At 39.6% G+C, this 57,452-nt stretch overlaps 3 protein-coding genes across 3 annotated transcripts; 2 read left to right on the top strand and 1 right to left on the bottom strand.

The window, feature by feature from the left end:
- Window positions 1-13,563: 13,563 nt before the first annotated feature.
- On the top strand, window positions 13,564-17,131 carry LOC130714481 (nudix hydrolase 8-like). Its single transcript, XM_057564375.1, has 9 exons — window positions 13,564-14,077; window positions 14,419-14,693; window positions 15,156-15,221; window positions 15,387-15,524; window positions 15,696-15,773; window positions 15,891-15,941; window positions 16,068-16,102; window positions 16,379-16,487; window positions 16,725-17,131. Exons 1-9 carry the CDS (start codon window positions 13,948-13,950, stop codon window positions 16,929-16,931), a joined length of 1,089 nt encoding a protein of 362 aa, XP_057420358.1. The 5' UTR covers window positions 13,564-13,947; the 3' UTR covers window positions 16,932-17,131.
- Window positions 17,132-22,326: 5,195 nt separating this feature from the next.
- On the bottom strand, window positions 22,327-23,411 carry LOC130712822 (uncharacterized). The gene is made up of 4 exons (XM_057562638.1): window positions 23,346-23,411; window positions 22,915-23,268; window positions 22,750-22,803; window positions 22,327-22,377 (listed from the first exon to the last, which is right to left on the bottom strand). Exons 1-4 carry the CDS (start codon window positions 23,409-23,411, stop codon window positions 22,327-22,329), a joined length of 525 nt encoding a protein of 174 aa, XP_057418621.1.
- Window positions 23,412-43,073: 19,662 nt separating this feature from the next.
- LOC130712821 (aspartic proteinase CDR1-like) lies at window positions 43,074-44,387 on the top strand. The gene is made up of 2 exons (XM_057562637.1): window positions 43,074-43,528; window positions 43,595-44,387. The coding sequence occupies exons 1-2, from the start codon at window positions 43,074-43,076 to the stop codon at window positions 44,385-44,387; spliced, it is 1,248 nt and encodes a 415-aa protein (XP_057418620.1).
- Window positions 44,388-57,452: the final 13,065 nt, after the last annotated feature.

Below are 57,452 nucleotides of genomic sequence, written 5' to 3'. Positions count from 1 at the left end.
ATTTCTCTGATTTCTCGCTTGGGTTATGTTCCTTATGTTCCCCTGAGTCTAAAACCTCTGTCAGTAAACTCTGATTGCGATTCAGTTGTCCAGGATCTGAAAAATTGACTCAAAACTCTTTTTGTCTCACATTTCGAAACTTTATTGTCGAAAAGACTTAATATGACTTCGTGCCTTTAGGATTTGTTGTCACGGATATCATGAGGATCGTTGCTGTCAAATTTGTTTTCAGAACTGATAACTTTGAAGTTTTGAGCCTTTATTTTGGACCAAAATGCCCCTGCGTAGTCGTATTTCGGCCCGATTGTCCGAAAATTGTTCTGACAGTTTCTTTGCCTTAGTTTTACCCTAAAACTACCTTGTAAACTGATTTGATCGAAGAAAAAGAGCCGAAGCCCTTTTCTCCTTTTGGCCGTGGGTTTTTCCTAAGAGGAGGGGAGTTTTTCGTTTTCGAAAACTTGTCCTTTCGTACCTGTTTGTCGTATTCTGAAGCTTTGATGCTTTGTCTATCGTTTATGTATTGTATTGCGATCGAACTAATCGATTTTGTGTGGATTCTGCTTTGTTTTTCCTCCGAGGTTCAGTTGAAGGAACTTTGGAAGTTTCAAGGCATTCCTGTGAAGGAGATTTGATTTGCGAAGCTGGATCAGCTCGAGGTTAGGGCAACTTACTATATATTAGCTATGACTGCATGATAGGCGTCGATAAATTCGACTTATGTTTTATCTGATGTTGTTTTTGATGATGAGTTGATGTTATGATGCTTTTCCATACTTGTGATGTTGTGCTTTTGTTGGATTGAGCGTTTTGACGCAATTTCGGAGTGGAGATTCATTGATCTGGTGATCTTTGATATTTCGGGTTGGATGAACAACCCTAGGCAAGTCCAAATGTGGGGTTTGAGACTTAGCCATATGTTGGAATTCTTAGACTTTCCCCGGGAAATGTATTTTGGGTGGTTGATCTTTGAAAACTTAGAATGATAGAGCTTTGAAAAACTAAAGACTTGGGAAACTTAGACTTTGAGAAATAAACTCATAACTTGACTAATTCGAATTGAAACAATTTTTATTAACGTTTAAGCATAGGAGAACTGAAGGGGAAAATATTTACGAAAGACGGGGAAAAGTCGACTTTGTTGTGGGTTTGGAGAGTTATCGGAATTGGGGGAAGCCACTAAGGTGAGCTATGGTGATGATTGAAAGTCACCGAGTACTCTAGTACTCTTGGGGATTGTTGTGGAGCCGTGTTGTATTGACCGACACCTAGTGCTCTTGTTGTTTGGGCTGTGTTGTATTGACCGACACTAGACCCTTGTGTATTCTGTGGATGGAGTTGTGTTGTATTGACCGACACTTACTCCGAGTTGTGTTGTATTGACCGACACTAACTCATGGGTTTGTTGAGATTGGGTTGTGAGCTAAACACTTTCGTGGTAAGGACGATTCGTTGTTTGGCTAACCACGTTGCATTCAATCGGGTGAATAACGGGAATGGTTCACCTGTGCATATCATGGTGAATAACGGGAATGGTTCACCTTGCATTAATGATGAATAACGGGAATGGTTCATCATTCGGTGAATAACGGGAATGGTTCACCAAGGATGAATAACGGGAATGGTTCATCCAGGATGGATTTCATCCAGGATGGATAACGGGAATGGTCCATCCATAGTGAAAATGCTTCACTTGTGGCGAACGGGAACGCGTCACAAATCCGGATACATATTGTGCATTTCACGCATACATTCATGCTGACTGAGATTGTGTGCTGTTTGTTTATTGAAGCAATGTTAGAGCCATAACATGCTAGGATTGTTTATATGTATATATATCAACATATATCTATACCCCATATCACATGTTGAGTGTATATCTACTTATTGCTGTGAGTTGACCCTAGCGCCTTGGCTTTGTTTGTATGTTTGTGTTTGGGCGGTCGGCCTGCTGCCAGATGTCGATGGCCGACTGGTGTTCGATGGTCTCTCCCTCGGGGGGGATCAGATATGAGCTTGTGGATCGGGATGCCCCCACCGCTTGGGTGATCGATGTTGTGGGTCATCGAGCGACGTACCGGGGAAGGGTCATGGAGGACCGGACTGACGAGTGTGAACATCTGACGAAAGAAGTTCTACGACGCATGGAGCTGAGCTTCAACTTGCCGTCTTCAGTTCGCCGAGGACTCGGATGTGTGAGCAGTTATGGGTTGGTAGAGTTAGGCAGGCGTCATATTTGTGTAGAGCTCTGATTCGTTTTGCTTTTGGGACGGGGTAGGTTCCCGACGCATGGCTTTTGTGTGGTTCTCTTATTGAGGGATCACAGTGAGTCAGTCGGACTATAAGAGTCTTTGCTTAGGCCATTTTGAGGCCGACTTTCTCCCAGTGGATTGTAATTATAACCTTTTCACTCACACTTCTGGATCTGTAACTATTTGCCTACGGGCACACTACTTTGGAGTCACTGCGAGTGCGCGTGACATGGGAGTGCAGCTGAGGCTGTACATGTGTATATATTTGTGTGTTGGTTGGGTTTTGTCTTTATTTTCTATTGCTTGATTTAAAAGGTATCAAACGAAAAAAATTACCTGTTTTCAGCGTAAAGTCTATTTTTGGTTACTAAAGTGACACCTGGAAATCGGGGTGTTACATATACCTTTCATCAATGTTCATTGCAAGAACATTTGGCGCCGTCTGTGGGGAATGTAAACTTTCTACTCCCATTCACGTGGATTGATGGTGCAGGAAGTTATCTCTGTTTGTGATTAGGCAATTCTCTGGACTTTTGATTTTGATTCTGTAACCGGTGTTCGTTTTCCGATCGAGTTTGCATCTTTCTTGGTTTGGATGGAGACTCGACGCAGGAGGCAGCATCATTCACCGGTGCGACAGCGAATTTCGCCGCCTCGGCGGCCTCATCGTGTGATCCTGGATTCTCCGGTACGAACGGCGGGAGTACAGCCGCCTTCTCCTCCTCCATCACCACCACCTCCTCCATCGCCTTCACAGGTTGGATATCTGGAGCGCTCACCAGAGAATTCACCTGCTCCGGAGCAACAGCCGGCGGTGACACAGGAGCAATGGCGCCATCTGATGCGCAGCATTGACAACATCCAGCAGAGGAATGAGCATCTACAGGCTCAGTTGGATTTCTACCGTCGCGAGCAGCGGGACGATGGAAGCAGAGAAGCAGATTCCGTGGCTGAGTTCCGTCCGTTCTCGGAGGATGTCGAGAGTGTGGCGATTCCGGATAATATGAAAACGTTAGTTCTGGATTCTTACAGCGGAGATTCCGATCCGAAGGATCATCTTCTGTATTTCAATACGAAGATGGTGATAATTGCGGCGTCAGATGCGGTTAAGTGCAGGATGTTTCCATCGACGTTCAAATCGACGGCGATGGCGTGGTTCACAACTTTGCCGCGCGGATCGATTTCGAATTTCAGAGACTTCTCATCAAAGTTTCTAGTGCAATTTTCGGCGAATAAGAATCAGCCGGTGACGATCAATGACCTATATAATATTCGCCAGCAAGAAGGAGAGTCACTGAAAGAGTACATGGCAAGGTACAGCGCAGCGTCGGTCAAAGGTTGAGGACGAGGAGCCTCGAGCTTGTGCTCTAGCATTTAAAAACGGTTTGCTACCGGGAGGATTGAACAGCAAATTGACACGTAAGCCGGCGCGTTCGATGGAGGAGATGCGTGCTCGCGCCAGCACTTATATTCTTGATGAGGAGGACGACGCTTTCAAAAGAAAGCGCGCGAAGCTGGAAAAGGGCGACACGTCGCCCAAGCGCGCGAAAAAAGATAAGAATGGCGAAGATAAGGGGGATGGCAAGCAGCAGAGGCAAGATAAAGGGAAGCCGGCATTGAGGCCGACCAAGGAGCAGTTGTATCCACGGCGTGATGACTATGAACAGCGCCGGCCATGGCAATCCAAGTCCCATCGCCAGCGGGAGGAAGCTGACATGGTAATGAATACTGAATTAACGGATATGCTCCGTGAGGCGAGGGGCGCAAATCTAGTGGATGAGCCAGAGGCCCCTAAGTATCAATCACGGGACGCCAATCCCAAGAAGTGGTGTGAATTCCATCGGTCCGCCGGGCACAGCACAGACGACTGCTGGACTTTGCAGCGGGAAATTGATAAGTTGATTCGGGCGGGATATCAAGGAAATCGCCAAGGCCAGTGGCGCAACAACGGCGATCACAACAAAACGCATAAGCGAGAGGAGGAGCGAGTGGACACTAAGGGCAAGAAAAAGCAAGAATCAACGGCTATCACCACAAGAGGAGCTGATGACACGTTCGCTCAACACTCAGGACCTCCCGTCGGGACCATAAACACCATCGCTGGAGGGTTTGGCGGCGGTGGCGACACCCATGCGGCGCGGAAACGCCATGTTCGTGCGGTTAATTCCGTTCATGAGGTCGCTTTTGGATTCGTACACCCTGATATAACAATCTCGATGGCAGACTTTGAGGGGATAAAGCCTCATAAGGATGACCCGATCGTAGTGCAGTTAAGGATGAACAGTTTCAACGTTAGAAGGGTACTCCTGGATCAGGGTAGTTCGGCTGATATTATCTATGGCGATGCATTCGACAAGTTGGGACTAACTGACAGTGATCTGACTCCATATGCGGGAACCTTGGTAGGTTTCGCGGGGGAGCAAGTGATGGTGCGAGGATACATTGATCTAGACACAATATTCGGGGAAGATGAGTGTGCCAGGGTTTTGAAGGTAAGGTATCTGGTTCTCCAGGTGGTGGCGTCTTACAACGTCATCATTGGGCGAAATACATTGAATCGCCTTTGTGCTGTAATTTCAACAGCCCACTTGGCGGTCAAGTATCCGCTAAGCAGTGGAAATGTTGGAAAGTTGAAGGTGGACCAGAAGATGGCGAGGGAGTGTTACAATAATTGCCTTAACTTGTATGGCAAGAAGAGTGCGTTGCTCGGTCATAGATGTTATGAAATTGAAGCTTTGGATGAAAATCTTGACCCACGTGGCAAGGGGCGGGTAAACAGGCCCACGCCAATTGAAGAAACGAAGGCGCTAAAGTTTGGCGATCGCACTTTGAAGATTGGGACTAGACTGACAGAAGAGCAGGAGACGCGCCTGACAAAGCTGCTTGGGGAGAACTTAGATTTGTTTGCTTGGAGCTGCAAAGACATGCCTGGAATTGATCCAAACTTCATCTGCCATCGACTAGCATTGAATCCAAGTGTCAAGCCTGTTTCACAACTTAGGCGGCGCTTGGGATGAGACAAGGGAAAGGCGGTTCAACAGGAAGTTGACAAGTTGCTGGCGGCAGAGTTCATCAGGGAAGTGAAGTATCCGACGTGGTTGGCGAACGTTGTAATGGTGAAGAAAGCGAACGGGAAGTGGCGAATGTGTGTAGATTACACAGACTTAAACAAAGCATGTCCAAAAGATTCGTATCCCCTTCCCAGCATTGATAGCCTCGTTGATGGTGCCTCGGGCAACGAACTGCTTAGCTTGATGGACGCTTATTCTGGCTATCATCAGATCCGCATGCACCCGGCAGACGAGGACAAAACGGCTTTCATGACCGCCAGAGTCAATTATTTCTATCGCACCATGCCGTTTGGACTAAAGAACGCTGGGGCGACCTACCAAAGGTTGATGGATAGGGTTTTTGCTGGGCAGGTGGGAAGAAACATGGAGGTTTACGTTGATGATATGATTGTTAAATCGGTACGTGGTTTGGACCATCATCAAGATCTGGGGGAAGCATTTGGCGAGATAAGGAAGCACAATATGCGCCTCAACCCGGAGAAATGCTCTTTTGGTGTTCAGGGTGGCAAGTTTTTGGGATTCATGATCACATCCAGAGGAATAGAGATAAACCCAGATAAATGCAAGGCGATTCAGCAGATGAAAAGCCCTTCTAATGTGAAGGAGGTCCAACGTTTAACAATGCGAATAGCAGCGTTATCTCGGTTTCTTCCTAAATCTGGTGACAGATCTTTCCCTTTTTTCAAGTGTTTTCGCAAGAATGTCGCATTTGAGTGGACGGCGGAGTGTGAGGAAGCTTTTGTTCGCCTCAAGGAACTCCTATCGTCGCCACCAATCTTGTCGAAGCCAATACAGGGACACCCGCTGCATTTGTATTTTGCTGTGAGCGATAGTGCTCTGAGTTATGTGATATTGCAGGAGGTAGATGGCGAACATTGAATTGTTTATTTTGTTAGTCACACACTCCAGGGCGCAGAGGTCAGATACCAGAAAATCGAGAAGGCAGCATTAGCGGTCCTCGTCACCGCCCGGCGGTTAAGACCTTACTTTCAGAGTTTTCCAGTAAGGGTGCGGACGGATTTACCCCTGAGACAAGTGTTACAAAAACCGGATTTGTCAGGCAGATTGGTCGCCTGGTCGGTTGAATTGTCCGAATATGGGTTGCAATATGATAAACGAGGCAAGGTTGGCGCACAGTCGCTGGCTGATTTTGTGGTGGAATTAACCCCAGATCGGTTTGAAAGAGTAGACACACAGTGGACTCTCTTTGTAGATGGATCCTCCAATAGCAGCGGCAGTGGTGCGGGAGTAACGTTGGAAGGACCAGGAGATCTAGTACTGGAACAATCGCTGAAATTTGAGTTCAAAGCCACAAACAACCAGGCAGAGTATGAAGCTCTCATCGCCGGGTTGAAGTTGGCGCGGGAAGTAAAGATCGGGAGCTTGTTGATAAGAACGGACTCGCAGTTGGTGGAGAATCAAATGAAGGGCACTTTCCAGGTCAAAGATCCTAATCTGATCAAGTACCTGGAGCGAGTGCGATATTTGATGACGCTTTTTCAAGACGTTGTGGTGGAATATGTTCCTCGGACTGAAAACCAGCGGGCGGACGCGTTAGCCAAATTGGAGAGCACGCGGAAGCCCGGCAACAATAGAAGTGTGATTCAGGAAACGCTGGCGTTCCCCAGCATTGAAGGCGAGCTTATGGCATGTGTGGACAGAGGGGCGACATGGATGGGGCCTATATTGTCTATCTTGGCAGGGGACCCGGCGGAAGTAGAGCAATGCACAAAGGAGCAGCGGCGAGAGGCGAGCCACTACACTCTCATCGACGGACACTTGTATCGCCGTGGTTTTTCGGCGCCATTGTTAAAATGCGTGCCGCCAGAAAAATACGAGGCGATCATGTCTGAGGTGCACGAGGGAGTGTGCACAAGCCACATTGGGGGGAGATCTTTGGCTTGCAAGGTGTTGAGGGCGGGATTCTACTGCCCACCCTCAGGAAAGATTGCATGGACTTTGTGAAAAAATGCAAAAAATGTCAAGTGTTTGCTGATTTATCTAAGGCACCGGCAAAGGAGCTGGTAACGATGAGCGCCCCGTGGCCTTTCGCCATGTGGGGCGTGGACTTGGTCGGACCTTTTCCGATCGCCAAGTCGCAAATGAAGTTTATATTGGTGGAGGTGGATTATTTCACTAAGTGGATTGAGGCCGAGCCCTTGGCCAAAATAACCTCTGCAAAAATAGTCAACTTCTACTGGAGGCGAATTGTTTGCAGGTTCGGGATCCCAAGGGCGATCGTATCCGACAACGGGACCCAGTTTTCAAGCAATCAAACTAGAGAATTTTGCAAGGAAATGGGCATACAGATGAGGTTTGCCTCTGTGGAGCATCCGCAAGAAAACGGGCAAGTGGAATCTGCAAACAGGGTAATCCTGCGTGGATTAAGGCGACGGCTCAAGGAGGCTAAGGGAGCATGGCTGGAGGAGCTCCCGGTGGTGCTATGGTCATACAACACCACTGTGCAATCCACTACAAGGGAAACCCCCTTTAGAATGACCTATGGGGTTGATGCTATGTTGCCAGTGGAGATTGACAACTTCACATGGCGAACCCAGCCAGATTTTGAAGGGGAGAATCAGGCCAATATGGCGGCGGAGTTGGACCTTTTGTCGGAAACGCATGACGAGGCGCACATTCGGGAAACAACGATGAAGCAGCGCGTGGCGGCAAAGTTCAACAGCAGGGTTCGCGTCCGAGATATGCAGGTCGGCGACCTAGTCCTCAAGTGGCGATCGGGAGCCCCGGGAAACAAGCTTACTCCTAACTGGGAGGGGCCCTACCGCATTATTAAAGTTCTTGGTAATGGGGCCTATCATTTAGAAGAGCTTGATGGAAGGCGGCTACCTCGGTCGTTCAATGGTTTGAGCTTGCGCTACTATTATAGTTGATCGCAGGCGAGAAAGCGAGCAAGGCGGAGTCGCCGGAGCCAGATATCTTTAAAATTTTCTGAAAAGTGTTTCCAAATTCTCCAATGTATTGCAATAACAAAGCGTGCTCTTTTTCTCTGAAAGGAGTTTTTTAATGAGGCGCTCCATCAATAAAATAAAACGAAAATTCACGAAATTCGTCTCCAAAAATTCCAGGGATTCCCTGACGATCGGAATTGCCGATCGACTTAAAGAATTACGGCGATTACTAAGTGGGGCAAGCTTGATCCCCAAAGGGGCCTGCTAGAACCCTGATGGTGGCGGCGATTCCACAAATGGCCTTTGATGCCTGGGAATCGCCCCCCGGAAAGTCTAATGTGATCGCCGGTCCCGTAAACGATGTGCTGGGTAAGTCTCGCCAGAATACGACGAGCACCGTTAACTAGGCAAAAGTCTTGGGACCCCCAAATGGCCATTGGGACCCAAGCATTGTAAGCCCCGAGCGGGCAAAGCCCCGGGCGAAGCCATCGAGAATGGAGGCCATTTATCCCTTTGTGGAAAATGTTAAAGTCTTGGTGGGGAAATACCAAGCAACAAGTCCTAGTTAAAATTAACGCACAGAATCGTTAGGCGTAATTCAATCATATGACGCGTGAAAAAGTGGCGCAAGATATAAGGTCGGCGGATGAATATTTGGCGAAAGCATTCCAACATGATTTACAAAATATCTAACGGTGATATAAAAGCTATGGAGAAAAGTTGCTTATATATATGAATGGCGGAAAAGTGCATGACAAGAAGGCAGTAAAAGCTAAGTGATGTTAAAATTACATTATTCATTGTTTTCTTTCTCTTTCTCTTGTTCTTCTTCTTCCTCTTCTTCTTCAGTCGCTGTCCAGAGGTGTTGGTCGATCAGGGGAGGATCGTCGGGACCAACCAGTCCTTCAGCGGTTATCTCTTTCATTACTCCCATGGCGCTAAAGTCAAAGTTCGGGTACAAATGTTGGGCCTGATCTTTGGCGAGGTAGAAACCGCGCTCGCGGTTGTCAAGGGCGATGTCAGCGGCTTGTTCCCTCGCCTCAGTGGCTTTGGCTTTCTCCGTCGCCAGCTCGTCCTCGAGCACTTTGATTCTGGCCAGTTGGGAAGCAATCTCGGCATCTTTCGTGGCGAGGGCCTCACCGTGAGCGCCGGTCGTTTTCTTGATTTCCTCAGATGTGGCTTGCATCACCGCCTCCATGTCAGACCTCGCCAGGGCCAGGGACTCGGCAGACTTTTTCTCTTGCTCCGTCAGCGCCTTCTTCGCTAACTCCAGCTCAGCGCGCAATGTTGCGAGCTCCGACTCCTTAGCAACCAGCATCTCACCTCTGGCGATCAGGTCCTTCTCAGCTTGCTCTTTTTCCTTCTTGCAAGCTTGAAGACTTGCGTCAAGATCATCCGCTTCTTCCTTCATCAGCGCCAGCTGATCCTCCAGTTCGCCGATTTTAATCCCCGCCGTGCCAATCATCTTGTCGGCATAGACTTTGTCTTTTCCTGCCTGTGTCGCCAGTTTGTCGAAACGCTTTTTCCAAGCAGCGGCGGCTTCTTGATGCTTAGCACTTTCGGCCTTCAACCGCTCAGCTTCAACGGTGGCGGCGTTGAACTTCTCAAACTCGTGGGCAAAGATGCACCAAGCACGTAAAAGACTGGCAAGGGTATCCTCCTTAGTCTCGTTGATGCCTCGGCTCAGCACTTCTTTTTCTATGGCGTCGCGGTTGAGGCTAGTGAGCAGGAATTCTGAGGGTTCGATGGCGTTGGGGAGCATATGGTAATAGCTTGAAGAGCCGCCCTCGGGAGCAGGAGCTTGCTCAATCCGGGCTGCTTCAGAGGTAATGGTGGCGCCAGGGCAGGATCTTTCCTCTTGATGAGGCGGGGAGGGCATGGAGCCCCCATCATTTGTTGGGGGTGGGCTAGGAGGTGCGTCCTGGCGGGTGGGAGATTTCGGGGTTTCATCTTCTTTTTCTTTCTCCCCAGCAGGAGTATCGGAAGACGCAGCAGCATTGGTGGCAGCGGGTTTCTCAACAGCCGGAGATTGGGAAATGTTGGTGTTTGTGTCAGCGGAGGTGGCTATGGCACCGGAGGAGGCGATTGTGGCGCCAGCAGTGGACTCGGCGCCAGCAGTGGACTCGGCGGCGGCAGTGGCAGAAGTAGGAGCCGGGACGGTGGTTGTCTCGGTGACCGCGGCGACGGAGGCTTCAGCGACATTTTTGCCTTTAGGCGCAGCAGCAGTGGAGGTCTGAGCGCCAGGGTTGGAGGTGCCGGCGCCGGAGGAGGCTTTGACCAATTTTCTCCTCTTGGGAGCTTTGGCGCCCTCAGCTTGGTTCTCGGCACCGCCCCGCTTTTTCACGTCGCCCTCAGTGTTGAACTTTGGGGAAAAGCGAGCCATTCTCCTCTCGCGGGCCTTCAGGAGCTCGGCGTTCGTGAAATTCATATCTTCTGCAACAATAAAAAACATCAGTGACAACTCAGAAGATGAGAAAAGAAGGTGTCGATAAGAAAACCAAGCTATGGACAACCTAGGTATTTGGGAGTCCTTGAGTGGTCAGCGCCCTCAAGGACTGTTGAGCAGTCAAGGATGGGGAGCGGGGCAAGGAGATTCAGAAAAGCTTTGTCGTTGGGGGACAAGGATTCCTCTGAAGGATCAGTAATCCCATTAGGCTTCTCCGTCCAGTAAAGAGGGGAAAGGGCGGTCCCATCCCTAAGGGTAAAGGCCTCTGGATAGGCAGGGTGAACCGCCACGCGAAAGTACTTCCGCGCGAAGGAGGACTTCGTGTTACTTTTGTGGGGATTCAAGCACTTCCGGCCGGCTCGGGCCTTTAAGGAAATCCATCCTCTGTTTTTGATGGACTTGGGGTCAACATCGTAGAGGTAGAAGAAACTGGTGGGAGAGGGGGCGATGCCAACCGCGGCGCATAAGATTTCAAAGCACCGAATGAAGGCCCAGGCATTGGGGTGGAGTTGGCAGGGAGCCGCGTTGATGTCGCGGAGGACGGTTTGGACGAAGGGCGAGAAAGGAAGCCTGATTCCAAGCTCGCTAAACATGTATTCATACGCAAAGAAAAAGTGGGATCTCTTTACGTCGCCGTTTGGCTTATGAAGCCAGGGGCGATCCCCGGGACTGCAAATCCAGATCCTGAGTTTGGCGTTAAACTCATCGTCATTGGACAAGCCACCCAGGGAGTTCACGAATTGCACAATGAGATCGCTATCTTGGAAGATGGAAGGTTGGTCTATAGCCTCGTGTTTGGGGGCTACTTGGACTGGAAGGGGCAGAGTGGCGTAGGTTTTTAGTCGGTAAGCAGGGATCTCCGGAACCTCTAAACGGAGGCCGCCGGCGGCGGTGGAATCAGGGTCGCTTTCGGAGGAGGAAGAGGAGTGATTAGGGGAGGTAGGGTTTGAAGCCATTTTTAGAAGGCAGCGAAGTGAAAGAAAGGAAAAGATGAGTATGTGTATGATGCAGAGATAAGGACAGTGGGACTCACCGGAGTAAGATGTGAAGAGTGGGTAGCGGAAGGGGTGATAAGCGATGGCTCCGGAACGGAAGTTGGCAGAAGGAGTCTGGTAAGCGATTAGGGAGGTGAAGAGGGGTTTCGGAAAGGGATGATTGTAGGGAAGAAGGGTTTTTATAGGGAAAGGAGGGAGTCTGGAAGGGTGACGCGTGTTGGACGCGTGTGGAAGGTTGGAAGTCATGATGGTTTTGGGAAGGTGGGTCGCGTGTAATGGGGAGTTACTGCGCACGATGGGACGGTTATGAAAAGTGAAGTGACGGTTCCGGAGAAAGAGGGAAATTGATGTAACTGACACATCACGTGGGGCAGTTAGGGATTTGAAAGAGTTTTGAAATAAGGGAAAGCGCGAAAGGCCTCGCCACTGAAGAAACCAAACGCCATCGCCTGACAGGTGATACCAGCAACAAAGTTTAGTCGCTCCAGAATGATGCCCGCCGGCGAACGATCATGTACCTGCTCCAGCTAATCGCCAGCACGGAGCAATCGCTCTCGCCGCTTGTGGACTTGTGGACTTGCCGGCTCGGGTTGCTCGCCAAGTCAGTGGACTGGGTGGCTAAAGATGTTAGTTTCCTTTTGCTCACGCCATGTTGGCGATATAGTTTACCACACTTTTCTCAAGTCATGTTGACAACTTAGATCCCAGTGTACAATAGGACACATGTAAAGGCATTTAAAAGACACACTTAGCTCTCATACTTCGAGCTCGGTGTCTTGTGGACTAGTGGACTGGGCGAGCCCCTAGAGGGGCAACGCCCAGCATGTAGCCCGCCCTGTGGCGGGGCCCTGGCCTTAAAATTGGGCCTTGATCTCGGAGGCCCAATTGGCCCAATAGGTAGTACTCAAGCTCTATAAATAGGAGGTAGTTACCAATTGTAAGGGACTTTGGCTCACTTGATGAAATCATACATGAAATTCAGCATTCTCTCTCTAGCGCAATTCTCCACTCTCTAGGTACTATACCTTTCATCAATGTTCATTGCAAGAACAGGAGGATTTGATTTGCAACAACTAAATTTTTTTGGGACCAAAAAAATATTGAGGACTAAAATAATGTATAGTCAAAATTATGAGGTCTAAAAGTGAAATTAAGCATATTTTCTTAATTACTGTTCAAATTAAACTATAATATATATTTAAAAGTGGTATGGCTCGTGAATTATTATGTGGAAGCTCTGGTTTTGAGACAAATCGTGGAGACGTTATCGCGTGATTGGCGAGTGACTGTGAGCTGAATTCCACAGGAAGGGAATTGTGTTGTTTACTGGTTAGCTCGGAAGGGAGGCCATAGCACAATCCCGGACATTCGTATTGAGGATTGGATCGAGGGGGAGCTTGGGACTTTGCTGCTCAACGATTCGCTAATGGTGTCGTAATCTTGTAGTCGTAGCTAGTTTTCCGATGGATAAAAAAAAGTAATAACAAAATTAGTTGCATAGTTTTCTCATGGTGATGTGTTATTGGTAAGATAATACATAAATTATTTAACAAAAGAATTATGCCCCGTGCATAGAACAAGTGAAAAATCTTGTAGCTTTTGTCCTTAATAATAATTTGCCACGAGGTAGAGTCTAAAATATCACAACTTTTGATGAGGTATTGTTCCTCTTTGTTGACTTGTTGTGAAAATGTTCATCGATTAGAACGTTTGAAAAAAATTTCCTGTCTTGTGTAAGTATTTATTTAATAGCAGTATTAAATAACCATAGAACCTTAATAGCTAGTAGAATCCTCCGCTATTATTAACAAAAATAAATAAATAAATAACTCCCGTTGTTTTCTGTATTTATTATCATATATTACAAGTTATGAAAATGAAAGAAACCGAAAGTTTTGATTTTGTTCTATTTCCAGTTGATATTTTTGTCATGATCACACATCGTTCATTATACACCACTAGTTTACGGGTCACTCATTGGATTGTTAAGCTTCTTAGCATAGCATGATGAATCATCGCTTTAACATGACCAAGACCTGGACCATGATGATGTTTCTAAGTTTCTTTCTTTACTCATAGTTCGATACCTGCTAAGAAAGCCTTGATTTCAGTGAAGATTCGATTCTCTGGTGTATATGTAATAATATATTCAGTCCTCAACGTGATTTCATTGGACTGTGGAGTTGTGGCTAACCGTGCAAGTGTTAGTAGTACGAGGAAAGATAAGATTCGAGAACCAATTCTGCAGACATTGATCCAAACAGACGACACTCTTAGATGGAGTTGAAAACCTTCTCATCCATTTCAGTGTCTACATTTGAAGTTGGAAGATCTTCCTCCACTTCTCTGTCCAGTTTCAGGCTCAAATTTGGAGTTCAATTTTCTCCCCACTTTAAGTGCCACAGAGGTAACAACCCAAATTCATTCTCTTGACACTTTTTATGTTTTTTTCTCCTTTTGTTTGGTTTTCCTTTCTGCTGTATACATGCATGAAACTCAGAGTCTAAAGAATCTTTATAGAATTGATTCTGGCAAAATCAACTCCGGGGGGAGTTCTATGAGTAGCTTTTGAGAGTCGGAATTGATTCTAATGAAAAAGAAACTGATCTTCTTTTAGGTTGAGCTGGTTTTGTCAGTAAAACTGAGTACCTGAATTAGTTTTAGCTGATGAATTAGCATTCATGGTTGAGATTTCTAAAATTGACAATAATGTGGGGAGAGTAAGCATCTCTTGTATATTAATTTCAGGGTTGTTTCTCAGGACTTGTTGTGCCTCGGATGAGACTTATTATTTGGCAGATAGAGCTGCTGCCATTAGTTCAGCTTCTGCAGAAGCAAGTTCTCACTATGTTAATGGAGTAAATGGCTCAAGTTCTTCAAGTTTCTATTACAGAAATCTTAGAGAGCTTCATGCCTTTGATGATGAGTATGGGGGAGTTATCATTGACCCACATAGGTTACCATCTGACCCCTATTCCTTTGCACAAGTGCTAGGTTTATCTCTTTATCAGTGGAAAAAGATGGTAAGCCCTCTGTTGATGTTCTGGTCCCCTTAAAATGTTTGGAATTCCTTCTACAATTGATTCTAAAGCCAGAATCAATTTTATGGGGTAGTTTCTGTGAGTAGCTTCTGAGTATCAGAATTGATTCTGAAAATAGAGAAGTTGATCCAATTGTGATTCTGAAGTTTTTTCCTTTGAAAGTAATTTATATATAACTTCTTCTGTTTGGCAAACATATCTATTATCTTTGAGAGTGGAACCTCTCATGTGAGATTTTCACAAGACAATTGTTGTGTGAAAACTTTGTTTCTTTCACTCTTGATTTATATATCCATTCCCTCTATGATATATCTAGTTTGAGGGGTGGGGGGAAGAGTATTTTCCTTTTCCATTTGATTTTTATTCGTGACTGCATCTGGTGCCTAGCGAAGGAATCATCTTGGACATGGAAACCTAACTAAAGAGTTATGGGATAATTTTCAGGGAAAGAAGGGAATTTGGCTTAAGCTGCCATTAGAAAAATCTGACCTGGTTCCAATTGCTGTGAAGGTAATTTAACTTCACTTCTCTAAAATGTCATGTTTACTATGCATTAGTTCACAAAATTAACTCAAGAACATGCAAAAAAGGACCAGTAAATTGATCCTCTCATTTGTCTTTATTCAGTTCATTCAAGAGTTTTTGGATTTATGAAGTAACTCATTGTGGTATCAGGAAGGTTTTCAATATCACCATGCTGAGCCAGGATATGTGATGTTAACTTATTGGATTCCAGAAGGACCTTGCATGCTTCCATCGAATGCGTCACATCTAGTAGGAGTTGGAGGATTTGTCATCAATGACAACAATGAAGTATGGTTTCTTCTATAACAAAAAAAAATGATATTCTGCACTTTGCTAAAGCTTTGTTTAAGCCACTAAACGTTCTGTGTTTATTTTATATGACCTCAAAACAGTTCTTATCTAATTTGATTCATGTAAGAACTGAAGTTTCTATAATTTCCTTCTTGTGATCTTTTAAAGGTGCTTGTAGTGCAAGAGAAACACTGTTCTCCATCAAATCTTGGCCTTTGGAAGATGCCAACTGGATTCATTCATGAGGTATTGTCCATTTGATTTTCTTAAATGCTCGAGGAACGAAAAAGAAAAACAAATTAGAGAAGGTGTTAAATTTAAATTTCATTTATGTAATTTTGTTGCAACTTGATTCACTCTCAGGCAGAGGAGATATATGCAGGAGTTGTAAGAGAAGTGAAGGAAGAAACAGGGGTATGTTTGATGGGCTTTGAGATACTCCTCTTGTGTTACTTTACATTGAATTTATTCATGAGATTTTATCACAAGCTTCAATTGCATAAGGTCTTTCTTTTGATGCTTGTTGTTTTAATGTTTCAGATTGAAACTGAATTTATTGAAGTCATAGCATTCAGGTAACAGCATCATCTATACTCCCAATAATGTTATCAAGAAAGTTAAAATAAATTTCAATATTTGTCACCATCTAATTGGGATTTGATCTAAGGATAATGGAAATGATCAAGTTTTTGGAAGTGTTGCTCTTGTAATCAACTTAGTTACAGAGTCTAGTGTATTCATAGAAGAATGCTACATAATTTAGTTGTTCACTCAATTACTACAGGTCTACAGCAATTTTCTTTTGCTTTTCTTAACCATCAAGATCTGATGAATTTCATGGTCAATTCTAGGCACGCGCATAACGTGGCTTTTGAGAAATCAGATTTGTTCTTCATCTGCATGCTTAGACCCCTGTCATCTAAAATCATTATTGATGATCATGAAATTGAAGCTGCAAAGGTTAGATATTCTTGCTCAACATTGGAAACTTTTCTCTATATGAGCAGTGTTGTTTTAGTGCATGTTTGAATAAACAGTAGACTTTCACGGTAAAAGCAGAATTGATTTTGTGGGAGGAGAATTGATTCTCGAAGACTTGAACGTGAATCAAAACACTCCATTTTCTGAACCGGGCAGTGTTTTGTTTCTGAAAATTGATTTCTGGGTTTCCAGTAACTCTTGTGTGATGTGATGCAGTGGATGCCCCTGGTTGAGTTTGTAAAGCAACCACTCATCCAAGAAGATTCCATGTTCAAGAAGATCGTAGACATCTTCGTTGCACGTCTCGGGATGCGTTATTGCGGCCTATCAACTCATCAGACATTGTCCAAGTTTGATGGAACAACATCTTCCTTGTACTACAATGTCATGGATAATGAAAATATCAACTGTGTTGGAAATTGAAGTGAAACCTCAAACAAGCACAGCACTTCGAAACAGATATATCCCCCATATAAAATGTAACATATAGTTGCAATTTAATTTCCAGATGTATATAAATATTTTCAATAACAACGTTCCTAAGGAACATGTGTAGTGTGTTGACTGTGTTCCCTTACTTTTATAGCTGAAATAAAAAGTTAGCATGTATATTTCAAGGTTAACATGTTAGAGACGATGGACAAAGGTTCTATTCTGCACACCATGAAAAATTGCTTAGACTCTATACATATTTACTCTCACAAACTAAGACTCCAATACATTTTGATGTTTGATTCCACTTTCAGTGTTGAATACTGATGACAAAATGCACACCTTGAAACTCTGATTGTTCACTTATAAGATGCATTTGGAGGCTAAAATATAGTTTAAATGTGTTTTGATTGTGAACAATAACTTCAATGTTACCAAGGTAAATGAACAAGCATTACTTCCTAACTGTTAGAATTGTCATAGTTAAAAGATAAAATATAACTTTTGATTAAAATTAGACTTTGGAATCTCTGTTTAAGAATTCATTTTCACATATAGTTCAGAGGAACAAAGATCAGCTGGATTTAAGACGCTGAAATCCAAAACTGTAGATGCCCTCCCCTCTCAATCTATTGGTGCAACAAGGTAGTAAGGTACTTTTAAAGAGATGGGAGAAAGAATGCCGTGGGCACTATCTTTTTTTTTTGGGTTGTGTAGAGAATGGAAAAAGAGAAAATTACTTTTACAGCTGGAATGAGAATTTTACTCTAAATATATAAATATTTATAAATAAGTATGATAATAATAAATGTATAAAATGAGAAAGAGTGTAGAAGTTTACTATCTCTTATCCATTTCGCTTCAAATTATGATTTAGAAGAGACCACATGCAACCCATACTTTTTCTTCTTTGTCACCTCCTCATGACCCAACCAAAAGGAGGTCGTTAGCTATTTCTCTTATCTCTTTAATTGGTGCAAACCAAACAAGGCAGCTTACTAGTCCCCCTCTCCCCAATCTCTCTCCCCACCCTTTTTCTTTCTTCTCTTTTCATCCTCTAACAAAGAAACGAGCGTAATGTTTTGATTGATTTGGAGAGAAAGAGAGATATGATTAGAGGTCGATAAAGAAGTAAGAAATAGAGTAGATTTGATAGATTGTTTTGATATAATAGAAAGAAAAGAAATAAGCGAAAGAAAGATATAAATAAATCTATAATATTATATAATATAATATAATGTGAAAAAATAAGAAATGAATTTTCTTTTAAAAGACCTTTTAAGCCAAATGTTCCGACGGTTTGTACCCTTGAGATCAGGATAAAAAAGTTGAACAAACACACTATATCCTTGCAATTTGAAGAGAGGGAAAAAATGTAGTCTGGCGTGGGTCAGATCTCTTTTCTCAGCAAGACATTTGTCAAATGAGGTTGATTAATTTCCCTCTGTCCCCTATTATAAGTCACATTTTTTGAGTTTTTCTTATCTCATAATATAAGTCACTTTACATTATCCATGAAGCATTAAATATATTTTTCCATGTTTGTCCTCGTATTTAATACTCCATATTTAAAGAATTTTCATGTGTTCCCAAAATTTTGCTTGATTTTCAAGACCCCTTATAGTTTAAAGGTAGCTAGTGGAATGTCAATATGGAGAGAGAATTAATATGAGGGTGATTTTGAAAAGTTTTTTTAAAAAACTACAAATTTGTTATTCTTAAATAATTTTCTTAATCTTAGATAATTGATTATCCTCTACCGAACTAACTGTAAAGGGAACATATTGTCCAATTTTAGGGCTTCCCATGCTTTGAAGCTAAGTTAGAATAAATTATTGGAGTGGTTTCACTTTCAATTTAGTGAAATTCAATACACATCAAATTGTGCATCTATTTGATGTATTCAATATATTTTAAGTTTTTCAATTTCTCTCTTTTCTTTAGCAATTTTGAATGGGTGATCATCAAAATTTGATTTTTGCGTTTTTTCCATTTTTATTTGTGTTTGTTGTGAATCTGTGGTAGGTTTAGTTTTGAAATTAGACGCATTTTGGCTTGAGATGTTAGGTTTTTTTCTTAAAAATTTGAAACCCTGAAACAGTTTGTTCTGTTTAAGGTTTGTGTTTGATGTGATTTTAATTGCTGATGTTCAATTGGGTGTCTTGGATTATGTGTGGCATTAGAAATTGTCAATTTCAAAATGGGTCTCATAATATTGTGCTGTACATGTGTAGAATGCAGGTCTTGGCTCTCACTACTAAGGTTTTGGGTTCTTTAACATGTCTTGCATGTTGTGTGTTTGTTTTCAAGGGAAACTCACATTCCCTTTCAAAGCTGAGTCTAGTTATGTGTCTTTTCTGGGAATGTTGTTTTAGTCTGCATGCTAGTGAAATTGGTTTTGTTGATTGCTTGGTGCCTTGCACTTGACTTCAGGGTTTGTTTAGACCACACTTAGAGGGGTGGGTTTGGCATTTCAGCCTTCGTATTCTTCCTTTGCTCCCTTTTCCATGTTATCTCTTTCATCAATGTACAAGAAGGCATATACAAAACCTGGTTTATATTATTAGAAAAGAATTCATATTACAAAGGTAATGTTTGAGAAGGGTATAATTTTTAATCAAGTACTATATATTTACTTAATTGTCAATTTCTCCATGTTTTTTCAGTTCCTATGAGAACCAGTTCAATGATCCATGCCTGCAAAGTTCAGCTTTTGACCTGGTCAAGTTAATAAACTTTCTTTATGTACTTTTTTCTTTGTGTAGTTTCTTAGGCTTATTTGTTTGTTCCTCATTAGCACTGGAAAACGTGGCTGCGTCTTTGAAGCTTCCCGCCTGTAAATATCAAGGGTTTGGGTGCATTGGTGTATATCCATATTACAGCAAGCTAAAGCATGAATCTCAATGCACATACAGACCTAATAACTGTCCATATGCTGGTTCTTCAGAGTGCTCTGTTATGGGTGATATACCCTACCTGGTGACTCATCACAAGGTGGACAGGCACAATGGCAGTACTTTTAAGTTTTAACCATCGTTACGTCAAATCAAATCCGCAAGAAGTTGAAAATGCCCATTTGGATGTTAACGGTATTTTTCTTGCTGAACTTGTCCCTGTCTTCTCTTGAAGAAAATTTTCAGTACTACTCCCTTGTACAAAATTAGTATTAAAGTGATAGTTTTTATGATTTTAAATTAAAAAAATATATTAAACAGCAGGATAACTAACCATACACGAGTAGCTGTCACAATTTAAATGGAAGGAGGACTAAGCAAATTTCCTTTTGATGTGGCTAATTTTGTGGGCTGTTGAGGCATGTTTGGATGCACAACATGTCTCTGTCTTAATCACTTAACGGGTCACAAAGAATTTAAGGAATCTGATTAACCTTTAATCTGCTGAGTGTCATGACTCGGATCACGCACTCCTTGATTGCAGGACCCCATAATTTTCTCACTTTTGAAATTCTCACCCGTTGCCTTCGTGGTGCACAACTGCATTGATTGCCCATCAACACTATTAAATATTAATGATTGGGCCGTTATTCCTAGCAGCAGGGAGAGAAACGGCTGCATGCCTGCATGCATGAGGAATATTCTGATTACTAGGTTGTTTATTTCCAAAATTAATTGCCTGAGGATCATGTTCCTTTGACCCCATTATTACTACGTCACTAGAAATTAAACCCGTGTTTTGCACGGGATTTTGTAAGTTATATGTTAAATCTATTTTCGTATAAATAATATATGTAATAATATAAAAAAGATATTGTGTAGTAGATAATTAAAAATAAGATAAATATATGAAATGTAATTAGTTGATAAAGTTCAATAAAATATTTACTATAAACTAATTTTTCAGTATATCAAACCAAATATTTTATGTTGCTCAATAAAACTAATTTTCAATTTATTTGGTGATTATATGTTTTAATAATAGTGCACTCTCTATAATATGTAACATGAGGGAAATATATAATTAGAGTTAAGTAACTTAGTCTGTGTTTTATGTAAAATTTTCCATAAAATAAAAAGACTTTTATAAAATGGTGTTTATCTCTTACTTTCATGTGTTTTGGCCTTGGAAGCAATGTTTGTCGTTGAAACTTTATGGGAACTATGATATAGAAAGTTTAATTCTCAAAAATATTCTTAGTGCTGCATTAAAAAACTATATTACTTATTGTATAATGAGCATTTAATTAGTTAATATATAGTTTGTAAGAAAATATATTATTGAATTTAATTAATTGATAAATGAATTAAGATAATAATTTACTTTATTCAATATAAACTTTGATAGTTCTGTAGATAATAACAAATTGTAAAAATTTCATAAGCACTATTTACAAACACAAATCGTTCTACTTGATGTATGTCTATCATGCATAGTGGTTAAATTTAACTCTTTTAACCCCTAAGGTTCAATCGTTAAGAACGACACTCTATGAAAGGCATTTGACTTTCATCGCACTCGAGTAGAACATGGTTTCTTCAGGAGATGATACATGTGGTTAAAAAAACTAACATAAATTTTAAAGACTTAGTTAAAAAACTTCCACTACAGCATTTTTCACATACAACAACGCCTGAAAAGTGTAGCCTAAACCAAAAAAACCGTTGCTGAAGGTTCTAAGAACGGTTTTCCGTATGTCGCATAAAAAGTCGTTGCCTATACCTTCCAGCAACGGTTTTTCATCTTACGGCAACAGTCCACCTAAACCGTAGCCTTTGGTACAGACTCCAACAACGGTTTTGCTTCTCCTTAACGGCAACGGTTTTTACTTGCAGCTACGCATTAAACATGTTGTCTAAATATTAGGCAACGCTTCTTGTGCTCCATTACAGCAACGGATTCTTCTTTCAGCTACGCATTAAACATGTAGTCGATATATATTAGGCAACGGTTTTAAATTCAAACAACGCAAAGTTTTCAGTTTTGGCAACGGTTTTGTAGTTATAGGGGACTTTTTCTAACGGCTGGTATTTATTTTTGCAACTGGTTTTTTGTTTTTTGTTTTGAAAAGATTTTTGCAACTGGTTGATAAAGCAGAATTGATGTTATACATTACCAATATTTTTTAAACCATTTAGGTCATGCACATCTACTATGTTATTCTAGAAAACAATAAATTATTTAGACATAATGATATATGATGATTATATAAATATTTCTATTAATAAGATAAACTTATTTGTAATCATTATCATCAAAATTAAACAATTGTACGATAAAAGTCTCAACTAATAATATAAAATTGCATGAATTTGTTCAAAGTATGTCAATTAAAAAATAGTACCAACACCATATTAATCCCTAAATAAAAAATTGCAAAAGTTTGCATATGCTATTTCAAAATAATGCATCCACGTGCGCGTAAACAACATCATTCTTCTCCAATATCTTGCGGTTCATCTTCTTCATCAACCAAATTTTGCTGCACACATGAAAAATGTGTATTAGAATATTTTTTTATTTTTTTAAAGCAAAAGAAACATATAAGATATAACACACCCTCACAAGTGTGGATAGCTGAATTTAAAACATCAACATCATATAATATAATTTTTTTTTGAAAAATAAGACACTAACCTTATGATTTACACTAGTAACGTACCAAAATATTTTACAGCCAGAAAACTAAACCAATAAGAAGTTAACAACCGAACAATATTGGAGTGACTAGAATACCAAAGTGCGCCTTGAAATGAACAAACTTTCAAGCTCAAGAGTGCAAGTGAAAGATTAACATATTCCAAAGCCAAAACAGTGATCAGCACTTTAAACTCTCCACATAATGCAGATAAACCAACTTTTGCAGCTTGGTGATTTCATAGGATGTTAAACAAGCATTAAGACCAGTCTAATTTCATAATGAAAACACTTAATTTCATAATGAAAGAATTAAATCAATATTCAAGACATCAGGAAATCAAAGACAAACTAAAAGGCAGATTAACAATAGGAATTATACCTTTTCGTAATTAGGATTATGGGTTGATGTAGATGAACGAGGCGCTGCACTACTTTCATTGCTTAAAGCATTTTCCATTATATTATTCAAAGCTTCATCATCCAAATTTGGATTGACTTGCTTCATCAAGCATCTTACAAGCCCTTCAAGCCCTTGCATCTTCTTGGTCATTTGGTTCATCTCATGAGAATGTTGTTTATTTATAGCAGCAATTTCTTCATTTCTCTTTAACATAGTTGGTGTGACTGTTCTTCCTAAGCAGCGAACTCTACCTGGTTTTTCTTCACCAAAGAGTGATTGGAAAGTTTTCCCAGCAGATTCACTTGAATCTTGAACTGATTCCTGAAGTTTAGTCTAATAAAAAGAGCATCAACTTCAAAGTTAATATCAAAACTAGTTTATATATATATATATCATATAACTAGACTTACTAGAGCAACTTGTGTATCTTGATCCACTTTCTTTCCTTTTCGACTTTGGCGAGTTTCGATAAACATTTCAGCTTGAGAGATATCCTCTCCATTCTCCTTCTTTGCACGCTACATCAATTATAGTTTGAGAAATAAGAAACAAATATTGAAAGTGAGAATTACTTGTTTTAGTTAAACAAACATAGATACATTACCAATTTGGCACGGATTCTGGCAAAATTTGTGGGTCCCATGCGGTGCCTATATTTCTGTTTAGCCCTATTCAAAGCATTTTTTTTGCTGATATTCTGCATTACGAAAGAAATCATGTAAGTCTAATAACAAAACGCAAGTTTAAAAACAGTTTCAGGTATGGACTCGTCATACTTGGACAACATCACTTCTCCAATAACTCATCAACTTTCTAAAATGAGTTTCAGGAATAGACTTGGGACGATTTTTAAGCCTTTCCGCCAAATTTGAGTACTTCAAGTAATGATTCCTCTTGATAAAGTTCTTATAGCGTCTCCAAGCATCATTTATTCGAGCCAGTACTGCTTTCCTTCCAGCATCAGGAATAATAAATTTTTCCTGTGAAAAAGAAATAACATCATCAATTTTTTTATAAACAATTCAGTATTCAATAAAATCTAAAATTGGTTTACACATACATTAACAAACTTCCATATCCGCTCCCTTTCATCTATAGTCAAGGCTTTGAAGCTTGTGTAAATTAGAGGGCAAAAGTTTCCATTCCTTGCCAAAGTGCCTAAAAAATAACTCAGATCAGATACGACTTGATCAGTAGGCCCAATCGGTTCTCCATTTTCATCTAATGTGACTTCTTGACGCTCTTCAACTGGTCTTGCATGTATTTGTAAGCATCGTGTTGGACCTCGTGTTCTTTTCTTAGATGTACCTATTTTGTTGAAGTAGTAAGAGTTCAAGATAATTAAAGAAAAACAAGTAACACATGATAAAATACCAAATATGGTGAACATATAAAAGAAGGACAAGGTAAAAAGAACAAATAACCAGATTACGCTTTATCTTACCAGCACCTTCCTTCTCCAGTACATTTTCTCCTTCTTCTTCTCCTGCTACTTCCTCTTCATCATCCATTTCATTTTCTTCCTCCTCTCCTTCACTTCCCACTCCATTTTCTTCAAGGAATTCATCAATTAACATGGCTGGACACATTGGTATTCTTTTTATCTTCTTTCTTGGGCTGCGCTGCTTTTCATGTGAGTCATTATGTTCAATCATTCCCTTTTTCAAGGGCTGCCTAGAGCTTTGATAATTTTCCATTAACTCATTAGCTTCAGCAACAATCCTCTTTGTCGGATTCCTCTTGGGTTCTTGGATTTGTAAACATCCTTTGCTTTGTGTCTTACCTTCCTCCATTCTCATTTGATTTCCATCCATGCATTGGCTATTTGATTCTAGAACTTGTCTAGATCCTTTGCTTTGATTTGGGGGAATCAGCCTATTTGAAGGTTGTTGGTTGCTTCCCTTAATTTGTCTTTCATACCCTTTTGTTTTGGATGTAGCTGGGGTGGGATGAATTTGTATTTTTGAGGGTTGTTGGCTACTTCCTTCAATTTTTTTGTCAAACCCTCTAGGTTTGGAGGTAGCTGTTGTGGAGGGAAGAATCTGCCTAGTTGAAGGTTGCTGGTTGGTTACTTTAGTTGCCTTCTCAAACCCTCTAGCCATGGCTTCCTTGGTTCCACCCACATTTCTCATCATTACTTTCTCCTGCTTAATTTGAAACTTCCTAACTAACTCAGCACTTGATCTTACCTGTCCTCCAATATTGAAACTCCTTGCTTGAGCATTCTCATGATCAATATTCATTTTCTGTTTGGAGCTTGCTTGCTTCATATTTTGTTTGGAGCTTGCTTGCTTCATTTTCTATCTGGATATGAAAACAAAAAGGATTACAGATTGCCTTCCCTCTTATGAAAAAAAAAACTAAAAGAAATAGATCATCCTTGCAAAACAAGTATATATATATATGATACAAGAACATATAATTAAAATAATAACTTTAAACAAGATTACACAACTGAAATAGTACTATATGTCTTAACTTTCGACACTACCACATTAGCTTGCAAATAACAAGAAAAATGACTTATTCTCATTTGTTTAAGTCAATCTAACATAAAATTTTGTAGCCAATAGAAATTACAAAGGAAATCAGCATAGTTCATTTATATAAATAGTAAAAAGACAAATGAAAGTAACATGACTCATTTAACACATTAGTCCATGTAGTCCAATAACGTGTCATCAAAATCTGAATCTTCTTCTATTTCTTGCACCGGAGGTGGTGTAGGCATCTCAGTTATTGTTGCCGGTATATCTTCCCTGACTAAGTTGAGTTCATCATCAGTATTTGGCTCATCTACACTTGTACCATCAAACGGTTCACTCTGATAAGCATCTTGAGCATGCAACTCTGATTGATCAGCCATGTTGAATAATTCTTGTGGAACTGTTTTCATAACATAATACCTATTTTCTTTCAAAGGATCTTCAACATAAAAACACTGGTGGACTTGAGTAGGTAGCACAAAAGGATCATTTTGATAACATTTTTTGTTGAAGTGTACACAAGTAAGTCCATATTTGTCTTCTTCAGCTTCAAACCAATCACACTGAAATAAGACAAATTTGAAGTGCCCATAATAGTCTAACTCTATTATATCATTAATGGCTCCATAATAAGTTACAGGTTCAGTCTTGGGATTTTCATCCTTAGAGCTAGCAAAACTTGAAGTCAACGAAACCAAAGTAACACCAGAATTCTGAGTTTTGCGTTTCGCATCTCGTTGTGCAGTATGGAATCTATATCCATTAATGAGGTAGCCTGAGTACCTCTTTGCCACAGTATTTGGTCCTCTAGAAAATTCTTGAAGTTGGAATGGTACATCATCTTCTGCGGCTCGAGTTTTAAACCACTCACTAAAATCTTGACTTTGAGCCTTGGCTTTAGCCCACTTTCGTTTTTTAGTGCGACTGTTAACAATATGATCATGTTCACTACAAAGACACAAATGCTACTAGTTAGTCTAAATTTAAAATAAGTTTTTGGAGAAGAGTAGGGAGACAAGGATATGATTGCAAACCTGATGTAAACTTGAACACTATCACAATTGAATAAGAGATATCGATGCGCTTGGGCCATAGACTCTATATCCAAGGCAAACGGTTTCCCATTTTTCCCCCCTAATGGACGACCAATAATTGAAAAGTAATCAGCTTCATCTACTTCACATGAACCATGGTTATCGTCGTTTCGACTCTTTCTATTCAACCTTGTCTGTACACTTTTATGCAAGTATCTTGAGCAAAGAGTCAATGCTTCTTCAGCCAAATACCCCTCAGCAATTGAACCTTCTGGATAATTTCTATTACGAACATAACCCTTAAGCTTACATAGATATCTTTCAATGGGATACATCCATCTGAACTGAACCGGACCACCCAATCTAACCTCATTTGAGAGATGGATAGGCAAGTGAACCATTATGTCAAAGAAACTAGGAGGAAAAATCATCTCCAATTGACAAAGTATTTCCACAATCTCTGCTTGTAAGTAATTCAGATCTTGCACTTGGATAACTTTTTGGCACAGAGAACGGAAAAAAGAACCAAGACGAATGAGAGGTGACTGCACTCCATTAGGCATTGTGCTTCTTATTGCTATCTGTAATAAGTAATGCAACATGAAATGTGCATCGTGACTCTTATAACCAGATATTTTCTTCTCAACGACATTCACACATCTTGAAATATTGGATGCAGTGCCATCTGGTAATTTGGCAGCCTTCAAAACACCACAAAAAGTAGACTTCTCTTCTGAAGTCATTGAAAAACATGCTTTTACAAACTCTGCACGACCTCCACCAACATCCCTAGGATGAAGATTTTTTCTAATGCCCATGTCTTGCAAATCATAACGAGCATTAATATGGTCTTTTGTCTTCCCTGGGATATCTAACAAAGTCCCAATAATGTTATCACAAATGTTCTTTTCGATGTGCATTACATCAAGGTTATGACGTAATGTATTATGGGCCCAATAAGGCAATTCAAAAAAAATTGACCTCTTCCTCCATGGACCATCAAATTTTTGCTTTTTTGTCTTTCCAAATACATTGTTGAAATTCTTTAAGATTTCTAGTATCTCTGTCCCTTTCAACAAAGGAGATGCTGTTCTGAATTCCATCTTGCCATTAAATAAATTTTCAGTAGTTCTCCAAGTATGGTCTGCTGGCAAAAAAACACGATGATCCATGTAACACATCTTATGACTATGTTTCAAATAGGTTGAAGAAGTGTTATAGTTGCAACAAGCACACGCCAACTTTCCTTTCGTGCTCCAACCTGACAACATGGCATATGCAGGGTAATCATTAATTGTCCATAATAGTGCAGCATGCATTTGGAATGTTTCTTTTCTCGAGGCATCATATGTCTCTACTCCTACTTCCCATAATTCCTTCAACTCCTCAATCAACGGTTGAAGATACACATCAATATTTTTTCCAGGTGATTGTTGACCAGGAATAAGTAATGACATCATCATGTACTCAGACTTCATGCACAACCACGGCGGATAATTGTATACCACCAACAAGACAGGCCAGGTACTATGTGATATGCTCATCGTCCTGAACGGATTGAATCCATCACTAGCCAAACCAAGTCTTACATTTCGAGGATCGGATGCAAAATCAAGATGTAGCCCATCAAAGTCCTGCCATGCTTGGCCATCAGTAGGATGTCTCAACTTCCCATCCTTTGAACGCTCTTCTTCATGCCACCTCATTGAATCAGAAGTCCTTGAACACATAAACAACCTTTGAAGCCTAGGAATCAAGGGAAAGTGTCTCAGGACTTTTGCAGGAACTTTATACTCACTTTCAGATTTCTCAAATTCACCGGCAACTTGAGGAAATTCTTTCCATCGTGAAGCTTTACAAGTTCTGCAGGAATTGTCATTTTCGTACTCTTTCCAATAGAGCATGCAATCATTTGGGCATGCATGAATCCTTTTATAATCAAGGCCAAGATCCCTAATCATGCCCTTTGTTTTGTTAAAGGATTCAGGAATATTTAGATCAGGCATAGCTTCTTTCAGTAACTCTAACAGGGCGGTGAATGACACATTGCTCCACCCATGAGTACACTTCAACAAGTACATTCGAATTATAAATGATAAGGTAGAGAAATTTTTGCATCCTGAGTACAATTCTTTTTGTGACTCATCAATCAAATTGTAGAATTTTCTAGCATCCTCATTAGGACCCTCTGGCTCTGCTCCTGCCACATATTTAAATGTTTCGTACAACAATCCATCAATGTCATCATGATAGTCCTCTTCCATTTCTTCATCAATTTCCATCATTTGCTCCCCATGATGTATCCAAACATTGTAGCCTTCTAGAAATCCCGTGCAGATTAAATGATTGTAAATCACATTTCTTTTTTCCCAACAACAATTCCCGCACTTAGCACATGGGCATAAAATCTCATCTCCTTGAGGTCTTCCTTTTGTATAGGCAAAATCTAAGAATGATTCAACACCATTGATATACTCGCTACTAAACCTTGGTTGTTTAGTCCACTCTTTGTCCATCTTTTTAAATCTAAGTAAAAATGAGAGTTCATACATATGCTATAAGTCACCATGAGAATACAATTTTGAATCTAAGAAAAGTTATTACTTGGTATAAGCATAGTTAGTCCTATTAAAAGACATCATAGGCAAATCAATATTTTCAAACTGATAAGAAAACTATAATATGTCAAACCAGTAGGTACCATTATGGATATAAAAAATCAGGATTTTAGAGGATTCCTATGAATTCAGCTACAATTGAACAAAGTGAGACAATAATATGATTGTCAACCTTTAGGGATCTTTATCTAGTGTCACTTATGATATCAGTAGACCATAGCAATATGGATCAGTTACCATGAAGAATCACTCAAGAATCTACCTAGTTTATGTAATTCACTGATTTGAGGGACCCCATAACAAGTCTAAACTTTACCCCACCACCTTCCAAAATACTAAGCTGAATAGCCCCACCATTCCAATTGAATTCACGCAGGACCAGAAACAATGCTTGAAATCAAACCTCCATGGTAATATCAAAAACAACACACGGTTCATCTACATAAATACAATAAGCATTCAAGAATTGATACAAGCAATAAACATCCACATGTGGTGTTCTACAATTTGCCAAAATATGGGTTCCTAGTTACAATATATCATAATCAGATTAAATTAGATAACACAATAAAATTGGATTTTTGTTAAATCGATAAATTCACATGAATAATGAACTTCAAGCATGAATTGCAGACAAGCAAATACAAATACAACAGTCAATTAAAAATTCAATGAAGAGAAAAGAGAATACAACTAAAAGGGGTTTAGATATCTAACATATTGAGAAGAGCTTGAGTCAACTGGGTGAGGTTCTCTTAAACCAAAGAGGTGAACTGCAAATAACAGAAAAGAGATGGAAATCAGAATCAAAACGGAAAGAGGCGGAAATCAGAATCACATGAGAAGAGAGAACGAAAAAATCACCTGTGGAGGAGAGCGTTGTGTGAATTACGAGTTGCTTGTTGCGATCAGAAGGCGTGAAGAGAGGGCGATAACTGGTAGACAATACGGGAAGAGAAAAGGTGAAGACGTAAAAAACATGAAGACCTGAAAACGTGACGGCGTGAAGAGAAGTACCTGATGGTAGACGTGAAGAGATGAGCGCTGATGGAATCCCTAGAGAGGAAGATGAACGGCGTGCCATGCCATGGAGAGAAGAGGCTAGGGTGTGCGTGAGTACTGTTAGGGTTGGGTTTGGGGTTTTCAGAGACTGGCAAATGTGGGAGGGAAGGAATTAGCGTTTTAGGGAAGAAAAAAAATAGAAAAAAGAACCGGGAAAGATTAGCGGTTTTTTTTCTCTTAAACCAGATTTAATTTACTTCTTAAAATTAATAAATGTTGCATAATTTTTACTATGAGAACGGTTCATCAATTGTCGTTGAATATTAATTAGGCAACACTTTACAAGTGTAGCACTTGTCCAGTTTTAAGGACAAGATTACAATTGTAGCCTTTGATCTAGAACACTGTTGCCTAAAATTGCTTGTAGAAACAGTTACCAAATTGTTTTTAAAAAAATATCAAGTTTTATAAAACCGTACTCGTTTTATGTTCTAAGAACATTTAAGCAATTGTTGACAAGTCAAATGGCTACACTTCATTAAACCGTTGCCTCATCTATAATACAAGAACAATTATAAAAATGTAGGTACGAAAATTATGTACAATTAAAAAACCGTTGTCGGATCAACTTTTCAAGAACATTTTTTTGTTTGTTGCTGAGGCATATGTTGCCTAAAGTCCAAAATGTTGTAGTGTCATAAGCTCGTCTACACTTGACTATAAAGATAAAAATGTGTAAAAGTGGAAGTTGGTTACGAATAATTTTTTTTATTAATTAAAAAAAATGTAACTATATCAAATATAATTGCATTTAGGGAGCTCATTAAACACTTTACCGTATACTACTTAGTTTTGCCTATTGTAGGTGAGTGCAACAATGATAAACCTCAGAGGAAGTTAGTGCAATTTGTCCATATTTATGTAAAACTCATATTGAATATTATTAAAAAACATATGTTTAATCAAAATTATAATTATTATCACCCATAAATTTCAAAATTAAACATGTTATGCATGATATTATATATATACCTTCTAATTTAATCAATTTAATTTATTTATTATCATATGTATTTAAATAGGAAAATTACTCTATGATAATCAATAACTACTTAATAAAAAAAATAGGCTTAAAGGGTCAATAGGCCCCTAAAATTGTAAAGGGAATCAGTTCCAGGACCTAGAAATATTTTTCATCAAATTGGGTCCCTAAGAAATTTTTTTTAATTCAATTAAGGACAAATGCTGCCAGACTTCAATTTTATCCTACTCAGCAATTCCACGTGACATTTTTATTTTATTTTTTAATGATAAAATTATAAAAAATTATTTTTTAATTTCAACTCATTTATTTAAGCAGAAAAAAATTAAAAAACTTAATAAAATCACCAATTTAACTATTTCAGCTCTAATTAACCAATCTCTTCGATTAAGCCCCAAATACCCAATTTGAACCCTAATTTTGCGGCAACTTCTGTTCTGAATCTCCTCCCTCCTCAACAGAAGCACCTCCTCATGTCATCCTCCAAATCCCATCCAACCCATCTCTTCACCCTTCCCACAAACTCCATTTCTTCAACTGGTGTCGTTCCCATCATTCCTCCCCTCTTTCCTCCTCTGCTTACTCCCTCATCCTCCGCACCCTCTCCCGACCTGCCTTCCTCTATCATCTCCTCAACCCCAAAATTACTTTTCCTTCACCATCGTACAACACCACCTCACCAAAACACTCCAAAATTTGAACTTTGTGTCCAATCTCAGAAACCCAGAAGGAAACACTCCTCTTCCTGCCCAATCTCAACCCAAAAATCGAACTTTTTGTCCAATCTCAACCCCCACCATACCCATAAAAGATGAACACGAAGAATGGGATTTCGATCTGTCCCAAACCAAGAAGAGGAACGATGGCTGGTTTCTGAACATGTGGTGGCGGTGCCCAAAGGCCATGGCTGAATATCTTAATCTCTTCCTCTTCTCTTCATTTTTGTCCTCTGTGGCCGCGTGGGTGTGGATACAAGTGTGCATATCCTTCAAGAGCTCGTTGAAGAAATTGTCCATGGAACCGCTTCTGGGAATCTCGCCGTTGTGGCTTTGCTGGTTGTGGCTTCTAGTTGCAGATCTGGAAAATCCGAGATTTGGATTTGGGTTTGTGATGGAGATGTTGAAAGGGTTTGGGTTTTTTCTTCTTCTTTTGGGATGAAGGGAAATACAATCTGGGTTTGGGGAAATACAAGCGTGCATGTCCTTCTTTTGTTTCTTGTTTTGAAATTTTGTTTTATCTTCATCTTCTTTGAATTTTTTTTTTCTTCACAATCAACCCAGCTTTTTCTGCAGATTATGTTAGGATTAGTTTTAATTAGAATAGGTTTTTTTATGAAATGAGATGGAAATAAAAATAAATGAATAACATTATTTTGTATTAAAAAAAAAAGATAAAAGCCATGTGGAAAAGATGACAGTGAAAAAATTAAGACACATCAGCGATAAGTACACTTTGTCCTTAATTGAATTAAAAAAAAAATTTCAAGACCCAATTTGATGAAAAAAATTTCTAGATCCTGGAACTGATTCCCTTTATAATTTCAGGGGCCTTTTGACCCATTAAGCCAAAAAATTATAAAAATAGCAATATTATGAAGAATCATTAAATTATAACCACAATATATGCGCGGCCGCTAAGTGAAATTTTTTCTTATAAAGTTGAAAGTGTTAAATTGTATTCTCTAAAAAGTACCAATGAGTCATGAAAATGTACATCCTACACTAACCTTTACCTTCAATTAGTAAGTATAAATTGAGTCTTTCTACATCTACTTTCATTCTTTTATTTTTGACAAATTTTAATTTACAAGAATTCCATTTTTATTTCTATTAAAAAATGTCAGAAGTTTGAGCAAAATGCAACTATTATATTGAAACCTAATGATTGCATAATCAGAAAATTTCAAATATGAATATGAGAATTATGTTTCCTTTTATCACATAAGTGATAGGAATCAAAATCTAAAATAGCATGTGAAAATTTAAAATATCTATCTAGAAGTTTAATGATCTGCCTATCAATTTTAAAAAGAATAATGGATCTATCTATCGTAATCTTAAGATAACTCCTTCTTGTACTCTGCAACATCAGACATATTAGAAAAGTGAAGGAAAAAAGCTGACGGGAAACACATGTGGTGTGTGCTGCATTATCTGATAAATTTTATAGAAGCATAAAAGAGGATACATGCTCATAGGATATCAATTTATAACAAAATCAATAGGATGTGATAATTTATAAAAATCATAATCACAAATTGATAAAAACCAATTAATTGCCAATGGCACAACCGGCTTCGAATCCTCCTTACCAGTTGGTGGGGAATGTTAGAATTTTAGGTCACAAATGTAACTTTTAATTGTGTTAGGGCAATTATTTAATTAGCCAAAACTAAAGTGGTCTATTTAATATTGATCTTATGGCTAAGGGTATATGTGTTATGAAAAGGTATTGTGCGGATACCATAAGGCAATATTCTAATTTGATGAGGGGCCAAATTAGAAATATTGAAAACAGAATTGTAACTGATGCAGTTACTTATAGGGTTATGGTCCCCAATTGTAGACACAACAACACAACAACGTGAAAAGTTTCTCCTCATCCCCATCAGAGAAGAACATCAGGAAACCCTAAGGGTGATCTACAATTGGAAGATCACAACCCCAGATCCTTCAACGATTCCCATGGCTCATTCAGGTACACTTCCGCTCTAGATGTTCATCATGTTTTTCGGGTATGGGTTAATCAAGTGTGGTTTAGGATTATGCTCTTATTTTCTATATGGGTAGAAAAACATGTGGTTAGGAACAAATCCTTATTTGTTAGAAACCTACAAGTGGTATCAGAGCCACCCATGCCTGATTCATGTATGAAATTAGGGTTTCAATTTTTTGGGTTATGGATTTCATGTTGTTTTTTGCCATCGGTTAAATTACCGATTAAGGATTTCATCTATGTTTCGTTGGGAATTATTGGTATACAGAAACAAAATTGGTAACAATTTGATATTCACGTTTTATATGTGCCAGTTTTTTTTGGGGGGTTTTTTAAGTTTCGTTATCGTTACTTGATTCAGTTTTTGAATGAATGAATATTGGGTTTTTTAATTCAGCGATTCAGTGAAACAACCAGTGCTTTAGAAATTTTTCCTTTTCACGTGAATTACACATTCGACATGTGTATGATAGTGATATCATATCAACCGGTGCTTGAGAATATGGCAAATTGTTTCTAATTCTTGATCTGATTGTTTAGAATTTATGTCTAGAGATATCAAATCAAAGTATCCAATTCTAATGTCAGACATGATTAAGATTTTTAGATTATATGTTTGTTACGGAAATATGGATTGGATATATGGAAAATTATTCAGTGTGATCAAATTTTGGCTATAGATTGTATTTTTATACAATTGTTTAATATTTTAAATGAGTTGATTAAAATAAGAAAGTCACAAAAGTGACCTCTTTTTATGGATATTACTCATAAGAAATATTAAAAGTTTGTGCGTGTGTATGTTTATCCATGCGAGTATTAATGGACCCCAAAGGAAAAGTTAATGCTTGACCGGATTTCATACACACCTGTGATGATAAACATGTGATAATTTTAAGGGTTTACATGTGAATGATAAATCAATCCAAAGAAGGGTTTGTTATTTGACATGATTTATTATCAATGTTTGATAATTACAACAAGAGTACCACTAGAAATTAGTATTACTATCAAAAGACATGATATTGATGGCGCACTAGGTATCTTGAGATGGGTTATGCCATTATTTGAACATATTGATGATTCAATTTTTCTTAATGTGAGTATATTTATAGTATTTGTTTTTGTTCTACATTCAGCAACTATTGGTTCGATATCTGCTAACCTGAATTCGGTTCCGGTCCTTGATGGAACAAATTTTAAGGACTGGAAAGAGAACATGGAAATTGTTCTTGGCTGCATGGATCTTGACCTTGCACTAAGGGTGGAGAAACCCGCTTCTCCTACGGAATCTAGTACCTCTGAACAGAGGAAAGATTATGAGAAGTGGGATCACTCCAATCGCATGAGTCTTATGATCATTAAGCGCGGCAATCCTGAGGTCTTTAGGGGTACTATCTCGGAAGAGATAAAAGGTGCCAAAGATTTCCTTGCTGAAATTGAAAAGCGCTTTGCAAAAAGCGATAAGGCGGAAACAAGTACTCTTCTTCAGAACTTGATTTCCATGAAATATCAGGGCAAAGGAAATATAAGGGAATACATTATGGGCATGTCAAATATTGCTTCAAAACTTAAGGCGCTAAAGCTTGAGTTGTCGGATGACTTGCTCATTCATTTAGTATTGCTTTCTCTTCCTGCACAATTCAGTCAGTTTAAGATATCTTATAACTGTCAAAAGGAGAAATGGTCTCTTAACGAGCTCATTTCATTTTGTGTGCAAGAAGAGGAAAGGTTGAAGCAAGAAAGGAAAGAAAGTGCTCATTTTGTTAGCACCTCTAAAGACAAGGCCAAGAATGAAGCTGCTGATGCTCCAGCACAAAAGAAACAGAAAGAGGATGATAACTGTTTCTTTTGCAATGTGTCTGGGCATGTGAAAAGGAACTATCCTACATATCACCCTTGGCGTGCAAGGAAAGATACATTTATGAGGTCAATTTAGCTTCAGTACCTAGAAACACTTGGTGGTTAGACTCCGGTGCAACTACTAACATCAGTGTTTCAAGGCAGAGCTGCCTGAACTACCGAAAGCCAAATGATGTTGAATGATACATTTATGTTGGAGATGGCAAGTCGGTGGAGGTGGCAGCTACAAAGCATTTTAGATTATCATTGTGTACTGGATTTTATTTGGATTTGAAAGACACTTTTATGGTACCGTCATTTAGACGGAATTTGGTTTTAGTTTCTTATATGGACATATATGGTTATTTATGTTCATTTAGAAACAATAAATTCAAGTTGTCTTTTTAACTCAAATATTGTTGGAACCGGTCCACTTATGGGATATGATAATCTATATTTGCTGATACTGTAGCTACCTATAGTGTATCTCTGAATGTGGAATCGTCCCACAGTACACCATGCCAGGTCACCTAGTATGAATGGTGTGGCTAAAAGACGAAAGCAGACTCTTAAGGATATGGTAAGGAGTATGATTTGTCATTATACTTTGCCAGAGTCACTCTACGAGAGGCACTAAAGACTGCAACTTACATTCTAAATAGAGTGTCAACTAAAGCAGCTGCCAAAACACCTTATGAGCTTTGGACTGGGCGAAAGTCTAGTTTGAAACATTTTCATGTATGGGGATGTCCAGCTGAGGCAAGGCCTTATAGGCCAAATGAAAAGAAATTGGAATCCCAAACAGTGAGCAACTACTTTATTGGTTATTCTGAAAGATCCAGGGGCTATAAATTTTATGATCCCAAATTAAAGACAATTTTTGAGACGGGAACAGTCATGTTCTTTGAGGAAATTGAGTTTGGAGGGGAGAACAAGATTAGGGACTTTGCTTTAGAGGAAGAGTCGGTAACAATTCCAAAACTGATTCATACAGTTGCTTCTGATGAAGCAAGTACAGAACCTCTACAAGACATTGTTGTTGAATCTCCTCCTACTCAAGATGATATGGTGGTTCATGAAGAACAAACTCAAGATCCTCAAGAACAAGTGTTACAAGAACCAATACCTTTGCGGAGATCCACTAGAGAAAAGAGAAATGCTATTCCAGATGATTACATAGTCTTTCTCCAAGAACATGAGGAAAATAATGGTATGATGGAAGCTGATCCAATCAACTTCCAGCAAGCCATGCAGGATTCCAACTCTGAAAAGTGGATTGAAGCAATGAAGGAAGAGTATAAGTCCATGCAAGACAATAAGGTTTGGGAACTTGTCCCATTATCGGAAGGTGTGAAACCCATTGGTTGCAAATGGATATTTAAGACCAGGCGGGATTCTAATGGTAATGTGGAGAGGTATAAGGCTCATCTTGTGGCTAAGGGTTATGCTCAAAAGGAAGGGATTGACTTTAAAGAGACTTTCTCTCCGGTTTCATCGAAAGACTCTTTTAGGACAATCATGGCTCTTGTTGCATATTATGATTTAGAACTCCATCAAATGGATGTCAAGACAGCGTTTCTCAATGACAACATATATGGTGCAACCAGAAAACTTTGCGTCAGGAGACCCAAAGAATACGGTTTGCAAATTGACAAAATCCATTTATGGACTAAAGCAGGCATCTCGTCAATGGTACCACAAATTTCATGAAGTAATTCTCTCATTCGGTTTCGAGGTGAATGTTGTTGAGGATTGTGTGTATCACAAATTCAGTGGGAGCAAGTATATTTTCCTGGTTCTGTATGTTGATGATATACTGCTTGCCACTAATGATATAGGCATGTTGCACGAAACCAAGAGATTTCTATTAAGAAATTTTGAAATGAAAGATCTTGGAGATGCTTCCTTTGTATTAGGAATTCAAATACACCGAGACCGATCCCGAGGTATTCTGGGATTGTCACAAAGGAGCTATATCAAAAGGTACTTAAAAGGTTTGGCATGCAGAATTGTACATCAGGGGATACTCCAGTTGCTAAGGGAGACAAATTTAGTCTCAATCAATGCCCAAAAGGAAACTTAGAAATTCAGGAAATGCAAAAGATTCCTTATGCATTAGCTGTAGGGAGTCTTATGTATGCCTGTTGGGATGTTAGGCAGATATTTGAGCAATCCAGGAATGGATCATTGGAAAGCAGCCAAAAGAGTTATGAGGTATTTACAGAGAACAAAAGATTATATGCTCACATATAGGAAGTCAGACCAATTAGAGATCATTGGATATTCTGACTGATTTTATGGGATGCCATGATAGTAAAAGATCCACTTCGGGCTATATTTTCATGTTGACTGGTGGTGCAGTTTCTTGGCGTAGTACCAAGCAAACTCTTATTGCTTCATCCACCATGGCAGCTGAATTTGTAGCATTTTTTGGGCATCTAACCATGGGATTTGGTTGATGAATTTTGTCACTGGGCTGCGAATTGTGGAAGGAATTGAAAGACCACTTAAGTTATACTGTGACAATAAATCAATCATCCTATTTTCAACAATAATAAGAGCTCGACCAAGTCAAAACATATTGACATCAAGTTCCTAGTTGTTAAGGAAAGGGTACAAAGTGGACAGATTTCTATAGAACACATAGGGACAAACTCCATGATAGCGGATCCTCTTACAAAAGGTCTACCGCATAAGGTCTTTCATGAGCACACTGCTCACATGGGTGTTTTGCCGTGTGAGGAATGCTTAGTTTAGTGGGAGTTAGTCATTTATAAATTTTGTGTTCTATGTTTGGTATTATGCATGCATACTCTAGTATTTGGATTTTTTTTTTTGGTTAATTATAAAGTTTGGTATTCTGTCATTTATGCTTTGTACAATAAGGTTATTGGATGATCTCACTAAAGTAAAGTAGGACCAGTTGAAAATTGACAAGTACAGGCCATCTTCTTGTGATTTTCATGCTGCACATTTCATAATGAATCTATGTCATTTAGTTATGTCAGTACTAGTAATCATTGATGGGTTTAGTTATGATTGATATAACGAAAATCGCTTTGGTTCTATGTACTGGCATGGCTAATGGACGAGATTATTTGGATATGCTTAAGGTATATAATGACATTTTTGAGCTCATAAAGTCTAACACATGTGTAGAGTTACATATGTGACCAGTGGGAGATTGTTAGAATTTTAGGTCACAAATGTAACTTTTAATTGTGTTAGGGCCATTATTTAATTAGCCAAAACTAAAGTGGTCTATTTAATATTGATCTTATGGCTAAGGGTATATGTGTTATGAAAAGGTATTGTGCGGATACCATAAGGCAATATTCTAATTTGATGAGGGGCCAAATTAGAAATATTGAAAACAGAATTGTAATTGATGCAGTTACTTATAGGGTTATGGTCCCCAATTGTAGACACAACAACACAACAACGTGAAAAGTTTCTCCTCATCCCCATCAGAGAAGAACATCAGGAAACCCTAAGGGTGATCTACAATTGGAAGATCACAACCCCAGATCCTTCAACGATTCTCATGGCTCATTCAGGTACGCTTCCGCTCTAGATCTTCATCATGTTTTTCGGGTATGGGTTAATCAAGTGTGGTTTAGGATTATGCTCTTATTTTCTATATGGGTAGAAAAACATGTGGTTAGGAACAAATCCTTATTTGTTAGAAACCTACAAGGAACCCTGCTCGAGGAGTTCCTCCGGTGCTCCTACCCAAGAGTGGACCTCTACTGACCTCCTTAGCATGTCACCGACGTCCTGCTCGGTAGTCTGGATATGCTTTCTCTTCGTTCTACCATTTTTTAACAATTTGTTTTTATAAAAACCAATTTAATATATTGAATATAATCTACCAATGGATAAAAAAGCACACTGACCTTGAAATTCTAGCACACATTTCAGAAGCAAAAGCTAGAATTTTAATTTTCCTGCATCTGGAAATAAAAACTGAAAAAAATGAGGATCCATTACAAAGTGAAAACAACAAAATTACTATACTATAGAGGGCTTAAATAATACTCACATTCTATACAGAAAGTACTAAAAACGACACTAAGTGTAATTTCAAATTCCAAATGGAACGAAACATCCTTTAGTTTAATACTACAATGAACAATTTATATCTTGCAAAAGTATGTATGGTAAAAAGTAGTGGATTAAAGAACTCTATTGTAAAGTAGTAGATTGTTCTCAACTCACAACTTGAACAATAATAGCGAGGAAGATCCAAAGCAATTTGAAAACTAATGCACCAAGTACTGGGATGAGAACAACACATGGGTAGTGAAGATTAATGGCAATCACAAAAGAGAAGGTGGTGCAGTGAATAAGTGGTAGTGAATATTTTCACATGGCTATGTATAGAGTTCTTTGGATTCAATATTGTAAGAAACAGGTGAAAGATGAAAGCTGCATCTGAGAGAAAATGAAAGGGCAGAGAGAAGGGGAAAGATGAAATTTGCATTAGATAGTAAATGAAGGGCTAGTAACGTTCTTTTTTTGTGTTTAGTAGTTGGGTTACAATTTTTATTCAGTTACAAAAGTTTTTGTTGCTTCTCTCATTAAAACACCATTTTTTTTCTTAGTAGAATCTCATTTGTATTTAATACTTAGCTCAAGTGAGCTTTACTAATATATAAAGATTAGCACTTACATATCCAGCCATGATTGTGTTGGAAATTTTAGGAAGATAAGCTGCGCCGTGGACGAACCACTGCCTTGAAAGCAAAAATTCTGGCAGACCTCCGGTGCAATCCATTGCCGGGTTTGCTCCCTAAGGTTAACACAGCTGCATGTTAGGCACTGTGCACTCAGAACCTACACATGCTGGAGTCTCTACAACAATGCTCAGAATTATAAAGAAAAGAAAGGCTCCATCACAATAATGTTTCTTCTCACTTTCTTACAATATGGCCTTATATGTCCTAAAATAATCCCAAAATCATCCCCTACCTCATTTCCTTCCCACTGCTTCATTTACAATGAAGGATCAATTGAAGAGATTTAAAAACAATGAACACCTAAGTTTTAACGTAGCCAAGGATGTTAAATGGATATCAATGGCCATTAGTACTAAGATTTCTAACGGTGGGAAAACATAAAACCGTTAGTGAATATTTGATCCTCATTAATAGATTAAAGGATGAAATAAAATCATTTAAATGTCATTATTCTATCAATCCCCCACTAATGACAAGTAAATGATTGTAAGAATTCTGAGCAAAGAAAGTTAATTTTTGTGCTTAAGTGTTAATGTCCAAAGGATTGAATTAACACGTAGTGAAGTGAGGCAACAACTTTTGTCAAAAGAGTGAACAAATCTTGAACTAGTTTGACTTGGTTGGAACCCCCACTACACACACCATAACTTTAAAATGTAGAGACTCCGCGATAGAATATTAAAGTCATTTTCCGAATTTTGGGATACATGTGAGCGTTTTAGAAAGATTGTCCAAATCTTTCATAGATGGCGGCTTTTACCATCTCACTCACATATTTATTCACATAAATTTCAAATGCGTCTTATAAGCATTTAAGTGCGTCTCACAAAGCACTTTCATACATGTCTACTGTGAATAAATGCGTCTCATAAGCATTTAAGTGCGTCTCACAAAGCACTTTCACACATGTCAATTGTGAATAAACTTCATTTTATAATCTTATTTGAAAGTAAGTCAAGTGCGTCTCAAAAACACTTTATCATAGATACATCAAGTGCGTCTCAATAGTACCACCACAAATGACTATGTATTTCTTTCAAAAACAGCATTACCTCGCGCCATAGGGATGAGAATATAATGCATAAGAGTAATTATACGGCTTAGTTTGACCAACAAATGGGTATCCACCATATTTTCCTCTTTCTCAAGGCTTAAGTCTCATCCCCCTCGACGTATCCAAGACAACTTTCTTGGTCAATTCTTTAGCAAAAAGATCAACAAAACTCTTTTATCCTCTTACATGTTCAAGGAAAATCAAACAATTCTCAATCAATTTCTTTGCAACATGTATGACATGTATTTCTCTCTATTGCAAGCATCGTTATTGCCAACTCCAGCTGCTTCTTGTGAATCACAAACACAAGCTTAAGCTCAAACTGAATCATTCATAAACCTCAAGACATCTTAATCCAATAATCATATTATAAATTCAAGATCAAAAATTTATGGACAACAACACCATGAGCATAACCTATGAAGCAATGTGCTTTAGCAACAATACTCTTTCCCTTAACATCTGGTATTTATACTTTAGTCAAATACCCCCACAATTTTATGATTTTCAAGCATATGAAAAATCATTTCAACAACACTTAAACAGTTTTCACAAATTTCATCAGAAACTTTTAAAAATATAGCAAGCATTTACGATAGAGTTCTCACACATACTATTATACATTTGAGAATTAAGCAATATATCATCAATCATTTTTTTTTAAGTTTTATTATGCCTTCCACTATATCAATTCGTATAAGAGAATAAAAATAAGAAAAGCCAACAAGTTTAGCACTTTCACAATTTCTTGGAGTGAAGTGATACTTATTTTTCCGGCTATTCACTTCCTCCTTTCTAATTTTGTTGACCAGCAGCGCCATCGGCACGAACAAGAATAAATATTTTTGCTTTCAAATTGTTGGAAATTTTAGGAAGATAAGCTGCGCCGTGGACGAACCACTGCCTTGAAAGCAAAAATTCTGGCAGACCTCCGGTGCAATCCATTGCCGGGTTTGCTCCCTAAGGTTAACACAGCTGCATGTTAGGCACTGTGCACTCAGAACCTACACATGCTGGAGTCTCTACAACAATGCTCAAAATTATAAAGAAAAGAAAGGCTCCATAACAATAATGTTTCTTCTCACTTTCTTACAATATGGCCGTATATGTCCTAAAATAATCCCAAAATCATCCCCTACCTCATTTCCTTCCCATTGCTTCAATTATAATGAAGGATCAATTGAAGAGATTTAAAAACATTGCACACCTAAGTTGTAACGTAGCCAAGGATGTTAAATGGATATCAATGGTCATTAGTACTAAGATTTCTTACGGTGGGAAAACATAAAACCGTTAGTGAATATTTGATCCTCATTAATAGATTAAAGGATGAAATAAAATCATTTAAATGTCATTATTCTATCAGATTGCATCGGTTAGAGACATTCATTCTCGAAGGGCGATCAACAATTGGCTGCTGACCAGTAACGGTTTTTCCATCAATCAAAGCCTCATATTATTGCCCGTAATCATCTTCCTGGTTACCTTCCAACCTCTCGCATTCATAATCTCATTTTCTACACATAATTTGATTATAAAAAGCCATCAAGCGTAGAACTTTGCAAACAAGTTTGGATCAAACTAGTGCAGTCTTGCCATAGCAAAAATGACTACTTTTATTTTTACACTTTTTACCCTTTGCCTCCATTGTGCTATTTCTCTCACTCAATCTCTAAACAATGGCTTTAGTGTGGAACTCATCCACCGTGACTCTTTTAAATCTCCATTCTATAATCCCTCTAAAACTCCATTCCAAAGAGTTGCTAGTGCCGTGCATCGTTCCATCAATAGTGCCAATCGTTTCAACAAAGCCTATGTTGGGAATGTTGTCCCAATAAACACAGCAGAATCAACTATAGTCCCAGACAAAGGTGAGTATCTCATGAGTTATTCAGTTGGAACCCCGCCTTTCAAGCTTTATGGTATTGTTGACACCGGTAGTGATATTGTTTGGTTGCAATGCCTACCTTGTGAAACATGTTACAAACAAACCACTCCTATCTTTGATCCATCAAAATCCAAAACTTATAGAACCATACCTTGCTCTTCTTCTAAATGTGAGTTTCTTCGTTATTCCTCTTGCTCTCATAGGCAAACTTGTCAGTACACTATCAACTATGGTGATAGGTCAAGGTCACAAGGAGATCTTAGCGTTGAAACTCTAACTTTGGAGTCCACAAGTGGCTCTCCCATCTCATTTCCAAAAACTGTGATTGGATGTGGACATAGCAATACTGTGTCGTTTCAGGGTCGAAGCTCTGGCATAGTTGGTCTCGGAGGTGGAGCTATATCTCTTATAACTCAAATCGGTTCTTCAATTGATGGGAAATTCTCCTATTGTTTGGTGCCAATGTTTTCAGCGTCTAACACCTCGAGCAAACTCAATTTTGGGGACGCTGCTATTGTTTCTGGAAAAGGAACTGTCTCAACTCCCATTTTCCATGGTGATGTTGATGTCTTTTACTACCTAACTTTGGAAGCAATTAGTGTGGGAGACAAGAGAATAGAATTTGGAAGCTCTTCCTCTGAATCTGTTCAAGAGGGAAATATCATAATTGACTCGGGCACAACGCTGACTCTATTGCCAGATAATGTTTATTCCAATTTGGAATCAGCGTTGGTGGATGCGATGAAAGAAGAGCGTGTTGAAGATCCAAGTAAACAACTGAGCCTTTGTTACAAAATTTCATCAAAACAATTAGAAATTCCTACTATCACTGCACATTTTAAGGGTGGAGATGTCACTTTGAATGCTCTCAACAGTTTTGTTCAAGTTGCTAATAGTGTTGGATGCTTCGCATTTTCCCCTTCTGAAACTGATGCCATCTTTGGGAACTTGGCACAACAAAACTTGTTGGTTGGCTATGACCTTCGGAACAAAGTTGTCTCATTTAAACCCACTGATTGTACCAAGTTGTGAATGGATGTAGCCGATCAATTTACTTAGAATTGCTTATGAATTTAAAATAAAAATTTCCAGGTTTTATATGATTTCTTGTTAACATATGTTTGTTTATGTAATTTTATCTCGCAAATTTAACTCGTAGTGATATATGGTTAAAAATCTCATTAGCTCCTAAAATTTGAATTTTCACATGATTTCAAAGAAAATAAGATGAAAAAATAGCTTTATGATTATTTCATATCAAAAATATATACTCTCTCTCTATATATATATAGTCATATGACGATTAAGTTTTAGTGAAATTATATTATATTATATCGTGTCTTTTGATATTGTTCGATCTAAGGAATAATCTTTTGTTCGAAGAGATAGCTGCACAAAGTTTGATATATCAAGTTAATTTACTTTTTGGTTTTTTAAAAAAAGCTAATTTACTTTTTATGTCCACACGAAAGGATTATAGATTGCATTTGTTGCAGTTTTTTTCTAAAATATTTTTTAACTTTAAGATCTTTGTTTCAGATTTTGAAAAATATTCTATTTAAAAAAAAACTGAATATAGATTATTTGAAAAAGTTTTTTGAATTAGCTCATATATAAAAAAATTATATTAAATGAGAGAAAATAAAAAAATTAATTAGTGTAGACAAACACAAATCGACTTATCTTATTATATTACGAAAAACAACACAAATTAATCGACATGCAATCAAAAAGAACTTGTGTAAAAAAAATACAAATCGACATATATACTTATATTGAAATCTCTACACTGTGAAAAAAATTCCTCCTGTAACCAAAAACAAATATCGAAATCTCTACAAATTAATATTTTTTAGACACCTTAAAATTAATATTTTTTGAACCTAAAACTAATTATTTTTAAATCTCAAATAAATGCACTCATATCTAATGCTCCAAATAAGGAATAAAAATATGTTATCATTATGGCTTTTAATTTATTTATCATTATGGCTCTTAATTGTGTAACAACATTTTACTTAACATTTTCAGAGCTGCATTATCTTTTCTTCATACTTTTAATTTATAAGTAATATTATTATCTTTTAGATCTATGGTACGGTGGTTTCCAAAATATTGTCTTAACATTCCTAGCTACTTTTATACATCTAGAAACAATGTTGGTTTAATCGTAAGTAAGTTTAACTTAATACGGATGAGAGTGCAAGCTCGAATCCAATAAAATTATTTTTTAGGAGGACATGTAACCGTTTTTCAAACAGGTGACGACATTCATTAAAGACTAAAAGAAATAATATAATGTTAGGTAACCACTAGGTGGTGCGTGGTGGTTAGGTCACTTCATATTCCTTAATTGAAGACGGTTTGAGGTAACGCCAATGAGGATACACCTTGGTTTTTACGAAGTCAATCTACTCTCCTGGGGTGTTAACACGAGCTCGGAGGACCTGGCTTTTGCAACAGAAACTGAGCGCATGCATTGAAGGTCGTCCTAGTGAGCTAGCAATTAAAGGCATAGCAAAACATTGATGAATTAGGGGTAGAAATGGTCGGGCGACTCTTCGTGGGCATACGACCTAGCCTACCAAAGGTCGGACCTGTGCCAGGTTTATTGGCAAACATGTCAGGCTTAGACTTTTTAAAAAGCTTGATTAGCTAAAAAAGTTAAGCCTAGCCTTACAAAAAAGCCTACTGGGCCTGATAGGTCAGCCGATTTACCTTATTATTATTGTTATAATTTAATAAATATATTATACTAATAAATTATTAAATTTAATTATAATTGTTGTTGAGGCGGCTTTGGTGGTGTTGCTATCGACGTTGGCCAATTTTAATTGAGATCCTTCTAAAAGGGTTAGACACTTGAGGTTTTGCTAGTATTGAAGCACACTCTTGTGCATGTGGGTTTTTTAGAAGGTTTTTTTTTTCCTATAGTGGTTGGCTTTTGTCCAGCTTTATGCTGACTAAGTATTGTACCATGTTGAGAGAGGTTTTTTCTCAACGTGAAGGAGGATTTCTAAACGTGCAAGAAGCATTAGGTGAGGCACGTGAGGTACTTTAGTGAATGTTTTAATCTGATCCATTTATTTAAATCTAATAGCTGAGAATCATTCTCATAATTCTCACATAAGATGAGTTTTCTTATATGAAACGTCCAAAATATATATATATATATATATATATATATATATATATATAGGGGTTTGTTAACTTACTCCCACTTGTTTTTTAGAAGGAGTAAGTTAACATTCAACACCTTTTGTGTTGGACATAAACACCATCAATTTGTTCTTCAAGATAACTAACTTCAGGGCTATTCATGTAATTCAAGCTTATTTAAATTTTAAAATTAACAATTTCTTTCTCCTAATCTTTCTCATTAATTTCAAATTAAAGTAGCTTCTTTTTCCTTTTTCTCTCTATTCCGTTTTTTTCCTCTGCAACTCTTAAAAAAAAACCTCAAAATTTCTGAAAAAGTTCCCTAGGCCAATCTTTGAACGGAAAAGGATAAACACAACTCCAAATTATGGTGACAATTATATGATGAAAACACTAATTAGCAAGAGGAATTAACAGATTTCTAGCCTTTTCACGTGATTCTCCGGCAGATAGGCATAGGCGAGAGGGCAACAAACGCTTCTGGGAATAGGCACGAACAGATGTGAGCGGTTAGGGGAGTTGCAGTTTCTTGAACAGGAAAAAAGTGAAAACCAATTTACAAATATACCCCACACGTTTTCTTATTTTAAAATTAAACAATTTGGTTTTTTTGTCCATAGGAAAAAGGTGTAGCTTGTTAACTTACTCCTTCTAAAATTCTAGTGGGTGTAAGTTAACAGCCCCCATATATATATAAATTGTTGAGAAGAATAATTAACAATCGTTGGATTAAAATAAATTGTTCAGATTCATTTGTTAATTAAAAATATCACGTGACCTTGTTCCTTACACCCACAAATCCAGGTTTGGAACCCTTTTGTTCCTATGTTCAGATCTAAATTGTTGAGATTTGAGAACAAAAGGGTTATGAAAGGGGGCGACGCTGTTCAGATCTGAGGGGACGAGCGGCGGCGGGTCTCAGAATGGAACAGGAGAGTGCGGTAGCGCACGCGACAGACTAGTAATGCATGCTCTACATTCCTATTTGCAATCGATCACACTCTCAACCCTTGTAAACCTTTAATTACTGAATTTAAGTAGGCATGGATCACATCCAATTTCTGCTAAGAGTTATATCCATGTATTTGCACAATTGCACCATCCACTTGCATAGATATAAGATAGGGATTTGGGTTTAACACCCCACCCATTAGGCCCCACGCCCCACCTGAAGGGGCGAAATTACTAAAAAACCAGTTGATTAATAACGGTAAATGATTACCCGACACTATAACGGGTAATCATTTACCGATCGTGACATATAAACTCGACAGTTTGGGTTTTGAAACCCATTATTTTCAAAACCCAAATTTCCCTCCCCAAATCACACCCTCTTCAATCTCTCTCAAAGCTCGGTTCCACCACTTCAATCATCTCAAAGGTCGGTTCTAATCATCATCAAAGCTCCCACAAAGACCCATTCCATTACATTCAAAAGGTAAGTTTTGATTTCAATGATTTTCACATTTCAAGTTTGAATTAGGTCAATGGTTGAACACTAGGGTAGTTGATTGATGATTAGAGGTAGGTTTTGTTGTGTTTTGTTGCCTGAAATTCCATGAAATGAGTACGGGCACGAGTGGGGTGCATTTGGGTCTGTTTCTGGGTTCACTGTAATATCGGAAAATCAATTTCCGATATGATAATGGAAAATGATTTTCCGATATGATAATGGAAAATGAATTTCCGATATGACAGTATGACAGTGCAGACTTCCAAAATTTATTTCCAATATTTAACCATGGCATGTATTTAACTTCCAGGATTACTTTGCTGATTTGTTGAGAATTGGAAAAGATCAAGATAGATTTGATGTGTTGTGATTAGGAAAGTTGTTTATTGTTTATTGTTTATTGGAAAAGATTAAGCGCTCAAATCATATGCTTCATGTGTTGTAATTAGGAAAGTTGTTTATTGTTTTTGTTTGCTTGTGATGATGGTTGCTTGACCTTAACACAGCTAGAAATTTAATTTAATCACATTCACATGCAAACTAACAACTAATTCTCTATATTTTCCTTTTCATATGGTTAGTTGCTAAATGATTGATTGGAAATTTCCTGATTAAGTAAAAAAATGACTCAAATGATATGCTCATATGTAAAAATGCTTTACTTATTATGACAAGTATTGTTAAATTTGTTTGTTTTGCACAGATAGCGAGAATGAAGGGCGGGAGGAAGAGGTCACGACATGCTTCTACTAGTGAGGATCCAGCGGATCGACACGAGCGCTTGCATGCTTCTACCAGGCGTGGCGACCATATTGCAGCCACTCAGGCGGTAGAGGCTTCAGCTCCGTCTCCATCCCCATCTGCTACTCCGGTCGAGGCTCCGTCAGCTACTCCGGCTCCATCTGCTACTCCGGTCGGGGCTCCGTCAGCTACCCCCGCTCCGTCTGCTACTAGGGATGCGGCTGAGCTGGATCCTACTCCGTTGTCTCCGATGGCTGAGTTACCTCGTCAGTCGTCAGGAGACATCTTCTTCTGAGCCTAGTGGCGAGGAGTCTTCTTCTTCTTCTGAGCTTAGTGGTGAGGAGGAGGAGCCTCTTATTCTCCAGGAGGAGATTGATGCTGCTGATGTTGTGCAAGATGTGGTGTAACACCCCGATTTCGGTAGCGTCACTTTAGTAACCAAAAGTAAACTTAATGCGGAAAAACGTGAATATTTTTTTTCGATAATAACTAAGACAAGACTGAAATAAATAAAACCCGAATGCGAAAAGCAATATAACTAATGTACAATATATAAACAGCCCCCGCTGTAAGTAACAACCTCGTCACGAGTAACCTCCAGTGACGGAAAAAAAAGTGCAACACCCGTAGGCAATATATACAAACCAAATGAAAAGGGTGAAGTGCCCGCAACACTATCCCTCAAAACTGAGAATCAGCTGACCCAATGGCCTGAAGATAAGACCTCCTAAGTCCAACCAACTCTCTGTGATCCCCATAAGGAAACCACACAAAAAGCTATAGGCGGATCTACCCTGTCCCCTAAGTAACAAAAGAAGCAAGACTGTCAGAGCTAAAACTCTACTCCTACACTAATCCTAACTCGAGGAGCTCATACCAACACTCAGAACTATGTGCTAGCATGATCGTCGTCTGAATCAGAATCCAGAACGACCAAGTCTATCAACCCTATCCGTCCTCCCCTCGCTCCTGCAACGCTCTCTGATGCTGGACTCACGGGCTTAGGGCCCGAACCCTGATCATCAATGATCGCAACGGAGGGTGCACTAGACCCTGCCGAAGGCACTCCCACTGGAATCTCCTCTGAGGGATCCTCCTCCTCTGAAGATGACGGTGGCGGCGGTGCTCCTCCAAGACCTGGTCCACAGTGAACGCCCGGTGGCAAGTTGAAGCTGATAGAGCATCGCCTCAACACTCCTGACCTCAAGAGTCCTCCACTATCCACGTGGTCCTCCATGATACGCCCCGAATACGTCGTTCGGTGGCTCGCGGGGTCAACCACCCACGACCCGGGGTCGTCCTGGTCAATCATCTCGTACCTAATCCCCCCCGAAGGGTGGACCATTGCGAACCAATCCGCAATGTTCATCTGACAAAAGGCGTTGTCCGCCAAAACACACACAGAAGACGCGAGGGTCAACTCTAAAGAACTATGTAGATAATAAACCCAATAGGTACAAATAATAGATAGCCACTTAGGCTTATAGCTATAGATATCATTCCTAGGGTTGCATGTTCCACAATAACATAAACGCAATAACAGCAAGTAGCATGTTCCAAATAGGTTTAACAATTAACAATCACACTCGACAACTAAATTAGTATGTATGTTGCATGATATGCAATGCAGGTTAACCCAGTCAACCAATATGCATTCCGGAACGGATGGACATCATCGGATCAGCCCTAGCACCAGCCACGGTGGGACCATTTCGGCCCGTGATGCCTCTTACTCCAACAATATCATGTAGTCAGATCAGCATAAAACCCGAAGGCCTGCCATTTCGGTCTGCTACTAAGAGTCACCTAGCAGTGCTCTTACGCGGAAATCCTGGTCTTATAACCAATTTTGGAATCCGCCGCGGTCCGGCATCTCACCGTGTTTAAACCACTTAATGAGTGCATGCAATGCAGTGATTAGCCAAACAACGTCTCCGACCTCACCCGACACGTCGCCACGTGTTCTAGCTAAATTAATGTCTCTAAAAGCTTACCCTAAGGTAAAGTCGATTCTGCGACAAAAGACACTTCTTCCCAACACACGTAATCCACGATGATCTCCAGATCATCCGACTCATCTCAATCCGATGGTCACAACTGCTCAACGAGCACAGAGTATCACACTCTCGGAAACTAACGGTTTCCCGGACTTATCCCCAGGATAGCCCACCAACACATCGCTGCTCCAACAGCATCAGAGTATCAACAAACTCAACACTTCTCGACTTCCTCAACGATTGGATCCGACGACACTTCTCGTTTTCCAAAACTAAGGTTTTCATCCGAAGCTTCCTTTCGAGTTTGTTATCTTTATTTAAAGATTTAGAGGTTGTTTAATGTCTTATGAGTTTTCTTTTCAAAATAATATCCTTTTTATTCTTATCGCAAATCCTAAAAGTTCTCGGGATCTTCAAATTCCCAAATGACTCCAGAGAATGTCTCGATCCATACAACACCACAACAAGGCCCGAATCTCATTCGTCCTTTCAAACTTTCTCAAAACTCTCAAAATAAAAATCGGCATGACCTGCCCGCTATTCTCACGATTCAGAATCTCAGAACATAGTACAAAAGCAGAATTAACTCATCATAATCAATCAACATGTCATATGTCAATATCTTAAGCAATAACCACATAGCACTTAGCATATAAGGCATGCACCACACATCCTAAATTACCCAATTAGCACTTAGCATGTCATTCACACATCAAAAACATTCAGTAGATGCATCATCTACATTGTCAGCCGAAGCCTCAGAAAACATTTTCCAATCACACACAATTCCAGTGCATAAACAGTAAACAATGTCGAAAGTATCGACCCTAAGCATTAACTAGAGATTCAGTGAGAAGCCCTCACCTGAAGGTTCTCCAGAATGATCGCCTAGAGCTTCCTCGTACTCAAAGTGTTGGTCCTCAGAGAAATCCTCAAAAGCACCTTTACAATAAAATCACAGAATACTATCAGAATCTATCGGAAACTAAGCTATCGATACTTACTAAGGTTACTCGAAGTAATCTATACTCTAAGGTACGATAATCTAGCGCGAAAGACAAGTTTTCGGAAAAGGAAAATTTCCTCCTCCCCCCCTAATAGGGCTCGGCCACTTTGTGCAATTATGGGGCTCGATTTTTCTTCGATCAAACTTGGTTCCTATGCTTTCATAAGCCGTAACTAAGGGTATTCTGAACTCGGAAAAATTATCGGATCAAAAACTGTCGCAGGGGTATTTTGGTCATGATTTTTAACTTAGGATTTTCAAAACTGAAATCCCAAAAATAAAATTTTGCAGGGACGTCACCAACGACGTTTATGACAACTAATCCTACTAGCACTAAGCTAAGGCGATAGTTTACAGCCTAAAGATTGGAACTTTACTCAAAAACTACATAAATGGGTATTTTAGGCTCAAATTGATTCCGGCGGAATTCCGGCGACATAACGGAAAATCTAATCCGGCAAAAGTGATCTTGGGCATACATAGAAGATGTTTAGAATCAGAAATGAAAGATTCAGGATAGTTTTGCAAAAACCCATAAACTATCCGCTCAGAAAACTCTACAGAAAAGCTATGGAAAAAGCGATCAGAGGTAAGGATTAGCGACTATACCTCGAAGCCTTGAAGTAGCAACTAACGGATCAACGATCAAGCAAACGATGAAGAAAAACTCTTCTTCCTTCTTCCTTGTTCTTGGCCGCGGTTTAGAGGAGAGAAAATGGAGGAAAATTGTGTTTTTTCTTCCTTTATTTGCTATATATAGAAGGTGGAAATTCGCGGGAAAATGAAAGTTTCGCGAATCCGATTTTTCCGGCGTCATTCTCCATGAATTGTTAGATATGTTTTGGCAAAAGAATTCCAAAACTATAAAGAGGTCTCCTTGTATTTTTGGCAACTAAAGCATAGTCGGTATAAAACTATTTTACCCGATAAGTTGCTTTTTGCATTGAATGTCGGAATGGAAAACTTCCTTCGGAGGAAAGATTGAAATCATCAAGAGAAATGGGTGTACGCGTGTGGAATATTCATTTGAAGCTCTGAATAGAAAAAGTCCTCAAAGTCGGGAAATTCTAGGGTTTTGAAATACCCGGGATTCGGTTTCGGCAAACTTCCGATGATTGGAATCGGACGTTCGTAGATCCTAGAGTTTCGCCTCGAAACGATTGTGATATATGGAAAAAGAGAAGTTCTAACATTTCTCTGAAGATTTTTGGAATTAACTTCCGTCGTGCCTAAAATGAAAATTAGCTATATACTAGGGTTTCTGACCTAGGTTTAAGCGTAAAACGTTCGTGCTATAACTTTTACCGATCATAATGCAATCCTTGAACTTTTCCTGAACTTTCTCCTTCATAAATATATTTCATTTAATAAACTTTCGTTCAGGTTTCCCTTCACATTACATCAACCCTAATCGTGAATAAAAAGTTTATTCACTTAACCTAAGCCCAAAAACTCGGGCCTTACTTGTGGTGCCAGAGGAGGGGGCACAGGGCGGTGCGGATGACGACCTCATCCAGAGGCTGGCACCGTTTCCCGGGGGGCCTGAGGATCTGTCGCTTCTTGCGCATTATCCTGACCACAAAGGCTCCTTGGACGTGGCAGGCACTTCTTCGCACAGACCCGCGGTACGTGGACCGTCGGACATTGAGGGTGGCCACTGTTGGGGGGAAGGTATGGAACCTCCCCTGTGATGGCGATTCAGAGGCCCACACACATGTGCGACAACTGCTGCAGCAGACGGGTTTGTATCACCTGCCTTGGTGCGGGTTACCGGAGACAGACCCAGCTGTCATACTGGCCCTTGTTGAGAGATGGCATGAGGAGACGAGTAGCTTCCACATGCCGTTCGGGGAGATGACTATCACCCTGGACGATGTGTCGGCTATTCTCCATCTTCCCACAGGGTCGAGGTTCTACACTCCGGGCAGAGGGGAGCGAGATGAGGTTGCAGCGCTCTGTGCCCAGCTCCTGGGAGGATCTGTTGCTGATTATCTGGCTGAGTTTGAGGCGGCGGGTGGCCAGAACATTCGGTTCATTACTCTGAAGACCATGTACACGTCTGCTATGGATGGTATGTCTTAATCATTACTTTATTAAGTTGTATTTATTTTTAGCGTATTATTAATAATTGTTAACTTAATTCATTTCATTGTAGAGGGACGCTATGAGGATGCTGCTAGGATCTGGCTGGTGAACCAGCTTGGTGCCACCTTCTTTGCCAGCAAGAGTGGTGATTACCACACTACTGTCTACTGGATCGGGATGCTTGAGGACCTCGGTCGCGTGTCGGAGTACGCGTGGGGTGCGATTGCGCTGGCATCGTTGTACGAACAGCTGAGTCGTGCTTCCCGCAGGAAGACAGCCCAGATCGGTGGGTTCACCTCCCTCTTGCTGTCATGGGCGTATGAGTACATATCCAGCAGCGTCATTATCAGGACGGAGGTCCCCGGCTACACACAGGACCAGCCTAGGGCGCAGCGGTGGTCCACGTCCCGGATCGCGCATTCCGGACTCGATGAGAGACGAGTCATGCTCGATGAGCTTACAGTGGATGATATCACATGGACCCCTTTTGAGGACCATCGAGCTGTTCGACCGCGGGATCCCAGGGCCCTCTATTCCGGCTACATCAGGACACCTTACAGCCGGTATGTGAGCCGACATCTACCAGAGCGGGTTATGCGCCAGTTTGGCTACATACAGGACATCCCTCGACACCCCTCTGAGATCCAGACGACGGGGTCCCTTGCTGAGACCGCAGATGCTGCCTATGCTGAGTTTGAGCCGCACCTCCGCTCTCAGGGGATACCTGCTACATATCCGGGAGAGGCGGTGGAGGGTTACATGAGGTGGTATAGCAGAGTGTCTCATGTGTTCATCATCCCTGAGGATAGGAGGGAGGAGCTTAGTGCCGTGGTAAGTTTGGATTCTAAACTTGTATATTATTTTTATTCATTCAATTGTGATTTTTGTTAATGAAATATTTTTTGTATATTATTTTTATGCAGTCTGCTATACGTAGGGGTGTGGAGTTGTTGGAGCAGTCACTGGAGGTGCCAGATGCTCTTGCTCCAGGGACACAGCCCCGAATCCTCACGAAGAGGGCGCTCAATCTCTTTCGACGGAGTTCCTTCGTTGGTACCCAGGGAGTTGCCTTTTCTGCTATTCGAGGAGCCGCAGCTGCGGGAGGCAGAGATCGTGGAGGCAGACCCCGTGGAGGCGGAGCCCGTGGAGGCAGAGCTCGTGGAGAGGGTGATCCTGGAGAGGGTGTTCGTGGAGGTAGAGCTCGTGGACCCAGAGGTCGCAGGGGACGGGGTCGGGGAGAGTGATTTTATTACACTTGTTGTGTGGGATCCATTATTATGTATATGTTAGGATTTTTTATGTTATGTTATGACTCTTGCCTCGTTTTATTTACATGTGTTATATTTTTAGTCTTAATATTATGACTCTTATAATGAAAAAAACAGAAACAACGACAACATAAATAATTCAAAGCATGTAGTAATCCATGACAATAAGTTAAACGGTTACACAACCAAATTAAACATAAGCAACACCGAAAACAAAATTATTCCTCTGTGATATCGATGAAGTCATGGGGTCCGCAATCTTTTGGGAATACCTTCACTAGGTTGGGCAATGTTATATTAAGATAACAAATAGTTCCTCTAGGTGCAAACACAGCAACCTGCAAGTGAAATGTATACTTTAATTAAACCACGCTTATCTGTCCAAAAAATGAAGCAAGTTTCATGTTTAGGTTTCAGACCTTTTGGAGAACGAGAACAGATCCAACAGTTATGTCATTCGCAAATTCACTATGAGTAAAGGCCTTGCGATGGATGCTAGCATCAACAGCACCTGTGGGGTCCTAAATTTTTGAAATCGTTTGAGAAGTAAATAAGAACGGTTAGTCAAGGGGGACCAAAAACAAGGCCTTACAAAAGCAAGGACAAGACATACCTTGAGGGTAACTTTCGCATCTCCAAACCCATTGGGAGTGAAAGATTTGCTAACAGCAACAACATTCTCCACCCTCTCAACGTTCGCTGTCAGAGAGCCCAGCGGAGTGGCAATTCCCCACTCTTGCAGGGCTGATAGCCAAGCATGTGAGTTGAAATCAGGATCGATTTCGGTTGATCCATGATCTAGCACACGCCTCACGATTTCCTGGGTCGGAATGAGTGGTGTGTTAGGGGTGGATCTACGAGCATACATGGCAGCCTGGATGGCGCCAGCCAGGCCAGGAATGAGAGGACGAGAGCTGCCAGAGTTGTTGCTTTGACCTTTGCAATGGCGGAGGAATGGATTTGGGTCTTGTTCCATTGTGTAGAATGATGAGTAAGAAGAAGAGGCAAGACACAATAGACAGGAAGATGAGGAATGAAGAGTAAGAAGAAGAGGCAAGACACAACAAAGATTTATAGCTCAGGAGTGCGGTCAAAACATTTAAGGTGTACTGGTGGATGGTAGAAGAGTGGTTGGGGCTGGTGGTTGAGAGTAATGTCAGGGTTGGTGGTGGAGGGTAATGAAAATGAAAATGACAAGAGTACATCAAATTAACATTACCAAAAGTACATCAAATTAACATTACCAAAAGTACACGCATGAACCTGCCAATCTACGATGATGTCTAAATAGTTGCATTAACAACAACCTGTGATAAGGGCCACATTCTACCAAATTACAGAGAGTTTAAAAATTAATATTACACAATACAAGAACATTCAATCTGTGGTGATGTCCACATAGTCCGCATGACCACTAAAAGCACCAAGCCAAGCTTGGAATTGTGCAGCGTACATGCCTAAACGTGGACCATATAGGTTGCGCCAGTATTTGGAGGCAAGATCAGCGTGCCAATCCCATTGGGGAGCAATAGTCGGCATAGGATGTCCAGGAGTTAATTGGAGCTGCATTTTAGAGAATAACCATAAAATTAGATAACTTCCACATACAAAAATTAATCGACAAGCTAGTAGGCAACTAAAATATTAGTGTATTTGGTCAAAATATACCTGTACCCAATGATTTATCACATGTCCAATAGCTATAACAGTATGCTCATCTCGTGGGCCGGCTCCTATCAGTGGAAAGTATGTGTTAAAACCCATAGAGGATAAGGATACGAGAACCAATTGGTACTTTGTGGCAACAAGGTATCCCATCTCTAGCAGTTGAAACCATTTGTCAGGGGTGGCCGGGTCACCAAGAGGAAGAGTGAGACGATCATGTAAGCCATAAACAACATCTGTGCCCCACATCCTATTATACATTAACACATTGGTCTCAAGTTCTTGTATCAATGAAGCCCTAACCCAAGGCCAACCGTCCTGACCGGCGGAATGCCCCAGTAATGCAGCAATGGATCTATAGCCACAGTTACCATCATCCTCAACATCTGTAATTGTGTCAATATATGGATGGAGAAAGGCTGGAAAGTTACACATGAAATGGCTTGTATCAGACTTCTTCACACGCTTCTTCCTCTTTGCTGGTTGTGAAGACTTCTTTTCCTCTTTAATCTTCTTGTCAGTAAGTTCAAACGTTGAAGGATCACGAGTCAAGGATCCTATTGCTCGACCCTTGGGTTGTTTGCTCTCCTTCAACTTAGGAGTGCGGTTGGACTTTATCCGAAGCTCAGGAGTACATAGTGTACTCCTTTCAGGACAATATATCGCCTGAAGCTTCCTCTTTACCATACTCTGCCCTTCAGTATCCAAAGAATGGAAATAACG

This window comes from Lotus japonicus, chromosome 4 (assembly GCF_012489685.1).
Source record: "Lotus japonicus ecotype B-129 chromosome 4, LjGifu_v1.2".
NCBI lineage: Eukaryota > Viridiplantae > Streptophyta > Magnoliopsida > Fabales > Fabaceae > Lotus > Lotus japonicus.
The sequence above is the reverse complement of the archived record's forward strand: the minus strand, read 5'-3'. Positions and strand labels throughout refer to the sequence as shown.

Bases quoted from the DNA above. Each gene is read 5' to 3' on its own strand.
- LOC130714481 (XM_057564375.1), top strand. From the start codon at position 13,948: ATGGAGTTGAAAACCTTCTCATCCATTTCAGTGTCTACATTTGAAGTT. The intron at 14,694-15,155 runs GTAAGCCCTCTG...GATAATTTTCAG, and splicing joins TTTATCAGTGGAAAAAGATG to GGAAAGAAGGGAATTTGGCT. The intron at 16,103-16,378 runs GTAACAGCATCA...GGTCAATTCTAG, and splicing joins ATTGAAGTCATAGCATTCAG to GCACGCGCATAACGTGGCTT.
- LOC130712821 (XM_057562637.1), top strand. From the start codon at position 43,074: ATGACTACTTTTATTTTTACACTTTTTACCCTTTGCCTCCATTGTGCT. The intron at 43,529-43,594 runs GTTTCTTCGTTA...CTATGGTGATAG, and splicing joins TGCTCTTCTTCTAAATGTGA to GTCAAGGTCACAAGGAGATC.
- LOC130712822 (XM_057562638.1), bottom strand. From the start codon at position 23,411: ATGTTTATCGAAACTCGCCAAAGTCGAAAAGGAAAGAAAGTGGATCAA. The intron at 23,269-23,345 runs GTAAGTCTAGTT...TCTTTTTATTAG, and splicing joins AAGATACACAAGTTGCTCTA to ACTAAACTTCAGGAATCAGT. The intron at 22,804-22,914 runs GTATAATTCCTA...TTATGAAATTAG, and splicing joins ATAATCCTAATTACGAAAAG to ACTGGTCTTAATGCTTGTTT.